The sequence below is a fragment of the Cryptomeria japonica genome, chromosome 7 (genome assembly GCF_030272615.1).
Source record: "Cryptomeria japonica chromosome 7, Sugi_1.0, whole genome shotgun sequence".
Taxonomy (NCBI): Eukaryota; Viridiplantae; Streptophyta; class Pinopsida; order Cupressales; family Cupressaceae; genus Cryptomeria; species Cryptomeria japonica.
The window spans coordinates 318,799,238-318,871,326 of record NC_081411.1 but is presented as its reverse complement, the minus strand read 5'-3'; the positions used below and the strand labels follow the sequence as shown (position 1 = coordinate 318,871,326).

Genomic DNA, 72,089 nt, shown 5'->3' with positions numbered 1-72,089 from the left:
CCATATAAGGTCCATGATATACAAAAAATGATCCAAAGTATCAAATAGGATCCAAATGAATAACAAGACACTCGAATCCAAGTGCAACTGGAACACCTGTGAAGCCAACTCCCATAAGAAGGAATAAACACACCCGATGGAAAGTGGCACTAGCACCCGACCATGTGGCTCAAAAAGAACCACCCCACCATGCTAGGAAATAGAAATAAGACCCACTAGCAACCTACAAGGTACGCACACACAAAGTCGAAACTCAACATCAGAAAGACTCACAAGAGGCATAAACTCGCAGAACATGAATCCACAACAAAACTCATGTGATACCAACAAAGATAGACACTAGGGACCACAAGGGAAGAGTGGCATCACATAGCATGGTATGGTTATCCTGGCAAGCCTCCATAGGTCCCAACCCTCATCCTGGGTTATCTTGGTAAACTCTCCCGAACCCCCGGCCCCATCCAAGTCTGATGTGGACCCAAACAATCTTTTCGTGGGGACAAGGTTGTTGGTTTGCCATTCCAGGCATTCTCACTGCATCCTGAGTCTGTACTAGTACTCAACCATGAGCAACGTATAATTATCTTACTTAATATTTCGTCTACCCAACCCCCTAATGTATTATTAGGTTATCACTTACTTATACAACTTTCAAGGGGCTATCCTGCTAACCTCTTTGGGTGTGGCCCCCACTCAAAAGCCACTCTCCCTTATGACACTAAACAAAAAATGTCCCAACGAACTCCAAAACCAAAGTACTAAAACGAAGTCACACAATGGAATTCAAGACAATAGAAAACACTTGGCCATACAAGCCCTTGCACGTAGGTTAAACCAACTAACAAAACTCAGTCAAAACCCAACAGAGAGTTGATTTAAGACCAAAATTAGAACCCAACCAAAACAAATCAATGCACCAACCTATTAAGCTATCCAGACAGACAAGGTTGAAGGACAGCAAGCCACAAAACATCAGTCAAATTCTTCCACCAACAATCTCCAGCTCAAAACATGCACAAAGGTTTTTTCCCTAAAATATTTTTCTCTAGAATGCATAATGAATGTTTTTGGTAAATATTTCATATATAGAATTTTCTTTTCAAAGTATTTTTAGGTCAATCTTAAAACTTTTTTTTAAATAAAATTAAAAATTTCAATTTCTTTTTCAAGGGAATGCATTTTTATTTAAACTTTCAAATTAAATTCATTTTCCATTTTTTTTTCCTCAAATGTGAAAAACAATTAATGTCAGGTGTTGCAATGAAAATCATAACATGGAATTGCAGGGGTTGCAATGCCCCTGATAAACGTCGATTGATCAAAAGAGGATTGGATCAATTAAGGTCGGATGTAGTTTTTTTGCAAGAAATTAAGCTTAATAAAGAAGATGCAGGTGTGCTCATTGGATCTTGGAAGTAGTGGAAGGGAGTCTTTGTAGATTCAGAGGGTGCGTCGGGAGGTTTGGGTATACTCTAGAACCCATCCAATCATAGGGTGGAGGTAATTGGTGACTCTCGTATGTGGCAGGTGTGTAAGATCCATTCCTTCCCTTTGAATGTTGATTTCGTCTTGGTTAATGTTTATGGGCCGACTAAACCAAACCAACAAGGAAATTTCTGGCAATCCCTCTCCTCTCTCATCCAAAAACTGGAAGAGGAATTATCATTATTGGGGGAGATTTTACTGCCATTCTAGAAACAAGTGATAAAGTGGGGGGCAAGAAAGGTCCTACTTCATCCCAAGCAAATTTTCAAAATTTTGTGATTAGCAATGGTCTCAAAGAAATCAAATCCAAGGAAGGACAATTACATGGTCTAACAGAAGGATTTTGGGGAATCACGTAGCGGAAAAATTGGATCGTTTGTTCTTGGGAGGAGCTTGGGCAGAATCCCCCCTCCTTTTGGTTTCAAATATCCAACCAATGGTTGCTTTTGATCATCTACTGGTAGAACTCATTATTGCATTTGATGGCCCACCCATTAGGTGTCCCTTTAAATTTGAAAAGATGTGGCTGAGGGATGGGAGCCTGCGAGACCTAATTGACGAATGGTGGTCTAGGACTCCTGAGGTGCTAGGTACAATGGCCTTTAGGTTTGTTAAGAAATTACAATTTGTTAAGTCAAAAGTTAAAGAGTGGAACCGGACTAAATTTGGGAATATTTTTGCTAATAAGAAAGACTTGGAGAAGAAGCTCGCCGCATTACAAGAAAGAATAATTCAAAATGGAATGTCCTCAGAGTCTTTTTTGCAGAAACATGATCTTAAAAATCAGTACAATGAGATTCTGGCACGGGAACAAATCTATTGGCGGCAGAAATCGAGGGAGTACAGGCTTAAGGAAGAGGACAGAAATACAAAATTCTTCCATAATTCGGTCAAGGCTAGAAGATCTAGAACAAAATCACTTCCATCCATAACAAGGATAATATCCTACTGGAAAACCCGGAGGATATCAACAGAGAGGCAGTCTAGTTCTTCTTGACTTTATTGGCTAAGGAGGGTAATATAAGTGCAGAGGATCAACAAAATGGTCTCAATGCTATTTCGGAGCTTATCACAGAAGCACAAAATCAGGGGCTCATGAAACCTATCCAATTCGAAGAGGTTCGAAAGGGGTTTTCAGCATGACGGGGGACAAAGCCTCGGGTCTGGATGGCTTCCCGTCCTTCTATCAAACCTTTTGGGATATAGTTGGGAAATATGTTTGGGCTGTGGTGGAGGAATCACAGAGAAAGGCGTATATTACAAAGGAGTTGAATTGTACACTTATAGCCCTTATCCCCAAAGTGGAGCACCCCACTTCTTTTAATGAATTCAGGCCAATCTCTTTATGTAATACCATTTTTAAAATAGTAACGAAAGTTATATCGAATCGATTGAAACCAATTTTAAGTCACATCATTTCAGAAGAGCAGAGCGGATTTGTTCCAGGAAGATCGATTGTTGAAGGAATAATAATTGCACATGAAGCGATTCATACTGTAAGACAAGCAAAGGTGGAACGAATGTTGATTAAATCGGATATCAGGAAAGCATAACATGGTGGACCGATAATTCCTTTTCCAAGTCCTTAACAGGTTTGGGTTCTCAGAAGGATGGATTAATTGGGTTTGTGCATGTTTAGGTGGAGTATGGACCTCAGTGCTGGTAAATGGCAGCCCACAAGGATTTTTTCAGACCTCTCGTGGAATTAGACAAGGGGATCCACTATCGCCCTTCTTATTCATTATCTTGGCTGAAGTATTGGGAAGATTAATTCTCTCTCAGAGGAATCAAGGTAATTGGAAAGGAATTCAAATCGCGGAAGTAATGGATCTTATCACCCATCAGCAATTTGTGGATGATACCTTGTTATGCGGACATTCTTCATTGCAAGAGGCTAGAGTAATTAGAAGGACAATAGATACTTTTTGTAGGGCATCTGGTCAATAGATCAACTGGACAAAATCAAAAGTTCTATTTTTCAACACAGGGGGTGATAACTCAATGATGAACAGTGAGTACCAAACCAGTACTGAGAGGGGGGGGTGAATCAGTACAGGCACAAAAACTTTTCCTGAACCGGTTTGACTGCAAACAGTGAACTTGACTGGCAATCACTAACACCGATCTGTACCAGATTACTATTGGTTAAACACAATGTGACTGTGAAAGACATAAACAGGAAACACTTATCTTTCCACACAACCTATTCCCTCATTTCCACATTATCCTTGTGCATAAACAGGTAATCTATCATCAAAAATATAATAACTTGTTAAATCAACATGATTCACCGCTTAAATAAGAAATAACAAAACATCATAGGAAAGAGGCATCACACATGCCACGCATATTTTTCACGTGGAAACCCAACTGGGAAAAACCATGGTGGAGATGAATACCCACAAGTTGTTTTTGAACTCTTTAGAAGTCCGCTCTGTTAGGAGCCTAGTCCAGTTAAAGACTGTTACAACAGGTTCTGTTAGGAACCGATCCTGTTAGGGATCACCACGTTAAGGGATGGCTAGAATACCCGGTTAAGGGTTAAAGGATTTATAGCAAGCTAGTTAAAGCTACCTTGTTAAGGGATTTTCCAATTGTTGAAGTGGTTAGAGATCAACAGGTATTACAATGATCTGGTAACAGCACACAATGCCAATGCAGATCCACTTTAGTTCCTTCCTTCTGCATACACACTTTGTAGGTATAACTCCTCTTATTTGGTCTGGCAAGAATCACGTATCTTTGCACTTAGATACACACACAACATTTGCCAACAACTTCAACATGAAACACAACATCGACCTTATAGAAAACAGATAGGTCGATAACATAAACCCTAAACCCTAAACCCTAAACATTTGGGTTGAGCAATTCAATCGGTTCAATCCTGACCATTGAACACTTTGCATTTGAATACAATGGTCTTGAACAGATCTCAAGGCATTCTCCATCCTTCATTCTTCACCGCTTCATGGAGGCGATAACCCATCACGCGTTCTCCACCGTTTGCAAAGACTTCACACATTCCCGAGGTAGATAGGATCAATCTCTTTCATGCAAGATCCTTCACGCGCACGAGGCTGACGTGGAAACACGATCTGATCTCCATTAGATTGCTAACTCATCACACAATGCCATTGGTTGAATAACATAGGCTTAAAACACTTCAACTGGAAACCCTGAAGCTGAGACTACCAACTAGTAGTCATACCATATTAAACCTTGATAGAAAACATTCCATATACCGGTTCACCTTTCAATAGACCGGTTCACTTGAACAAATATATCACTTCACTGTTTCACATATACTGGTTCATAACAACATATCGGTTCACTTTGCCAGTTGTTTGGCTTCAATATACCGATTCACTCTTTAGCATATTACCGGTTCACTCTTCAGCATATTGACATCAATGACAACACAATATCATCATGTCAACATACTCTGCACATATGCCAACAATCTCCCCCTTTAGCATTGATGGCAATATACAAAGATATATCTCTTTCTAGATCACATTTTCTCCTTAATACTGCAAATATCTTCTCCGCTTCACATCTTCTCCCCCTTTGACAACAATGCCAAAGTGGAGGCATGAGTTTCCCTGTTCCAGTATGCTGCTCCCCCTGAGGAGTAGCATCCTTCAACGCATCAATCCTGAAAGGATATAGCAAAGTAAGATCTGATTGATGTGGAGCACAAAACTTTAGTTGACCTCTTGAAGGGACAGCACCCCTAATTCACCTCTCAAATAGGTAAATGTAGCCTTCGATAGAGGCTTGGTGAATATGTCTGCTAACTACTCCTTACTATAAACATGTTCCAATACCACCTCTTTGTTCTGAACCTTTTCCCTCAAGAAATGATACTTGAGTTCAAAGTGCTTAGTTCTAGCATGTAAAACCAGATTCTTGGATATGTTAATTGCACTTGTATTGTCACAAAATATGCTTACCGGTTCAGATACAGGAACTTTGAAGCCATTCAACACATGCTTCATCCAAATAGTCTGGGTGCAGTTCATAAAAGCTACAACATACTCTGTTGTTGTTGTAGACTGAGAGATACAACTCTACTTCTTACTCATCCATGAGACCAGTCTACCACCGAGAAAGAATGTACCACCAGTTGTGCTCTTCCGATCATCCACATTACCAGCCCAATCAGCATCTGTGAATAATTTTAGGTTGAAATCATCATTGTATGGATACCATAGTCCATAGTCAATAGTTCCCTTCAAATACCTAAGAATCCGCTTGATTGCTACCAAGTGGGATTCTCTTGGGCTCTTCTAGAACAGAGCGCTAATCCCCACTGCATGTGCAATGTTCGGTCTACTATGCACTACATAATGCAACTTACCAATCATTGGTCAGTAATCTTTCTCATTTACCAATGCTGAGTCATCCTCTATTGATAGTTTACAACCGGTCACCATTGGTGTACCAACCGGTTTGTTGTCTTCCATGCCAAAGGTCTTCAACACCTCTTTGACATACTTGGACTAAGTAATAAAGATTCCATCTTTCATTTGTTGAATCTACAACCCAATGAAGAACTTAATCTCCCCTATGAGTGACATCTCAAACTCCTTTTTCATATCATCTGCAAAGTAATGGCTCATCTTGTCATCACCACCAAAGATTATGTCATCAACAAATACTTCACAAATCAGAATCTGATCTCCTTCTGATTTTAAGTAGATATTGTTATCTTCACTTGTTCTTTCAAATCCAATCTTCACAAGATGGGAGTGCAAGCATTCATACCATACTCTAGGTGTCTACTTCAGTCCATACAAGGATTTATGTGCCTACACACCATGTCATTGTCTTTTGATAGGGCAAACCCATCTGGTTGCTCTATATATACCTCCTCTTCAAGTATTCCATTTAGAAATGCAGATTTTACACCCATTTGGTATACCTTGAAACCTTTAAAAGCTGCATATGCAAGCAGCATACGAACTCCTTCCAATCTTGCTACTGGAGCAAAGGTTTCTCCATAGTCTTGTCCTTCTTCTTGGGCATATCCTTTACACACTAGTTTGGCTTTGTTCCTTACCACTGTGCCATCCTCATCAGCTTATTTCTGAAGACCCATTTGGTTCCATGACATTTTTATGCTCTAGTCTAGGTACCAAAGACCATGTACCATTCTTCTCTATCTGGTCAAGTTCCTCTTACATTGTCTTGTTCCAATCTTCATCTTTATGTGCCTCTTTGAATGATTTAGGCTCAAATTCAGAGATCATACATGAGCTTTCTCTGACCTTTCTTCTTGTAAGAATTCATGCATATTTGTCTCCTATGATCTGCTATGGATCATGATTGAGTTTGACATACCTAGGTATATTCTTAGCAAAATCCTCTTGTTTTTCTTCTTCATCCTCATCTTCATCGGCATCAGCATCTACCGATGTAGGAGCACAGTTACTCGTATTGGGCAAATTTGCAACCGGTTCCCAGAAGGTTACTACCGATTCATCTCCTACATGCTCACTGTCGGTTTCCTCAGTTTTCCCAGAGTTTTCATCAACCCTAACATTGATGCTTTCAATGATTCTTTGAGTCCTATTATTGAAACATTTGGGAGCTTTACTCTTGGTGGAATATCCTAAGAATATTCCTTCATCACATTTTGCATCGAACTTGCTCTGATGTTCACTCCTTTTGATATAACATTTACTACCAAATACTCTGAAGTAGCTTACCACCGGTGTCTTACCGGTCCAGTACTCATAAGGAGTCATATCCTTTCCTTTCTTGATGAGTACCCAGTTCATAGTGTAGACTGTAGTGCTCACCGTTTTTCTCCAAAAGGTGTGAGCAACCTTTCCTTGGATCAACATAGTTCTAGCCGCTTCAACCACTGTCTGGTTGTTTCTTTCTGCTAAGTCATTTTATTGTGGGGTCCGGGGGGCAGACAGTTGCCTCTTGATGCCATTCTCTTCACAATATTTGTTGAATTCACCTGAGGTGAATTCTCTTCCTTGATCAGTTCTAAGGCATTTGATTCTTCTACCGCTTTCCTTTTCTACCAGTGCTCTAAAAGCTTTGAACTTTCCAAAGGCTTCAGACTTGTCTTTCAAGAATGTGACCCACATCATTCTTGAGCAATCATCTATAAGAATCATAAAATACCTATCTCCCTGCACACTCCTAGTTTTCATAGGACCACACAAATCAGTATGCACAAGATCAAGTAAATTGTCTGCAGTGAAAGATTTACCTTTGAAGGTTGAGAAAGACATTTTCCCTAGTTGATACTCTCTACATAGAGGATTTTCCAATTTGCTCAGAATCGGTAGTCTTCTAACTGCCTTAATCTTACTGGCCTTCACAATGTTATCAAAGTTTACATGGCAAAGTCTCCTATGCCATATCCAACTATCATCAAATTTAGCCATAAGACATGTACTTATATTAGCATTCAGCTGAAATAGGTTACCTTTGGTCTGCATACCGGTGGCCATTAGTTCACCATTCTTTCCTTTGATTTTGTATACTCCATTTTTGAATTCCAGAGTGAGTCCACTATCATTCAATTGGGCAACACTCAATAGGTTGTGTCTAAGACCTTCCACCCAATACACATTGTCAGCACTGCTCTTTCCATTCAGAGAAATGGACCCTCTGCCTTTGACCATACATGGTGCATCATTACCAAAAAGAACCACACCACCATCATACTCTTTCAGAGATAGAAGCTTTCTCCGATCACCAGTCATATGGTGAGAACAGCCACTGTCGATAATCCACTCATTGGAATTATCAAAGCAGGAGACAAAAGCCTTCTTGTCTGACACATCTTCCTTGATTGCAACAAACACAATATCTTCATTTTCTTCATCTTCAGATTCCTCATCTGTGACACCTTTATCAACTGCTACAAAACAGTTTCTCCGGTTTCCTCCTTTGAATTTCTTGAACCTTTCCGGTTTGTCCTTGTTATCACCATTAGGACAATTTACAGCAATGTGTCCTATCTGGTTACAAGAAAAGTATTTCAAAGGGAGCTTACCTCTGTATTTATCGGTTCCCTTAGGAAGTCTCTTGGTAAGAAGAGCTTCAAATTCCATCAAGATCTCCTCATCATCCATTTCTCTTCTCTGTCTTGGTTCACCGCTGGTGCTTGCTTCTTTACCTTTTCTGGATGGTGCAGCAGATGCTCTAAAAGCTGATTCAGTCTTCTGAATACTGCCATCAAAACTATTTAGCTCATAGGTTGTCAATTTTGCAATGATGGAGTCTAGGGATACCTTAGTCTTGTCTATTGACCTCAACTCCTAAATAGTAGCAACCCTTATTGCATAGACCACTAATAAGGATCTCAGGACTTTGCTAACAACAATAGAATCATCAATTTTGCCTCTTGCACTCTTGATATCTCCAACAACAGTTTTGATTCTTATTCCATATTGTTGAATGGTCTCTCCTTCAACCATCCGCATGTCTTCAAACTTTCCCCTAAGGCTTTCTTCCTTAGCTTGTTTCACATGCTCATCACCACCATAAATATTCTCAAGAGTATCCCATACTTCTTTGGGATTTTCTTTATCCTGGACATCAATAAACTCAATGTCAGATAAGTTGTTGATAAGGGCTTTCATGACTTGCCCATTCTCCTAGATCTCTCTCTTTTGATCATCAGTGAGAGTACCGATAGGAATAACATAAGCATTCTCAACATAGCTCCAGTGTTGAGCACCCATGCTTCTGATGTATATCTTCATTCTATCCTTCCATATTTTGAAATTATCTCTATTGAACTTTGGACCTTCCCTCTTCATCATTACAATAGGATCTTTCCCTCAAGCGGTTAAGCTTACAACACAGAGGACCTGGAGGACGCTTTGATACCAATTGATAACTCAATGATGAACAGTGAGTACCAAACCGGTACTGAGAGGGGGGGTGAATCAGTACAGGCACAAAAACTTTTCTTGAACCGATTTGACTGCAAACAGTGAACTTGACTGGCAATCACTAACACTAGTCTGTACCAAATTACTACCGGTTAAACACAATGTGACTGTGAAAGACATAAACCAGAAACACTTATCTTTCCACACAACCTATTCCCTCATTTCCACATTATCCTTGTGCATAAATAGGTAATCTATCATCAGAAATATAATAACTTGTTAAATCAACATGATTCACCGCTTAAACAGGAAATAACAAAACATCACAAGAAAGAGGCATCACACATGACACACATATTTTTCACGTGGAAACCCAATTGGGAAAAACCACGGTAGGGATGAATACCCACAAGTTGTTTTTGAACTCTTTAGAAGTTCGCTCTGTTAGGAGCCTAGTCCAGTTAAAGACTATTACAACAGGTTCTGTTATGAACCGATCTTGTTAGGGATCACCCGATTAAGGGATGGCTAGAATACCCGGTTAAGGGTTAAACCCTGTTAGAGGTTACCTTGTTAGAGGATTTTATGAACTCAATGGCTTTGAGTCACCCTATTAACAGCAAGCTGGTTAAAGCTACCCTGTTAAGGGATTTTCCAACTGTTGAAGTGGTTAGAGATCAACATGCATTACAATAATCTGGTAACAGCACACAATGCCAATGTAGATCCACTTTAGTTCCTTCCTTCTACATACACACTCTGCAGGTATCACTCCTCTTATCTGGTCTGGCAAGAATCACATATCTTTGCACTTAGATACACACAACATTTGTCAACAACTTCAACATGAAACACAACATCGACCTTATAGAAAACAGATAGGTCGGCAACATAAACCCTAAACCCTAAACATTTGGGTTGAGCAATTCAGTCGATTCAATCCTAACCATTGAACACATTGCATTTGAATATAACGGTCTTGAATAGATCTCAAGACATTCTCCATCATTCATTCTTCACCGTTTCATGGAGGCGATAACCCATCACGCGTTCTCCACCATTTGCAGAGACTTCGCACATTCTCGAGGTAGATAGGATCAATCTCCTTCATGCAAGATCCTGTTGGTATTTTCGTATGGTTTTGTCATTGATGTCAACACCTGCTAAATACACCTACTTTGGAGATCCAGCAACGTTCACCGGCAATCAATAAACTGTTCAAACAATCACCGGTATATGGTTAACCGGCAGGATATAATGTTAAACCGGCAGGATATAATGTTCACCGGTACCTGCAATGACATGGAAGACACTTGGTAATGTCGAAGGCATCATGTGGACACTTTTCCTTGAAGTAATATCATTGGTATATTGTTATTTGCATATTTGCTTTTACCAACAAATAGGTCCAGGTTATCTAGGGTTACACCGGCAGGTTTATCTTTTCCAGATCAGCATGGCATGCTATGGAGATGATTTATTATTGTTGTAAATGCATTAAGCTGACATGTTCAATCGGTTATTGCATCCGATATTCTATTATTTGTAAAATGTTTTTATTGTAATATCTTGTAGAGCCGACCTACTAAAATTGGTCTTAGGGTATGGTATAAATGTAAGATCTTATTTGTAAGATCATGTGTGGAATGCGAAAAAGGCTTAAGAAAGGGTATATGCGAGATCAAGCAGAGATAAACACGAAGACATCATTTGAAGGTGAAGTTAGGTTTTTGTAGAAGCATATTAGCATTACACCGGTACTGAATCCAGTATATGAAGATGCTATTTTGTGCAGTACATTCTCATTGGATTTAACCATCCAACTGTAGTCAGTGTGACTCCCATTTGTGTTTGAGCAGTGAGCTTTAGGCTGTTGGCCTTTCTGCATGTGCAAACCCCTCTTTTTACACTTACTATCTGCAGTAGTATCATTTGATTGTGGGTAAGGTTTCCCATCGTGGTTTTTCCCCTTACAGGGTTTCCACGTACAAATATTTGTGTCATGTGTTGTGGATGACTTTATGTTTATGTTTCATGCATTAATTCCTACCGGTAAAGCATTTCCTGTTAATACTGTTCACCGGCATAATTAACTGTCTTACCAGTATTAAGCAATAAGTTGGTTACCAAGATTTTGGTTTGAATTTATTAGACAACCGATTCACCCCCCCCCTCTCAGTTGTCCCCGGGACCTACAGATCCTTCATGCAAGATCCTTCATGCACACGAGGCTGACGTAGCAACATGATCTAATCTCCATTAGATTGCTAACTCATCACACAATGTCATCAATTGAATAACACAGGCTTAAAACACTTCAACCGGAAACCCTGAAGCTGAGACTACCAACCGGTAGCCATACCATATTAAACCTTGATAGAAAACATTCCATATATCGGTTCACCTTTCAATATACCGGTTCACTTGAACAAACATATCGCTTCACTGTTTCACATATACCGGTTCATAACAGCATACCGGTTCGCTTTGCCAGTTGCTTAGCTTCAATATACCAATTCACTCTTTAGCATATTACCGGTTCACTCTTCAGCATATTGACATCAATGATAACACAATATCATCATGTCAACATACTCTACACATATGCCAACAGGGGGAGGTAGACAACAAGAAATCATTAATATTCTAGGAGTCGGAATGGGCACCCTACTTGGGAAATTCTTGGGTACCCCTCTATTTGGGGGGGCGAACCGTATGGAACTATTGCATAGCCTTATAGACAGTTGTGTCAATCGGCTTGAAGGATGGAAAAGTAAATGGCTTACCTTGGCTGAAAGAATAATGCTCCTCAAATCAGTCTTGTCTGCCCTTCCTATATATGCCATGACAGCTCTAAAGATCCCAGAGAAAGTGATCAGATGCATTAACAGAGGAATGAGAAAATTCCTTTGGAATGGCAAAGAGGCGAGAGACAAGATTCCTTTGATTGTGTGGGACAAAGTCTGTCAATCAAAGTTGACTGGGGGGGTAGGTTTGCGGAAATGGACTTTGCTTAATGAGGCAATGGGAGCAAAGCTGCTATGGAAAATGTACTCTCACCCAAACCAAAAGTGGGTACAAATTTTAAAACATAAATATATAGATCAAATGAGCAAGGAACGAATTTTCACCATCAGGGTCCTTCCCAAAGGATCGACTATCTGGAACTTCATTTGCTCTTGTAGACATGTGATCACTGAGCACATCACATGGGAATTAGGTAAAGGGACAATGGCCGAATTCTAGACGAACTCATGGGAGGGATGGCCAACACTCAACCAAAGGCAAGGTTGTGAGGAAATTAAATGGGTCACGAAATCACAATGGGTGTGAAGGTAGTAGATTTCATCACTAAGTGCAGGATAAATGGAGTAGACCACTGGGAATGGAAGAAGCCGGACAATCTTCCAATGACTCCAAACCAGAAGGCTTTGTTGAAGTCCATCCTAGAAGAGTATACGCCACCCTTGTCGAATAAGGAAGATACACTTAGATGGTGTGGATCAAAATCTGGGCAGTATTAGGTCAAGATTGGCTATGGTATTTTAGAAAATTTGGAAGCGAGAATGGACTTACCCACTAAACTATTATGGAGCTCTCCTATCCTCCCGAAAGCAGGAGCATTCTCATGGTTGGTTCTAAGAAAGAGAATCCTGACAGGAGAAAAGTTGTGCAAGTTAGGCTTCCTGGGTCCATTTAGGTGCACAATGTGTAATAAAGCAGAAGAAACTTTGGATCACCTGCTACTTCAATGCAAGGAGGCACAGAAGGTATGGAAATTCCTTCTTGGTAAGCTGAATTGGGCCATCCTACTTCCTAATTCGATTTCTGATATTTTTACAAGCTGGAAAATACCTTGTCGAAAATCAATCCTTTCTAGTCTATGGCTAGTGGCCTCATTTCTAGTAGTTTGGGAAATTTGGAAGGAGAGAAACAGGAGAATTTTCCAAGAAAAAGCAGAATCTGAGGAGAGTTTGTGTGCAAGAGTGGAAAGAGCAATAGCTGAAGCGGTTTCTGCAACAGCTAGGAATCATAATTTAGCAAAACATCCTTTCACAAATGAAGATAGAGATATCCAGGCAAAATGGCCTCTGATACACTGTCAGCCTATTAATGGGTCTTTGGGGGTTGATCCTTCTCCTCCTACAGAGAAGGTTAAATGGGAACCACCAAGCAAACAGTGGATAAAGATTAATTTCGATGGTGCATCAAAATGAAATCTGGGAATCTCAAGTGTTGGGGTGGTGGCGAAGGATGATAATGGATTTATCATTTTCGAAGGAGCTCAGCGATTGCCGGATGGCACTAATAATGAAGCAGAGGTCCAAGCGGCCTTTCTAGCAATAGAACTAGCCTTAAATATGAAAGTCCAACGGTTGCACCTAGAAGGGGATTCTCAAATAGTTATTAATGCAATAGCTAAAGGCAACACGCCATGCTGTTAGATAAATCGTTGGGTGGCTATGATCCGAGAGAAGCTCAACACATTTGTGGAGTTTCGTGTCTCGCACATAAGGAGGGGAGCAAATGCAGTGGCAAACTTGTTATCTAACATTGGAAGTGAATTGGATAGTCGTGCGGCCAAATGGTGGAAAGGTGATGGTCGCGTGTGGAAATGGAATTAATTGCAGCTTTTTAGAAATTTGCAGCCTTCAACATGAAAACGAGAGCAAAATATGGCAAGTACATATACCAAGTTGGCACTTGCTCTTTGAAGAAGGGAATTCTTTGTGGCAGGTCGCACGCTTGGAGTGGGTGGAGGATGGCAATAAATCATGCGTATGATCTCATGGCATTAATGTCTTATCTTTGGCACTCATTATCCAGCCTATATGGCGGAAGAGAATTCATTACTCTTCGAGCTGTGTGTCAGGGTTTGTTTGAAGTAGAATCAATTGTATTTTGTAGCATTGTTGACATTGCATTGCAGGAATTGCTGCTTCAAAATTACAGGTGACTATGGAAGCTAATTTCACTCTGCGAACGGACAAGAAGCTGGTGCCTTTTTTGGGCAAGGTATCGAAAAAGCGAATGCAGGGACTCTTCCGGTTTAAAGTAGAGAAGCTATGGGCGGCAGCTCATCTCATGCTGGCTGAGGAGGTAGCTTATGTCCGCCACCAATATCGAACTAACATGGAGGTGTACTCATTGCTTCTAGCATGGGCCTATGAGTTCAAGCCGGAGGTGGAGAAGGTAAAACTAACATTGACCAAATTGATCGATGGGGATTTTTTGATAATCCTCGATTCAATCTTGGGATGGGTGGTACCTCGAGTTGGCATCCGTATTAAGGAAGAGGATGACGAGGAAAAATTGCTTCCTTTTGTTCGTGGACCGGAGGATGAAATCAAAGAGCAATGTCAAGAACGTGCCCGTGTGGGTTGGGAAGCGATGAAGCTCTATGTGAAATTAACCAAAGCGGATGAAGTTTTAAATGCTCTGCATGTGGTGGCAAGGATGGAAGTTGGCAAGGACCTAAGAGACAGGTTCGAAGAAGGACGGGCCAATTAGCTATTGGCAAGTTTGGAGGGCGACCCGGACTTCGGATGCTTGGACTGCATCCCAAGGATGAAAGGTGAAGCGGCAAAGGGGAAAGTGTCGGCCACTTAGGAGGGAAGAGAGAAGGCGGCCCAAGATGATAGTGAGTGATTGGCCTGTTGGCCAATGTTTTACATATGTTCTTACATGCTTTCAACTGTTAGTTTTTGCTCTAAAACTTTAATTATTTTTGGAACATTTGGGTTTGGCGAACTAGCAAAGATCTGGTTTTTTGCTTTTAGATATCATAAGTTGTAGGGTTGGGTAGCTCATAAGATATGACTGTGGGTGATATGGGATTGATGTTTACTGCGTTCATGTATTGTGGAAGACTGCAAATTTTGTATATTTGAATTTCTGCATTAATACAATGAAAAAATATTTACCGATCAAAAAAAAAAAAAAAATCTAAAAACTATCATAGAAATTCAACCTACAAACAGAATACTTCAAAGACTAATTAAAATGAAATTAATAACTTAAATGACTATGATTTCCTCTCAATCCAAATAATTTCATGTTCTCTTGTTGCATCACGCTGAAATCTTCCTTCCATTAAAGCAATAATTTTCGCCATGGGGAGAATTGTACCACATCTACAAAGTTCTCAATACGATACAACCATTCTGGATCATATAATGTGCCACTAGACACATGACCTTCCGAGTTTGAACTGACCCAAAAGAAAGATATTTGTAGTACAAAGGCCGTCAATTTTCTTTAACTTTTTTTGATGAGACAAGGCATCACGTGATTTGCTAGCCCAAACAGAAGATATTTGTGAGTTTTGAATCCTACAATGCAAGGTATCCTCCACCTTAGAATTCTGGTTGTTGCGTCAGCCTGCAGTTCTTCGTCCAATCCATCTCTTCTTTGAAAGCCTTGCCAATTTATATTTGTTGATGTCCTACATCACTCTAATTGTCAATATGGAGACTACTAGTTGAAGTTAAGGTGTATTGCCACCACACAACAATTGCTCCATTTTTAACTCAAGGCGCATCATTCTCAAATTTGTATTTCATGCATAGCATGATTTTTCAAACGCTCATACCACAAATAAGGACCAACCAAAAAGAAGACCAAAAATAATAAGCACCAAATCTGAAACCTTAAGATGCAGCCAATCCAATTAACAACTAAATTTAATGATATGAGAAAAATATAGTGGCAATGCAAAAAAATAGATGCACAGAGTGAAATTTGCATACATCAGTTTTCTATTAGTAAGAAATGCCTAGTAAAGAGGCTATGAGACTAAGAAATTGTCCAGTTCGGATCAAGAAATACGAGTTAAAATTGTCCAATGGTATCTGAGGCAACCTGTGGAAAGCACTTGCGTGGGATCTCAGGAAACAGAGAGAATTATGGAGCAGTGCAGCAACAGCTTACACATTTAATCAAGTAGATCGATTGCCAATTCTTAAGAATGGATCTGCAAGTGAGAACAAAATGCTACAATGGCTTCAACACAATGCGCACCTCCCTCATGCTTCTGTTGTGATGATGTTGTTACTTTTTGTGGACCAAACAAATCTCCATTGATGGTCATAGCATTTGACCTCACTCAAACAAAAAATTCCATGTTGCAGCTAAAATTTCATACTGCTATGGCGTTGCCAATTGAGGTGCAATACCTACATAATCTTGAGTGCTTAAAAAAATATGTTACTGATTAAAATGCCATGAAATATGAATCAAAAAAATCCTATTCTTCAACATTGAGAGCATTAAAAGAGCATCAATCTAGAATTTTATAAGAACCATCTCAACTGTTTAGAAAGAGCTCAATGATTGCAAATCTATAATTCTTTGATATAGGCACGTAAAGCATAGCTATCCCGCACACCAATAATGCAAAGATGAGAACCTTCACAGTTATTTCAGTAATGACCACAATCAAGGAGAAAGACTTGTAAAGACACTCACCAAATAACCATACACATCTCTTAGGTTTTACTACACTACACACTGCAGTAGCTACGTATACAAAGCCCAAGATTTGTTAATTGCTTTGATACCATGAGAGAAATAAGGAGCATATTTTGCACACAATAATGTTATATTTTCTTTTCTTATTCCACTGCATTCATAATATGAATTGCATCTATATTTATAGGATTCTCATATAGATAACTTCATTAGCAACTTTCTTATAAATATTGAGTTGTTTCAATACATACAACTATTCTAATAACCTATTTAACAAACTATAACAAATAATTATTTTATGCATGCTATGATGCAATATTCCTAACAACCTTCACATTTATATCAGCAAACTTTGCAAAAATGTTTTTTGAACTTGTCAGTTTAATTATTCTTGGCCTACGTGTTGGTTTTTAAGAAATGTATCCCTCTATTAATTGGCAGACTCCTCCACACTCTTTCCCATTCTCATAGTGTCTATTGCAAAATGTTATTGGTTAAGTGCAAAGTTTCATGGAGTCTCTGTGGTGGATCTCCCTTTCTAAAACTTTTTGGGAATGTAGTGACCTCGCGGAGTATGACAGACAGAAATTGAGAAGAGTTTTCATACTTATGTGCAAGTTGAGATAGTATAAGAACGATCATTGGACAAGATTGGCTCACAGCTCAACCAACAGCTCTGTTTTCGAAAGTTGCATCTCATTTTTTGCCCAACTGCATGGACCTATTGCTATATGCGGCAATGGTCTATGCCATTGCTAATCTGTATGTTCAACTCTTCTTATTCACTCTTTTTGAATTAGAATTTTGTCTTCATTTCTATTTGGCCACGGGCTCGCCACCAATTAGGGGCTTTATGGAGAAGCACGAGTTGTTTTCCAGTGTGGCTTGTGCTGAGTTGTTTGCTCTTTGGGCCGAGTTGATCTGCTACAATTTCGAAGGCACTATGATCCTTCCTTTTGCTTCAACCAGTCGGCTATCATGGAGAATGTTACAGACAAATTCATGATTTTACATCTTCTCCTCAGCCATTGTGTGCCCATTTCTATCACCCTTGTGTCATCGACTCTACCTTGGATGCTCCATGTTGGAGTGATTGTTCTTAGCCTTTGGTGGAGTTGGGCTCAAATGATTGTGCTTACTTCCGGCCTTCGACGGATCCATCTTCTGGTGATGGTGGAATAATGAATTAACTTCTATGGTGTTCGTGTCCATATTTTGCATTTTTGTTAATACTCTACATCTTGATCATGCCATCTCGTTATAATTGGTAGCTTCTGATGTCAGATGGATTATTTTTTTGATGGGTTTATGTAATGGGGATGAGGTATTTTGGTTCTCATAAACATTTATTTTGACTTTCTAGATGTCAAAAGTCTAATATATTTGGGCTTGACAATCTTGGACAAATTTTTTTGCTATTTAATATATTAGTGACTTGTCACTTTTATTTAAAAAAAATTTGTAAGTGAACATCAAAATTACCAAAGAAACGACAACAAACAATAAAGTTGAAACATACAATCAACTTCAAATTTACAATATTTACAACAAAAGAAAACTAAATTTGATATTGATTTTCAAATCGTACAAAACTAAAACCTTTTTGAAAACGTGGAATATTATAAATTTAGACAACTAAATGAAGAACAACGAATTATAAAATACATTGCAATTAAAAACAATTATACCTCTTCTTAATTGGTGGTGGAAGAACGAAACATTTATACTAAAGCAATTTTTCAAAAGAACTAGTAATGGCTTATACAAGAAAAACAACATTTAATGCAAAGGGAACAACAATACATTATGCATTGCTAATATCTTTTAGCAAATCCACCTTCACCTCACTTAGCAATAAAAAAATAGATTCCTTACAAAAGCATTACAAATGAGAAGTGTTACTAATAGACAAGGCTTCTCTAATAGGTAGTCAATTTCTATATTTAATTGACAAATAAATGAGAGAAATAAAGCATTGCCCAGCAACATATTTTAGAGGTCTTGACATAATCTTTTGTGAAGGCTTTTTTCAAGCACAACCAATACACGATAGCTTTATTTTTTAATATCTTATTATCAACAAGGAAAGAGCACCATACAATTTCTAAATAGATATAATAAAATGTTATGAATTCAAACTAATATGTGACAAAAAAAAAAAATCTATTAATAAAAATAAAAATTGTTTTAAACCACATCTACTTGATCCAACCTTCCCATATCTTTTCCATAGAAATAGGTTAGTATTTTTACACATATAAAATGCTATTTGTTGTTCCTAGCGAACCAATTATCATCAATGTTAATTGATGAGATAAATGACAACTATGGCAATATAAGAACACATCCAACAAAAAGTCTACCCCAACAAATAAGATTCAAACCCAATATATTGGTTGAATTGTACGCAAAAAATTATAACACGAAAGATGGATTAGTAAATGGAAGCATACTCAATCACAACTGAAAAAGATATAACATGGATTCAATTCAATGACTTAAATATTGAACAAAATAAGTCAAAAAAAAAAATGTATATATAGATAATATTTTGAAACAATGAGTACCTACAAATAGCAAAACATGTAGATCACAAAAAAAATTCATCGCATATTTAAAGTTCATACACAATTCCCAATACTTAACTAACATGTGAATGAATAATTCATAGATCACAAGGTATTGCACTAGATGGGTTCACATTAGATCCAAGAATTAATGTCATGAATTAAATATGCAATGCTTTCACATGTTCAAGATTCACTATACTCGTTAAATCCACTTACAAAACAAAATTTCAAAGTCAAGGATAATAATAAATGAGATGCATCGATTAACTACTGATGCAAAATGAAACGACCATATAACAAGCCTGAAATAGATATAAACATTACCATAACAATTATATCACTGAAGTCTTAGATCACATATCAATGATATTATAATGACTATGACTTCTTACAAGCACACAAGATATGTATAAAAGAAACACATACATCTCACATGATAAACTCAAAATATTTGAATCTATTTTTATGTATCATATTCATGAATTTATGACTCCGATTAAAAAACATATACTGATTACAAATTCACACAAATACATCTCGAACAATATCAAAGTTATACAAACAAACTTAGCTCTCTGTAGCTTTCAAATAACAATAATTAACTTGTATTCACCACCAAATACAAAAATCTCTTCAATAATTGAAATTCTTGAAAAAGCGTTACCTAATATTGAATTAATAACAATATACTAATCCTAGGTGATTTCAATATCAATATGGAACATAACAATACAAATGCAAACAAACCACAAACATTTCTTAACAATAAAAACACACTTCTTACTTAGCAAATTAATGTTTCACAAAGATCAATTATTGACCACACTTAGTCAAACATTAACAAAGTAAATTACATAATCTCCATGATATGATAGGCACATATTAGAGTGATCATGATACCATTTCTAATTCTTTCTTTTTAACAAAAACATAATATAATTATAGTAAACACTTAGATTCCCTTTCTACTTAAGTAAAAAATACTTGTTATGTCTCACTTTTGCACTTACATATGTTTGTTCTTCCTTTGTACTAAAAATGAAGAGTAACAAAAAAAAAACTATAAGAAAACAAATAAATCATAGAACATGGATTCTCTTTCTACTCTTTACTTTTTTTAAATTTAATAGTTATACATTAATTTTTGTGTATCACTTTTGCACTTACATATGCTTTTGTTCCTTTGTACTAGAAATGATGAGTGACAAAGAAACAAATAAATCATAGAACAAGAACAAGTGACATGCAAGTATTCTTTGATCTAAGTAGTTTTAAAAAATTGACTACTTTTATTTCATGTCAATAGTTCTTTCACATTTCAATTCAAAACTTCTAAACACAACTTTAAAATTACTTTTTAGGTCATAAAAAAAAATTATAAATAGAATTTCAATTGAGGAACTTAACGCACACAAAATTGGTAACATTTTGGAAGGTGATATCATCGTAACATGCAAAACTAACCTTGATAAAACCAAAAATGCAATTGAAGTGTTTCATGTTGACTTGACCAACAAAAAAGAAGAGATGACAATAACCCTCAACCTCATAGAAATTTTTATTCACATGTTTGAACAAAAAATATTCTCAAACTCAAGCATTTGTATTACAATTTTTCAAATCTTTGTTAAAATGGGTTATGACCATGGCGATCTCAATTACATTTTCTCACTTATTGATGCCAATATTGTAGAAAAACATATCATAAATCTATCATAGGTATTTCTTCATACCAAGCATAACAATTTGGTTTCTACTCCAAAGCATAGAAAAATATACGATTGAAGCAATTGGTGCAATTGTTGTTAGAACAAAAAGAACACATTTTCAATATATGATTTTGATTAGTAAAGCAGCGTTAACCAGGGCGCTAACACTTAACATAGTCAAAAACCATCAACAGAAAACAAGCAACATCAAGAGAGAAGATGTTGGCGAAAGAACAACCGCCCAAACACAGTTAGAAACAAACATAGTCAGACAAGCAAGGAATCCTATCCAACCGGAAAACAAAAATACCCCACTCCAAGCAATGCTATCATTAGGTCCATAAAAAGAGAGATCAACCAAAAGGGACCCCACAAGGTTACAATCAGTGGTGGCAACAGAGTGTTGCAACAGAACAGCAAGAGGTTGTTGTAGAGCAACGGCAGGGTGTGACGAAACAACAGTAGCAGAAGCAGATCCAGCAACAACAGAGGATCATGGTTGTAGAACAAGAGAAGCAGAAGTGGGAACCTTAGGAGATGAGGCCACAAAAGGAGCAACATAAGCATTAGTAGTCATGAGGGGCATGACATCGACATCATCCTCTTGAGAGGAGCCAGCAGACGCAGAGTCAGGACCATTGACTGTTAAGTGATCAGCAGTAGCATTCTTCTACCAGATAGAAATACCTTTGTGGCGTGATATAGAACAATCTGAAGCAAGATGACCCGTAGAGAAGCATCTCCTGCAGTGGAAGGGGAGGCCTTCAAAATCCAACAGTTGTGACCAAGGTGTTGTTTATAATTAGGGATGGCGGATTCCAATTGCCTTGGGCAACATTGGAATCTGCCTAAGGGGGCCAACGTGTAGGGTTGGGCCCTATACCTTTCGGCATCTCCTAAAGTCTCCACGCTACATTCAAGCCTAACATGTCATCATGATAGGGCCAACTCTATTCCAATACATTTCGCATTAAATAAATTAAAAGGTTTTAATTTATAAGGCAAGCCGACATGTTTAGGAGTATTGCTCCACATATAAATAAGTATAAACCTCACATCACAATTCACTCATTCAGTTTTCATTCATGCGAAATATATATGCCTGGCTAATGCAAACTTCATGGAGACATATTACATCTGCACTTATAGCAATTACCTCTGCCACATCGGCAATTTACATCTACCATTTGAGGTGCGAAATTCATCATTAGGAGTCAATGAACTCAGTGAATACACAGTGAATTCCTTGAAGGTTTGCAATCTAGGTTAAAGGAGAAGCAAAATGGCAGCAACCATCACTCATGTGACAGCAAGCTAATCTTGAAGGCAGCTACCTCAATCTACCATACTTCTTGTGACAGCAACATCTGAACCTACAAGTACTTGAGATAAGTGTTGTAATGATTGCATAACTATAATCCATAATCAGATCTGAGGATCTTTTCTAGCTGGGTTTTTCCTCCTAAGAGGTTTTCCCAGGGTAACTGTGTCTTGTTCTCAATTTGTTCATTTCTATGTTGTCACTAATTCCAACTTCTTTCAGTTAATCAAACTAATTAGAACCTAAATATAAATTCTGAGTTTATATCAATCTGAAAGTGTTAAAATTAACATGGTATCAGAGCTATAGGATAGATCAACTTTCAGATTTCAGAATTTAGTACTCATTTATTTCTAAATTGTTGTCTCATTTGCAGGTCAGGTCAATGGGGCTAAAAGTTGGAGATAGGCTTGATGGAAATATCAATTTGTTGCATGGAAAGTTCGAATCATGTTGGCTCTAGAAGAAGAAGATCTTCTCCACTTCATAGAAGCGAAAGAGCTAACTGAACCTACAGATGTTGCTGAGCTAAAACAATTCAAGAAGGATGTTGTCAAGGCCAGAAAGTTCATCATTGATTCAGTTAAAGACCACCTTGTCACCTCCATTGTCTCATTTACTTCTGCAAGGGAAATGTCCAGTCATCTACAAGGTACATATGAAATTAACAATCTCAGTAGGGCAATTACCTTAAGACAACTACTTAATATGAAAATGTCAAAAGAAGATTATGTTGTTTCCTATTTTATGAGAATTTCAAAACTAAAGAATCAGCTAGGTACAATTGGTCATAACATGGAAGATAAGGACCTTGTCATGATTGCCATGAATGGTTTACCACACTCATGGGAGTCATTTATTCAAACCATAAGTGGTAGAACTGAGTTACCTACCCTTGATCGCCTTAGGAATGATTACATCCAAGAAGAGTCTCGCCTCATCACAAGAGGGCAAACCAAAAGTCTTCATGTAGATGATCAACACATGCTTGCAGCCCAATGCAAGAACGGTGGAAATTGGAAGAAGTCTTATCCAAAGAGAAATAGGGAATTCAAACCATCTAGTTCCCAGCACTCTTGGAAGAAACCAAGAGATACCTCGCATGTTCGATGTTTCAGATGTGACAAGTTTGGTCACTATGCTAAAGAATGTCAGAATAACCCTATTCAAATAGAAGCCAACCTAAATGAAGTCTCAAAACAAAACGATGACTTCTTATTCATCTCTGCTTTGTCTAGCAACATTCCTATAGATAGTAATACATGGCTGATTGACAATGGTGCTTCCAAACACATCACAGGCTACCGTGATTATCTTTCAGACTTAGTAGAAAAAGATACCAGCCTTCACGTGGTAATTGGTGATGATGCTCGTTATTCGGTAAAAGGTTCTGGCACTACTTTAAATTTAAACTCTGATATTTCACTGCATCTTAGTGACATCTTGTTTGTTCCTAGAATTAAAAGAAACTTAATTTCCATTTCTGCTCTAGAAGATAAAGGTTATCAAATTGTATTTTCTGAGGGAAAAGTGCTTGTTTGGCCTAAGAAATCTAGTTTTAAATCTGCTCGTGTAATTGGTAATAGATATGATAGTCTTTATAAGCTCTCTACTAACCCTATTCAAGCCCTCATTAATGAGGCTCCTAAATCATGTGAGCTATAGCATAGAAGACTTGGACACTTACACTATCAAGCACTTCCCTCTCTTGAAAAGTTAGTCAAAGGTATGCCTAAACTCAGTCAAATTCATGATAAAACTTGCAAAGGTTGTGCTATAGGCAAAAATGTTAAAAGTCTCTTTCATAAAAGTGAAAATAGAGCTAAAAATAAACTAGAACTTGTTCACTCTGATTTATGTGGTCCTACATCTATAGCATCTCCTAGTGGATTTCTTTATTATGTAATCTTCATAGATGATTTCTCTAGGAAAACTTGGATCTACTTCTTGAAATCTAAAGAATCTGATGAAGTCTTAAGTAAATTTAAAGAGTTTAAAGCATTAACTAAAAACTCTTCTGGTAAAAGAATTAAATGTTTAAGATCTGACAATGGAGGTGAGTACACCTCCGGTAGCTTTTATGATTTAAGAGGGAGTTTTGTGTTCCATACAATCCTCAGCAAAACGGAGTTGTTGAAAGGAAGAATAGAACTATTGTTGAGGCTGCAAAGGCTATGATTCATGATCAAGATTTGCAGACCTTCCTATGGGCTAAGGCTTCTAGAACAGCAATATATATCCAGAATAAATGTCCTCACCGTGTTCTAAAGAACGTGACCCCTGAAGAAGCCTTCACAGGATCCAAACCAGACATCAGTCACCTCAGAATCTTTGGAAGTCTCGTTTATGTTCATGTGCACAAGGAAAAGAAAACCAAGTTGGAACCCTCTGAGAAGAAAGGCATACTGGTCAGATACAGTGAATCCTCCAAGGCATTTAGGATATACATCCCTGGTCAAAGGTATGTTGAGGTAAGTAGGGATGTTACCTTTGAAGAAGATATTGCTTTTAAGAAATCAAAAGGTTCTTCTGTTATTGATAAAGTTAATGACAATCAAGACATGAATGTTGATACTAACCCTGAGATTCAGAGGGAGCCTATTGAACCTCCACCTCAAGAAGAACATGATGATCCACCAGAGCCCATGAATCCCACTGACATTCCTAGTGACATTGTTGTTACCAAAAAGAGGCCACTTTGGGTAAGAAACACCATTCAAAAAGCCGAAAGATTTGGTGCTCCCAGTGGCACCTTTCTTGAAATCAAGAGACCTCAAGTATTCTCCAACTACGTTGCATTGATGAACAATCTCATTGAATTTGAACCTTGCAATATTGAAGAAGCCTTGAACCATCATGCCTGGAAGCTTGCTATGGATGAAGAGTATCAGTCAATCATCAAGAATGATGTTTGGGATATTGTGCCCAGACCCAAAGGTAAATCTGTTGTTTCCTCTAAATAGTTATTTAAAATTAAACATAATATTGATGGTAGTATTGAAAAGTATAAGGCTAGATTTGTAACTCGTGGATTTTCTCAAAAGGAAGGCATAGACTATGAAGAAACATTTGTTTTTGTTGCTAGATATACTTCTATTAGAACTATAATAGCTATTGTTACTTCTAGAGGTTGGAAGCTACATTAGATGGATGTTAAGACTGCCTTCCTTAATGGTGTCATTGAGGAAGACGTTTATATTGAACAACCTGAGGGTTATGAGATTCAGGATAGAATAACTCATGTGTGCAAGTTGAAGAAAGCTCTGTATGGCCTCAAACAGGCTCCTCATGCTTGGTATGAAAGAATTGATAAATACTTGTTAAGTCTAGGTTTTTGTAAAAATGATGTTGACTCTAACATCTACTTTAAGTTATCCAATAATGAAATGTTAATTCTAATTTTGTATGTGGATGATTTATTTCTTACTGGTAAAGATGAACTTATCATTAGATGTAAGAAAGAACTAGCTTCAAAATTTGAAATGAAAGACTTAGGTCTAATGCATTATTTTCTAGGTCTAGAAGTATGGCAAAGATCTAACAAAATTTTTCTAAGTCAAGGAAAGTACACTATTGATATCTTGAAAAAATTTAGAATGATGGATTGTAAACCTATGTCTACTCCTATGGAATCTAACTTAAAGAAGTTAAAGTGTTTTTGCAGCTAACTCTGATTTTGCAGATCCATCAAAGTATAGGTAGTTGATTAGATTACTAATGTATCTAGTTAACACTAGACCAGACATATGTTTTGTAGTGAATGCTCACAGCCAATTTATGAGCATGCCCAAACATGTTTATCTTGTTGCAGCCAAGCACATTCTAAGATACTTGCGAGGCACAGTTGGCTATGGGCTAAAGTATCCACTTAACACTTCAATAACCTTGGAAGGTTATTCAGATGTAGATTGGGCTGGAAGCGTCAAAGACAGGAAAAGCACTTCCAACATTTGCTTCAGCTTAGGATCCGCAATGATCTCTTGGTCTTGCAGAAAACAATCCTCAGTGGCACTAAGTACTGCTGAAGCTGAATATATTGCAGCAAGTGTAGCTTCTAGGGAAGCAGTATGGCTTCGCAAGCTTCTTGTTGGGCTGTTTGGTCAGCCTTGGGATCCTAAAGTTATTCATTGTGATAATCAAAATTGTATCAAAATGTTTATCAATCCAGTGTTTCATGATAGGTCAAAACATGTGGAAACTCATTATCATTTCATTCGGGATATGGTGCAAAGAGGCGTCATTCAGCTGAAGTATGTCAACATTGATGAGCAGGTTGCAAATATTCTTACCAAGCCTTTGTCCAAAGTGAAGTTTGTGTGCTTCAGGGACAGACTCGGTGTTGTGGAAAATGAAACCATGATTGAAAGGGAGTCTCAACATCGGTGATACATTGTGTTGTATCAAACCACCCTCTGCGGGCAATGTAAGGTGGTATTGTAATCTTCTCAGGGAGAAGTGTAATTATTAACCATCCTCTGCAAGCAATGTAAGATGGTATTGTAATATTCTCAGGGAGAAGTGTAATTGTTAACCATCCTCTACGGGCAATGTAAGATGGTAGAAAAGATCCTTTCCTCCCTCTGCGGGCAATGTAAGGTGGATCCAGTCTATGCTTGTGTGCTAGCTGGAAGATTAAAATTATGTAGTCCCATTATATGCTTGTGTGCAAGATGGAAGACTACAATATTCTAATTATGTAATCCATACTTTGCTTGTGTGCAAGATGGAAGATTATGGTTATGTCTCTCTTCCCTAATTAAGAGGGAGTGTTGTTTATAATTAGGGATGGCGGATTCCAATTGCCTTGGGCAACATTGGAATCCACCTAAGGGGGCCCGCCCCTTCTCCAACGTGTAGGGTTGGGCCCTCTACCTCTCGACATCTCCTAAAGTCTCCACGCTACATTCAAGCCTAACACGCCATCATGATAGGGCCAACCCTATTCCAATACATTTCGCATTAAATAAATTAAAAGGTTTTAATCTATAAGGCAAGCCGACATGTTTAGGAGTATTGTTCCACATATAAATAAGTATAAACCTCACATCACAATTCACTCGTTCAGTTTTCATTCATGCGAAATATATATGCCTGGCTAATGCGAACTTCAAGGAGATATATTACATCTGCACTTACAGCAATTACCTCTGCCACATCAGCAATTTACATCTGTCATTTGAGGTGTGAAATTCATCATTAGGAGTCAGTGAACTCAGTGAATACACAGCGAATTCCTTGAAGGTCTGCAATCTAGGTTAAAGGAGTAGCAAAATGGCAGCAACCATCACTCATGTGACAGCAAGCTAATCTTGAAGGCAACTACCTCAATCTGCCATACTTCTTGTGATAGCAACATCTGAACCTACAAGTACTTGAGATAAGTGTTGTAATGATTACATAACTATAATCCATAATCAGATCTGGGGATCTTTTTTGGCTGGGTTTTTCCTCCTAGGAGGTTTTCCCAGGGTAACTGTGTCTTGTTCTCAATTTGTTCATTTCTATGTTGTCACTAATTCCAACTTCCTTCAGTTAATCAAACTAATTAGAACCTAAATATAAATTCTAAGTTTATATCAATCTGAAAGTGTTAAAATTAACACAAGGCCTATCCCCCACCATAAGAACTACATCTCCTGGAAGAGGAGAGGAGATGTCAATGTCCACAAGAATGCGGGCAAAGGTAGTGTGGTCCATTGAAGACGTAGCTTCATTGACCTTCAAGAAACGGCCAATAGAGTTACCGATAGCCTCATAACAAGAGTGCTCCCAAAAATGAAGAGGGAGATTGATTAGTCAGACCCAAACTAGACGCACATTAAGTGGTTCAGTGAGAGGGTTAAAAGAAGTTGTCTAAGGCTTAACAGAGAGGGAGTGCACTCCTTAAGCCCACAACATGCCCAAAACCAAATCCTGATCAGCGGAAGATGTGAAGGAAGCGACAAAAAAAACCTTTAGCACAGGGGAAAAGCTCAATATTGTGGGCAACCAAAGGCCGCCAAGAGTCACTTACCCAGCAATGAAGGCCCAGTAGAGAAGGCTAGAGCCCAGAGAATCTACACACCAGTTGTCCACGACATCCTGTCCACAAACCACCGTCGGGGAGGATTTAGAACAGGGAAGAGGACGGACCTTTAGCAGATTAGCATCCATGGCAAGATTTGATATTACAGTCCCAATAACATATTAAGACGTTTGAAAAACTTGGTACTCTGAATAATGGCTTAACCAATTTTAATATACAACCACTTTTCCTTCTTTTACTCATGGATTTTTTAGCATTCCATGTTGTGATCAAAATGTGATTCTTCTACTATCTTGATTATTGCTGAAACTGAAAGTCTGATCTATGTTTCTTGTAGCTCACTTTACCACAATAATGTTTGTACTTGAAAAAATGTATTGTTATATGTCATTGATGCTGCAAGGTGGCAGAATAAGGCAATAGCATTTGTCAATCCTATCCCATATTCTCTCTGGATGCATTCTCTGGCAAGGACTCTTTATACACTAATTTCAGTTCTTACTGTTCTAATTGGATTTTATGATCCATACAAAAATGTTCAAGTTTTGAAGGCTGGAACAGCACGCATTGATTGGATTGAAGCCTAGGAAATGATCTGTTGCCTGAAATATTTAGTCACAATGTTTTAGTTGATTTTGGTTTTTTATACATGTATAGATATACTTTTAGATTAGGTGTATTTTTTATATAGACGGCAGTAACATCCCTTAGACCAAACGGTTATGACTCATTTCCGAAAATTGAAAGAGTTATAACATTTTAAAATTAGACAAAAAGTAGGCGTGGAAATATAGAAAATCAAAATCTACATGCACAAATGTTTCAAGGGAAACAAAAAGACATTAGACTCAAAAAACACTAGCAAAATACTAATACAGAATTAGTGGGAAATTGAAAGGAAAGAGAGGCTGAGTGCAAAGATGTAGAAATTGAATATATGTGTGGTGCAGGGTATGGAAGAACTAATTGTGGTGGATTGGATGGTATCAATGGATGTTTAGGACGCACTGAATCCAAAATATGACAATCCAGAGTGGATGACATAGATCTTAATGCATTAAATTCAGTTCAACAATTTGAGATTGGTGAGATACCTTGCATATTCAATACAAGTTCAGAGATTCCTGACATCAAAACTCATAAAAAAATGGAATAATCTGAAGAAACTTTTATTGGAGTTCTAAAACCCAAGTATGAAATTAAGGTAAATTGCTAAGAATGAAATATCATTAGTTTGTGAATCCAATTTCGTGTTCATATTAACCACCCACTGTAGCCTTCTAAAAATCATAGTAAGTAAAGCTGGCCAATAATTATTTCTACCCCGGTGAGTCCTCTGTTTTCCATTATGTTAATAGCTTTAATTTTTTTGGTAAGTTGATATTTATCTTGTGTCCTATTCAGCTCTCTTAATTAGCCATTTTCATATACATTTTCTCTTGTCAGAACCCATGGATAGGTATATATGAACAATTTTATTTGTTGCTATATTTGCCATCTTGTAGTGAATTCCCCATTTTTTTGTTATGTTTAAGCCTGACGCACAAAATTATGAATGCCTGCCTTTATGATGTTATTGAGTTTTCATAATATTCTGCATTGTATCTGGCACTTCTGAAGATATGTTCTAAGATGTACCTAAATTAACTGCCAGATGAGGGTTCAAAGAACAAAGATAAGATGATGATAATATTTATTAAATTTGAGCTGGACAGGCTCCTAGTTGAAGCCTTAAACCACACTTAGTGGAAAGCCTTATTTCAAGTCTCCCCTATAAAAGATATAAAGTTGTACACTTAATTTTCCACAGCATGCACAACAAAATTTCTAGCACCAAAATATGGATCAACTTGGTTATAGGGCTTTATGCACTTTTAACTTAAGGATCGTGGTGTAAACATTTCCTCTTCTTTATGAATCCTCACTTCAAATTAAACAAGAAAAGGGTAAGAACAAGGGATGGCAATTTGCTGTAGCAGAAGTTTTAAAGTATGCATGTGTTTAGGGGCTAAAATTTTCTATATCATTATTTCTACTTGACACAATCCATTATGCTATTCTGGTGATTATTTAAATTATATCACTGACCCTAGAGTTTGAATTGTTTAAAGTATCTCTTTCCTTGTGCAAACTTTGGTTGCACTTCTCGCTCAGTTCATCTCACAATTTTTGCATGAACAGCTTATAAATTTCAAGTCAACATATAAGTTCCCCATTACAGTTCCAGATCATTCTCTAATAACATTGTTAGTTTGCAATTGCATCTATGCAAAGCAGAGGAGCATCTTTAGTACTCGTTAAAACTTCAGACCCATACATTCTCAGATGTCTATTTTAAATGGTCAGGCATGTGGCAAAGGTTTGCTTATTGGCATGCTCCGACATTCTTCTCTTTGTGCCAGTACTGCAATCTCATGCCTTACAGTGAATAATCAGCAAGGAATTAACAGATTGTTCGAAAATTCATCAAAAGCCTTGAGCACTGTTGGTGAATCTGGTGGAAATGTATATGCAAACATGAGTGCAAATGAGGATGGAAAAATTCATTCAAGTATAGAAAAGGTGTTAATGCATGGTAGCTTATGCAAGATAAGATCTTCCTAACCTTCCTTGTTCTGTTATTCATCTACATGCTTCGTGTCTGATTTATATTACATATGATTATCGGAGTGTACAAACATTGCTTATCATTAAGTTATCGGGTTAAATTAGCCGATACATACTTGCTATCGGATGCATAAACATTGGTACCGATTCACATTTGTTATCGGGCTTAATTATATCGAGCATATTTGTTATCGGGTTTAATGAATACACCGCTTCATTTGGCATTAAACATTGGTTAACAAATGCACCGGTTGGATTATATTCATCGTGCACTTTGAATCATCGATGTTTATCTAAACCGATTCATTAAATAGATCAGTCATTATATTATGATATTACAATATGCTATTGGGGGTTTTTGAACCGATAATCAGCATTGTGTTAATGGTATAATTGTAAAGGCACCGATCAATGGGTGCATTGATCGGTCATGCCTAAAAGGCATGACCGGTCAATACACCAATTGACCGGTTGCCTAAATAATATATATACCAATTGAATTCATTTGGAGAAGACATAGAAAATATTAAATGATCTCTCTCCTTCAGACCTGCAGATAAAAATCAGATTTATTAGATATTGACCTAATTCTTCATATCCAAATATAGCATTCATAGTTCATAACTTGTTCTTCAATTAAAATTGAGATAACTTTACATGGTATCAGAGCCAAGGTAATCGAACCTTAGGCTATTCAATTTTGATAAAATTCAAGGACTAAGTTACAAACTACATCACATTTACATAATGGCCAACGCTATCAAATTCGAAGATAGACTCGGAGGTAGCGAAGATTTTTCAGCTTGGAAGTTTACAATCAACATGATTTTAAGAGAAAACAAAGTTGATTCATATGTCCAAACTGAAAGTGCACAACCAGAAGATGAAACCGAGAAATCCACATGGATCGAGGGAAATGATAAGGCTATTAAAATAATAGTGGATGGGGTAAGAAATAATATAGTGCCCATCATTAGAAAGCAGGAGACGGCTTATAAAATGTTCAAGGCACTTGAAAGGACATTTGAGCTTTCAAATGCAAGTCATACTCTAGCACTAAAACGAGAAATAAATCATATCACCATGAACAAAGGGGAGACAATCAACGCCTACTTCATGCGGATATCAGTTCTAAAAGATGAACTTGCAACTCTAGACTATGAGATCCGAGGCAAAGAACTAACACTCATTGCTTTAGATGGGTTGCCTAGTGGATGGAGCACATTCGTCCAAGGCATCAGTGCAAGGTCCAAATATCCTAAGTTTGAAAGACTAAAAGATGACTGTCTACAAGAAGAATCCCGATTGAACAAGGTAGAAATAAAACAAAAGAATATAGATGAAGACTTGCAAGTCCTAAATACAAACATCAATAAGAAGTACAAAAAGAAGCAATTCAGGAAAAGAAAAGCTAAACAAGGCAAGAACACTTCTAAGAAAGACCTATCACATGTTCAATGTTATAGGTGTGACAAATTCAGACACTATGTTGCAAACTGTCCAAAGAAAGGGAAGCAAGCCACATTTGCAAAAGTAAGGAAATCTAGAAAAGAAAATGACTCCGAGAACTATGTCCTCTACTCAGCACTTACAAGCCATACTTCAAACAAATCTAACTCATGGGTGATCGACAGTGGTTCATCCAGACACATCACCGGCTTTAAAGAAATACTAGACTCCATGATAGAGAAAAATGATGAGGAAGTAACCATCGGAGATGATTCTTCACATCCAGTCAAAGGAATTGGAACCTGCACCATCAAACTGAAGACAGGCATGTCACTACGACTTGAAAAAGTACTATATGTTCCAGGCATCAAAAGAAATCTAATCTCCATATCAGCACTAGAAGATCAAGGATACAGAGTGACCTTCATGGAAAACAAAGTGTTGGCTTGGCCAAAGAGATCCTCCATCAAAGACGCTAAGGTCATTGGTCGAAGACAAGGCTATTTGTATGAGCTATGTACAGAGCCCAATCTAGCATTGATCCATGAAGCAACTAATGCAAATGAAGTATGGCACAAAAGATTAGGCCATCTGAATTATAGAGCTTTGTCAACCATGGGAAACCTTGTCGCAAGTCTACCTAAGTTGAAGCAATATCATTCAGAGGCATGCAAAGGGTGTGCCTTAGGTAAAAATACCAAAAATGCATTTCAGAATAGTACTAGGAAAACTAGCAAAGTTTTGGAGTTAATTCATTCTGATGTATGTGGACCTATGTCCGTACCCTCGCTAGGGGGATTTTTGTACTATGTAATTTTTTTATGACTACTCTAGGAAGACGTGGATCTACTTTTTGAAATGTAAAGAATCAGAAGAGATCCTAAGTAGGTTCAAAGAGTTTAAAACATTAACAGAAAATCTCTCTGAAAACAAAATTAAAACATTAAGAACTGACAATGGGGGGGAATACACATCAAGACTATTTAAAGACTTTTGTAGGAATTCTGGGATTAAGAGGGAGTTGACAATACCTTATAATCCACAACAAAATGGAGTAGCTGAAAGGAAAAATAGGACCATAGTAGAAGCTGCCAAAGCCATGATACTAGATCAAAATCTAAACTTGAACCTTTGGGCAGAAGCAACTAACACTGTTGTGTACATACAAAATAGATGTCCTCATTCACACCTTGAAGATAAAACTCCTGAGGAAGTCTTTACCAAAACAAAACCAGATATCAGCCATCTTAGGATATTTGGGTGTCCAGTCTATATTCATGTACCTAAAGAGAAAAGACTAAAACTAGAACCCTCTGGAAAAAGGGGAATACTTGTAGGATACAGTGAAACTTCTAAAGCTTACAGAATCTATGTACAAGGGCAGAGAAATATTGAACTCAGTAAGGATGTAATCTTCGAAGAAGATTTAGCCTTCAAAAGGGCCCAAAATACAATAGAACCTGAAATTCATAATCCTACTCCTAACCTAAAAGAAGAACCTACTCCTGAGCTTCAGAGGGAGTATCTTGAGGAAACTATAAGTGAAACACAAGACCCACCTATAGATAATTGCAAGAAAAGACCACTATGGGCCACCAAAACTATAGCAGAAGCTCAAAAGTTCGCTGCTCCTTCAGGAACCTTCAGGGAAAGCAAGAGGCCTAACAAATTCATAAACTATGTTGCACTTATGAATGATCTCTCTAAAGCTGAACCTAACAATGTTTCAGATGCATTCAAACATCAAGTATGGATAGATGCCATGACTGAAGAATATCAGTCCATTATGAAGAATGATGTTTGGGAGATTGTTCCTAGGCCAACCAAGAAGTCTGTCGTGTCTTCTAAATGGTTGTTTAAAATCAAACATGCTGCAGATGGCAGTATTGAAAAACACAAGGCCAGATTTGTAGCTAGAGAGTTCTCACAGAAGGAAGGGATAGATTACGAAGAAACATTTGCACCTATTGCCAGGTACACATCAGTAAGAGCTGTCCTAGCCATTGCAGCAGCAAAAGGGTGGAAGGTACATCAGATGGATGTTAAGACAACATTCCTAAATGGTGAGATCGTGGAAGAAGTCTACTTAGACCAACCTGAAGGGTTTGAAATTCATGATGCAAAGTCTCATGTGTGTAGACTCAAGAAAGCTCTTTATGGGCTCAAACAGGCTCCCAGAGTTTGGTATGAAAGAATTGACACCTATCTCTCAAAGCTGGGTTTCTCTAAGAATGATGCAGATCCTAATCTCTACCTCAAAAGAAATAAAGGTGATATGTTAATATTAATTTTATATGTTGATGACTTATTAATTACAGGAGATGACCACCTAATAGATCAATGCAAGAAAGATCTATCCACGGAATTTGATATGAAAGACTTGGGGCTTCTTCATTACTTCCTAGGATTGAAAGTATGGCAAAATTCTGATAATATTGTACTAAACCAAGGGAAGTACACCTTGGACATATTGACAAGATTTGGAATGCTAAACTGCAGACCCATGACCTCTCCTATGGAAACCAACTTCCATAAACTTAAAGAAGCAGCAGCATTATCAAAACCTACTGACCCCACTCAATACAGGCAGATAATTGGGTCCCTTATGTATCTAGTAAATACAAGGCCAGATATCTGCTATGTTGTTAATGCCTTAAGTCAGTTCATGTGTGAACCTAAGGAGATACACCTGGTTGCAGTAAAGCATATAATGAGATATCTACAAGGTACCCTAAAGCTTGGTCTTAAATATGAAAAGGTTGACATAGATCTACATGGATTTACAGATTTAGATTGGGCTGGCAGTGTGACTGACAGAAAGAGCACTTCAAGGTGCTGCTTCAGTTTAGGGTCAGCCATGATATCCTGGATCAGCAGAAAACAATCTTCAGTAGCTCAGAGTTCCACAGAGGTTGAATATATTGCAGCTTCAATGGCTGCCCGAGAAGCAGTATGGCTAAGGAAATTGCTCGTGGGATTATTTGGAGAACCTATGAAACCTACAGTCATTCAATGTGATAATCAAAGCTGTATAAAACTTTCTGTAAATCCAGTATTTCATGACAGGTCCAAACATATTGAGATTCCATATCATTATGTACGAAATATGGTTGACAGGAATGTGATAAAGTTAGAATATGTGTGTACAGGAGATCAGACTGCAGATATTCTGACCAAACCACTTTCCAGGGTGAAAGTTGATCACTTCAGAAAGGGTTTAGGTATGATAGAAAGGTAATCTGCTTTGTAATCTATACTTACATATATTTAAGATGTTTAAGGTGTAAACTTCTTTGTCATGTTTGGACTATCTCTTGGCTTCTTGCCACCTGTGTTCATATCTAAGAGGTGACGATCTCTCAGATACTGAACACTTGTATATAGACATCATAAGGTGACGATCTTATGATAGTCAAACCAGTAATCATGTTGGATCACTGGTAAGTCATGGATGTGCCATGACTATGTTGTGATACAACATTTGTACAAATGTTATTGCATTATCACAACTTGGATATGATGAGAACTTAGCACTTCTCATATGGTTATCCTTGTGTTGCATGTTAGGCAATACTGATATCACGTGTAGGTGATATCTCAACCATTGATCATGTTGGATCTCTGGTAAGTCATGGATGTGCGATGACTATGTTGTGATAAACATTTATAAATGTTATTGCACTTATCACAACTTGGATATGATGAGAAACTAACCTTTCTCATAGACTTATCCTTAAGTATTGCATGTTAGGCAATACTGATATCATGTGTTAGGTGATATCTTGATGAATCTTACAGATCACATGTTTTGGTGATTTCTCACATGATCAGGTGATGATTCTCTTACTTTTATCACATGTTAAAATAATACTTTATGTCACATGCTCAAGTGATGTTCTTCTATTTTGTATCATATGTCTTGATGGTACTTCTCATGTATAAATGATTTTTTTGCTGACTGACATTATCTTAGTTATGAAAAGGAAATGTGATGCAGGTTGCCTTATCTATCTTCCAAAGCTAAGAGGGAGTGTTAATGCATGGTAGCTTATGCAAGATAAGATCTTCCTAACCTTCCCTGTTCTGTTATTCATCTACATGCTTCGTGTCTGATTTATATTACATATGATTATCGGAGTGTACAAACATTGCTTATCATTAAGTTATCGGGTTAAATTAGCCGATACATACTTGCTATCGGATGCATAAACATTGGTACCGATTCACATTTGTTATCGAGCTTAATTATATCGAGCATATTTGTTATCGGGTTTAATGAATACACCGCTTCATTTGGCATTAAACATTGGTTAACAAATGCACCGGTTGGATTATATTCATCGTGCACTTTGAATCATCGATGTTTATCTAAACCGATTCATTAAATAGATCAGTCATTATATTATGATATTACAATATGCTATCGGGGGTTTTTGAACCGATAATCAGCATTGTGTTAATGGTATAATTGTAAAGGCACCGATCAATGGGTGCATTGATCGGTCATGCCTAAAAGGCATGACCGGTCAATACACCAATTGACCGGTTGCCTAAATAATATATATGCCAATTGAATTCATTTGGAGAAGACATAGAAAATATTAAATGATCTCTCTCCTTCAGACCTGCAGATAAAAATCAGATTTATTAGATATTGACCTAATTCTTCATATCCAAATATAGCATTCATAGTTCATAACTTGTTCTTCAATTAAAATTGAGATAACTTTACAAAAGGATCCATTTAAGTTTAGTTGTGACATGAGCTCAGAGGTTTAACATAGTGATAAATTTGAACAAAAGGATATACTGATTTTGGAGAGCAGGGTGTTTGTGTCTCAGGTTGCTGAAGAAGTTTCAGCCTTGCAGGAGCGATTTTTTCTGCAGGAAAGAATTAGAGGACTGAGGCATACAAGAAGACTTTCAAAGTTTCAGCTGTAAGTATTTTCTTATTTACATGCACATCCACAATGCACCTCTACAGACTTTCAAATAGAGATAGGTATATTTACATTTTGTCTGGTCCAGTGGCTTGTGAAATCAAAACATAATCTTTTCTCGTGAACGTGCAACTTGCATCTTAATATCATAGAACAGTTGTGAATATTGCAAGTTTCTATGGGTATTAAAGCCCTATGCAGACTGAGAACTCAGATGTCCTCTACTTTAATGACGGGGTTCTTAGGTTGGGCAGTTGCATTTTTTGAAGTGCATCTGCTGATGTGCAGAATGGCTTTGAAAGATACCCTCTCAATATCTTCCTCAAATTTGATAACCTTTTAATGCATGTATTAGATTAAAGAATCTTGGCATTCAAACAAGAACACGGGGATAGCATATAAAAGAGAATAAATATTATGTATTGCCTCCTTATTTCTCATACGCCAGTAATTAAAAATTAATAACAACAATACCCTGCAATGTAAACTATTGAAGAAAACAATATCATCGATGATCCCATAAGAGAAACAGATTGCATTTGTTCACCTCACTGCGGTACAGCTCAGAATCATATCAATAAATACCTGAATGGGATGTCACAGCTGCTATGGTTCAGAAAGGGAGCCAATAGAATGATATAGTGCTTGCGTTGGAAGTTGCAGGGCACAACTCATTCACAGGGACTAAGACTGCAAATAATATCCCCAGGAATGCCATTCAATACAATCTGCAATTGCCAGAGCTATGAGGCTAGCACTGTTCAAACAGTATTTAGCCGTTAATGAAAACTATGACTCATACTCACTCCAAAAGGCATTTATTCACCAGTTAATCTCCTGACATATGTACAGCCACCTCTAGAATTGAAATAAAATCAGAAGCGTTGAGGATTGAGGCTGTTCCAGATAGAAATCGCGGTATTACAATGAGCTTAAGAACAGATGTTTCCGTTTTCTTCTTATGGCAATAGCAACAATTAAAGATTCAAATGCAAACTTTACAGTAGTCGGCCAAATTAGAGAACGGGCCTCAATAATTATATTCTTTGAAACCTTAGTATTGCTCCCTCATTTGTATTGGCCTTCTTACTAATACTTGCTATAATAATGAAACCATAAGTTTACCATAATCGCCGAACATTAGAGATATTTGGAAAATGCCATCGATTGATCAAAACCACAATTTATAAAATAATTGCCACAGATTAAACAAACCGAGCCTTTACTAAATTGATTTGCCAATCCTTAATACAGTTCCACCCCAAATAATCAAACCCGTGACTTAATCAAACTTCTTATTTATTCACAGATAATATTAAAACCAAAAAGCCCACAGAAAGTATTAACCAGTCCCAATTCCACGATAGGCATCAATATGGCAAAGTAAAATATTCTTATTTTTTCCAAACTCAGAAAATAAACTTTCCAAAGTAGATACAATATTAATATTACATCTAACCATAAAACTTATCTGCAAATTTGTCTCTAACAAAGACTTCACAAATTTGGCTTAGCTGTGAATTCCATCATGAATCCACCTATTTGGAAGAGCTAGGTTTTCATCCAACCCTTCTTTCAAATTCCTGAAGATTTTTGTCTCCAAAAAGCATAAATCATGATATCAAATTCACAAGCATGCCTTTCTACAACCCCAGGAACCTCCTTACAAAGACCTCTAGGAAACATCTAGAAGATTAGGCCGACCTTAATAGCTAAAGAAATATATTTAATCAAGTGATTTATTATTATTTGATTCTTTTCACTTTATTTTATAATTAAGTTAATCAATTAAGGTCATCCCTTTCTGGAAAAATATATATTTTTGGACAACTTAATTAAATAATTTAATTAAGTCACTTTATAAAGATTTGGGAACATTCCCAGCCCAAACATTGCTTGCCCTCAAGCAATTCTCTGCTACCACCAGGATCCCAAACCGACCTTATGAAAAATACTATATCACTCTGCTGCTCCACACTAATGCAATCAACATTGCTGAAACCTACAACTCTGTCATTCTGAAGTATTTCCACTATTATGCTAATCAGTCGATCCAAAATTTTGAAACTTTCATAACTCCTTATGAGAGAATGATGAGTGTTTACTTATCCTTTCTTCAACCAATAATGCCTCGTCACAATCCCACAATTCCATACTCATGATGTAAACTACAATTTGATCAATAACATTCTGCATACTCATGCATCCAACATGCTCCAAACTGCCCACCATAGATGCATAAGAGATAGGAAACACAGCATGAAATGACATACTGAAAAATCTCTTACATCAATATCATATTCACACCTTGGCAAATCAACTGGTAAGGCTGCCCACTCATTCACATCATGATTGTTCATTGTTGTTATCATACTTGCTGCTCTTACTTGTGGTGCTTCATCCACCAAGGCCTTAAGTATTATCTTCTTTCCATCCACCATGAATTCCAACTCCTTCTATTGGAAATCCTGAATGTATTGTCCAAAGAATTCAACCATTGAACTCCTAATATGATATCAGAATCAACAATCCCAATCATACAAAAATCATTGGTGATGTAGTCTTCAAACTCAACGCTCATTCATGGTATGCTCTTGTTGCATCTCATCTTATAACCATCAGCCATCATGACACAGAATCTTGAAAAATCCTCTAATGGCAATCCTCCTCTTGATACCAAGCTATTACTCACAAAATTGTGAGTTGCACCAGTATCCACCAAACATGCTACTTGTTGTCCATAACAAATCCTCTTACTCTAAATGGCTGATACTTGGGAATACCTAAAAGTAAAGTTGCGGCAGCTTGTAATAAAGATATAGTATCTTGCTCCTCATTGTCACTTTCTAAAATATCATAAATTGTGTCATCAACATCAAATGTAACTTCAATATAATGCAATTGACCTTTCCCACGACATCTATGACTGGGCACGCATGGCTCCTTACAAGTGAAGCACAACTTTTTCCTACGCAGATCATTCTTGCTCTCAAAATTCAGCTTCTTATCATCTTCCTTACTTGGCTTGGATGGGACTTTAGACTTCACTTGAGATACCTTCTTGTGCTTAGTACTAATGTCCTCATGATTGTGTTTTCCAATAGAGGTAAATTTGTTCCTAGTCGCCGAATCCTTCAAATTAAGGGCTCTTGTTATGTCATCTTGCAGGGCATTTGGGTTGAATGACCTTACTAATTCCTTGAGAGGTTCAGCTAAGCCTTCAACAAATAGGACAATGAAACATCTTTCTATTACATCCGGAACCATGACTGCAAGCTTTTGAAATCCTGCTACATAATCCTCCACTTACCCTTCTTGCTTCAGTTGTGCTAGATCCCTAAGGTGAATTCCGGGATCCTTCCTATCAAATCTTTTAGTTAACCTTTTGCTAAAGTCCTCCATAGTGATTATAGAATCATGCCCTTGAGTTATCATGCCATGTAACACTATTCATGGGCTATCCCTCCAAGATGTAAAGTAGCAAACATGATGGCCTCTTCTTCAAACAGAGGATTCAATGAAAGGTAGGTGTCTAATTTCTGTAGCCACAACCTTGTTGATGTACTACATGTCCCATCAAATTTGGGGATTGTAATCTTCCCCAAATGGTGTTGGATATCCTTTCTTTCATCATGCCTCCTCTTCCTATTCCCAGCTTTTGTTTTCAGCTCATAAAACTCTGTAAAAGTCATATCATTGTGAACTGCAGCACTCAAAGCATTAATCATTATGAAATTTGTCCATCTCACTAACCTAATCATATTGCTCTTCATCTATGTATTTTTGTAAAAACTTGGCACTAAAGGATCTGGTGTTTACTACCTTCTGTCCTTCAGTCCTATTATGTGCAGGCTTGTCAACTTAGTTGCTAATTTAAGTCTCTCAGTAACTGAACCATACCCCTCAATGTCTCTGACATATTATTGCTAATTTAAGCCTCTCAATAACTGAACCATTTCCCTCAATGTCTCTGACATATTATTGTGAAATTCCTCAGTCCCTTTGAAGAATGCATTAACAAGGTCAACTTCTTTATCTCCCATGGCGGTTCCCTTCTTTCTTTTCATGCAGCTGGTATCGTTGCTCTCTGTCACTCATTAATTTCTCCCCTCAAGCTGGCAGATTCACTGCTTTGATGCCACTGAAAAATACCCTCTCAATATCTTACCCAAATTTGATAACCTTTTAGTTCTATTCCAAACTTGGTCTGATGTTGTGCATATATTAGATTGCAGATCTTGGCACTCAAACAAGAACACAAGGATAGCATATACAAGAAATTAAATATTTCGAGTACAATATGTATTGCCTCCTTATTTCTCCTACGACAATAATTTGAAATGAATAACAACAATATCCTAGTAGGAGTTATTAGTTATTTTATCCTGTAATGTAAACTATTGAAGAAAACAATATTATCAATGATTCCATAAGAAATTGAAACAAATTGCACCTTGTTCACCTCTCTTCAGTATAGCTCATAATCATATCAATAAACACCTGAATGGGATGTCATAGTCGCTATGGTTAAAATAGGGAACCGATATAATGATATAGTGCTTGTGTTGGAAGTCGCAGGGCACAAACTCTTCACAAGGACTAAGACTACAAATAATATCCCCAAGAATGTTGTTCAATACACTTTGCAATTGCTAGAGCTATGAGCCTAACACCGTTCAAAACAATATTTAGCCATGAATGAAGACTATGACTCATTCACTCCAAAAGGTATTGATTCACCAACCACAGTTTCCAGGCAATCTGCTGACATCGGTACCACCGCCTCTAGAATCGAAATAAAATCAAGAGCTTTGAGGATTGACATCGTTCTAGATAGAAATCATCGTATTACAATGAACTTAAGAATAAATGTCATTTGCTTCTTATAGCAATAGCAACAATTAAAGATTCAAGTGAAAACTTTACAATAGTTGGCCAAATTAGAGAACAGGCCTCAATAATTATATTCTTCGAACCTTAGTATTGCTCCCTCATTTGTATCGGCCTTCTTACTAATACTTGCAAAAATAATAAAATTATAAGTTTACCATAATCACCAAACATTAGAGATATTTGGAAAATGTCGCCGATTGATCAAAACTGTGATTTAAATAATAATTGCCACAAATTAATCAAACCAAGCCTTTATTAAATCGATTTGCCAGTCCTTAATACAGCTCCACTCCAAATAATCAAACCCATGACGTATAAAGTTCTTATTTATTCCACAAATAATATTAAAACCAAATGGCCCAAATTGCAAGTGGTATAGGGCAGTAGTGACCTAGTAAAAAAGTGGATTAGTATATGGAACAAAAAATTCCAACTCTGGACTTAAAAGTGTAGGTTGCAATAGAGAGAATCCTATGGTAGAGGCTGGTATAATGTGGTGGTGACCTTTGAGCACAAGAACTTTAAATTTGCACAGTTTGGTTGTCTTGGTTTGCTAATCTTTGTTATGCTTGCAAACTTCTAATACATTGCACTTGTAGAAAGCTATGGGATCTAAAAGTATTAGGAAGGGCAAGAAAAAATGGTGTGATTGCTTGGGAATTTGCACCAATCTGCATGCAGCAATACAAATATGTTGGGATGTGTTTTGGCAAGATAAAATTAGAAAAACAAATTGTATATAGAGCAAGAGGCGGCCTAAGGCAGAAATAGAATAAGTTTTGTGTTTTCCTCAATCTTCATTATTTATCATCAAACTTCATTGCAGCAATCATATCTGGAAATGCAACAGCGGGACTTTATTGAAAATTAGCAGAGCATAGTTTTGGCGACCTCCAGCAGGGTTTCATTAACTTACAGCAGATGTGATCTTTGTAGCAGCAGCAATCAGATTTTGGCAACTAGAAGGGATTTAATGGGTAATCAGCCTACACAGAAGTCTTTGCTATTTTCAGCAATTGTCATTTATAGCACCTGATTAGCTGCAACCTTTGGTTTTACTCCAGTAGAGTTTTCAGCAATCTCTGTCTTTGCCATAGCGTTCATCTTTTCAAACAGTAGCATATTAGACTGAAGAAAGTCTACAATATTTCAGATCAAACTCTACCTTTGAAAAAGTGGTCTGCAGTGATATTCATTATCAAAATGCCTGATTTCAATAAGTTTTCACTATTCGCCATTATTTCAGCATACTTACAGCAGAATCTTAAGAATATGTGATGTTAGTAATGGTTGTCTTTCCACTGTCATAATTTCAAATAAAAATCAGAAAAGTCAGGAAATTCCCTGTAATCAGGCATACAAGAGCAGTTTTTCAGTCTATAACTGGCAGAATTTTAGCTGCAACCTTTGGTTTTACTCCAGTAGAGTTTTCAGCAATCTCTGTCTTTACCATAGCGTTCAGCTTTTCAAACAGCAGCATATTAGACTGAAGAAAGTCTACAATATTTCAGATCAAACTCTACCTTTGAAAAAGTGGTCTGTAGTGATATTCATTATCAAAATGCCTGATTTCAATAAGTTTTCACTATTCACCATTATTTCAGCATACTTACAGCAGAAACTTAAGAATATGTGATGTCAGTAATGGTTGTCTTTCCACTGTCATAATTTCAAATAAAAATCAGAAAAGTCAGGACATTCCCTGTAATCAGGCATACAAGAGCAGTTTTTCAGTCTATAACTGGCAGAATTTCAGTATAAAGTTTCAACTATCATTCCACTTAGGCTTTATATTGCCAAAATTTCAATTTTCACATGTTGATGGGTGCTAAGGATTTGTCAAGTAGTTTTCAGTCCTTATCTTTGTCCAAATATTCAATTGTTCCATCCATCCAAAGCTGTATATGGTTTTAGGAAACTAGTTTCAATCATCATTTGACTTACTGTTGTCGACATTCTTCCAAGCTATATATAACATCATCATGCTGGCATGTTTGAGGGGCCGTATTGTCATGCTCACCATGGTTTCAGAGCATTCAGAATTGCAGACTTCAGTTAAGGGTTTTGTAAAGAAAAAAATTCAGATCCAGGCATCAAAGTGATCAATAATACTTGATCATATTTCATGACGTCGTATGAAATGATTTACATCCTTGTCTTTATGAAAATGAGGTCATTTTCATGATGTAAACCTGCTATAATATGTTTGACAGCAGTTGCCAGTTTTAATTTTCCTATTGGAGATTATTACCATACTTTTCTTTCAGCTGTTGATCTGATCTGGGTTTCTGTACAGCCTGATGTTCTATATCATGCATATATCCACATCTACCATGGAATCTTATAAACAAGAGTTGTAAGGATTCCTTGCCTTTACAACTTTAATAGACCTTTACAACAAAGTTGCAGATATTTTATTTAATGTAGCTTTAGACCTGGACCAACATGTTTGCTTTAAGTCCTTCGTTGCATTGATACCACCAACTTTGTGGCTCTCATCAAAGTTCTACGCCAATCAAGTTTGGATAAAATTGAGATGCCAATAAGCCCAATTTTATTTTATTTTTTATGTAATATTACATAACATTAACTTATTGAAATATTGTGGAGTAGGTTTATGTTGTTAATCTGAGAGGATCCGGTTAATACTGAGGGGGGGCGAGGGGGGTGAATCAGTATTAACAACAAATTCAAACTTAAAACCTGAACTTATAAAACTTCACCAAATCAATCATAAACCAGTAATAAACCCTTTACCATTACCGGTAATCACTGATAACCAACTGTTAAACTGATTTAACAAAACTGCTCATTAAGTGTTCATCAACATGCATAAATTGAAAATAAAACATAACAGCACATAAAAACATTCACCATATGTACACCATGTTTTTCACGTGGAAACCCAAATAGTGGGAATTGGTACCCACAAAAATTGTGCACTCTTTTGGAATGCGCCCTGTTAGGAGCCTAGCCCGGTTAGGAGCATACAAAGATGCCCTGTTAGGAGCAGACCCTATAAGGAGTCACCCGGTTAAGGGATTTAGATGATGAGCCCTGTTAGGAGCTTTGACCTATTAGGATCAACCTCGCAAGAGGCTCACAAGAGGATTTAACACTCAGATGTTGAGCTACCCGATTAAGAGATTTACAATGTAAGGCCTGTTAGAATCTAACCGGTTAAGGGATTTTGACTGCTGCAACTATTGGGGAACAACAATGAATGATCTAGGTATAGCACTTAACTGCTTGCTTGATCAGATCCAATTCTGCTCCAAATCTGCTACACTCTGGCAGATCTCTCACACTTTGGTTCAGCTTCACACTCTTCTCAAAACCATCAACACAACAAACATCAACTGTACCGACCTAAATAACCTTTACAACTTAGTCGATTACAAAACCTTAAGACTTACAACATAGATCATCACTGATCTTTACAACTCATTATAAATCATCATATGGATCATTCCAATCAATTACAACCGTTGAATGATCACTGCACCTCGATCTGATACTCTTTCAAACCCTTAGCTCATTTCGCTAAGCACTTTGCACATTCCCAAGAAATTCGCTCTTGATCGCACCAAAACATCATTCAAACACTTCACGCGGTTCCAGCCACGTCATCACCAATATTTGAATTTGATGTAGATCACCACCAAACCAAAAATCATTACCGGTTAAGAGAATTTTTTACCGGTCCTTAAACCCTAGCAAAAATACAACAAAAATCATAAACATGACTTCCGATAACCAAAACATGATGCGGTTTCGGTCAGATACATATTACAATGATACAAACTCACATTCCAAACCGCAACACTTCAATCATCACCAATCGTCAAATCTAATCAAAACGTTTCCTCGTTTACCGATTAAGGTCCTAATTCCCAGTTTCCCGTTGCTTTATCGGTAAGCTCTTTCCGATAGACCAAAAAGACTAAGATGACAAAATACAACATAGTAAACATCAGTTGCCATCAATGACAACACAAATAACTGATCAAAGTCATCCAATCATGCAATCTCAATCTCTTCATCACAATGTCATCACAAACAGTCCTTTACCGATTCAGTCATCATTCTTCTTCTGTATCAGTTATGTCAATCATGCCAACATTCTCCCCCTTTGGCATTGGTGGCAACACCAACATATTCAACTAAAATCATGTTGCTTAGTTCTAAAACTTCTCTGCTACACTTCACTCTTCTGTCGGTTCTTCTCTTCTCCACCTAGAACTAAATCTTCATTTAATCTCCCCAAACACATTTCTTATTCTCCCCCTTTGATAGCAATGCCAAAGGTGCATATGCATCACCGATCATCAAATCTACTGATGTTGTCTTCAACATCTTTGCAAATCTCATCTAAGTTGCTCCCCCTGCGGAGTAGCCAACATTTCATCAATCCATGGTGAAAACTGAAAAATATTCATGAAGCCCACTAGATTGATGCATCTCCTGCATCCTAGTTTTTCTTGTGTAGGGGTTTGATCCCTAATTTACTCAAAGGTAGTCTACGACAATGGTTTTGTGAAAATGTCTGCTAGCTGCTCTTTGCTTGAATTCTGACTTGTTTTTCCTGTACTCTCTCCCTCAAAAAGTGATATTTCAATTCTATGTGCTTTGTCCTTGATATAACACGGGATTTTTCGAAATATCAATAGCAATAGTATTGTCACAATAAATAATCACCGGTTCAGACACATCTTGCTTAAAACCTTCCAACACATGTCTCATCCAGATTGCCTGTGTGCAAATCATAGATGCTGCAACATATTTTGCCTATGTTGTTGACTGTGAAACACAAGTTTGCTTCTTACTTGTCCAAGCAACCAATCTACCTCTAAGAAGAAAAGCTCCACCGGTAGTGCTTTTCCAGTCATCGGATCCGGTTAATACTAAGAGGGGGGGTGAATCAGTAAACACATTCAAAGAAAAATCACCTTTATAAGGATACCATAAACCATAATCTATTGCGTCTTTCAAGTACCGGAATATCCTTTTCACCGCTACCAAATGAGTCTCCTTGGGATCCTTCTAAAATTTAGTAACCAAACCAACAGAATGTGCAATATCAGGCCTACTATGAACAACATAATGCAACTTACCAATCATGGACCTATATACTTTTTCATCAACAGAGAGTGAATCATCATGTTTAGACAATTTACAACCTGTCACCATCGAAGTACCAAACAGTTTACAGTCCTTATGCCAAATGTGTTCAACACTTCCTTTACATAGTTACTCTGACAGATAAATATTCCACCATCCAATTGCTGGACCTGCAACCCAATGAAAAACTTAATCTCACCAATAAGAGACATCTCAAATTCTTTCATCTCCCCAGCAAAAGCCATACATAAATCATCATCACCTCCAAAAATTATATCATCTACAAATACTTCAGCTATCAACACTCTGTCTCCATCAGTCTTCAGATATATGTTACTGTCCTCGCTAGTATGCTGGAATCCTATCTTGATCAGGTGTGCGTGCAATCTTTCATACCATGCTCTCGGTGCCTGTTTCAATCCATACAGTGCCTTATGTAACTTGTAAACCATATCTTTATCCTCAGACAAAGCAAATCCATCTGGTTGTTCTATGTACACTTCTTCCTCAAGGATGTTATTAAAAAAAGCAGATTTAATATCCATCTGGTAGATCTTAAAGCTTTTAAATGTAGAATAAGCAAGTAACATTCTTACTCCTTCCAATCTTGTCATTGGTGCAAAGGTTTCTCCATAATCTTCTCCTTCTTGTGCATAGCCTTTGCATACCAACCTTGCTTTATTCCTCACAACCTTGCCTTCTTCATTCAACTTGTTTCTAAAGACCCATTTAGTGTCAATCACAATCTTGTCTTCCGGTCTGGGAACAAGTGTCCATGTCTTGTTCTTCTCTATTTGATCCAATTCCTCATTCACAGCATTAATCCAATCATCATCCTTCAACGCCTCTCTTACTGTTTTTATTAGAATATTTAATTATATTTTAGTCACCTATATTTAGTTCCTTGTTTAATGGTCATTTAGCTTTTTAGTTAATTAGCTTTTAAGCTTTATTTAGCATTTAGCTTTTTCTTTTTAGTTAATTAGTTTTTAAGCTTTATTTAGCGTTTAGCTTTTTAGTAGTTCACTTTAAATGACTTGTTCTTAAGTTAGAACGTCGTCTTGTATATTGTTGAATATATTATCCGATTATTGAATCATTCATTCAATTTATTTTTCATGGTACCAGAGCATGGAAATTAAAAATTTCAAAAAATTTTGTTATTAAAATTTTTCGAAGTTTTTATTGAAGAGATTTTTTTTTAAACTGTTTTGTTTTTTAAAAAGCAGATTTTTTCTCTTCCTGGGCAGTTTTTTTTTGCAGGTTGAAAATTTTCCTAGGGTTTTGCAATTTTCGACTAGGGTTTTACAATTTTCGACTAGGGTTTTGACCCTTCAATTCAAGTTGAAATTTTATTCTGGTTGCCGATTCTTGGTGGGTTTTTTGCGACCTCAACTGGGTCATCGTTAGATTTTTCTGGGTGCATTGTTTTCCGTGCCTCAATTTTTGAGCCGTCAGATCTGCATTCTATTTTCAGATTCTTGGTGGGTTTTTCGAGAGATTTTTGGGGTTGGTCTCAGATTTTTCTGGGTGCCTCGTTTTCTACACCTCAAATTTTGTGCCAACAAATTTACCTTGGAATTTAAAAACAACAATTCACAATTTCTGTTGTTTCTGTGGACATTGGGATTTTTGTTGTTTTAAGTGCATAAAATTCTAATTTTTGGGTTTCTTCCAAACCTCGAAATTTGTGCCTTGGAATTCGTGCCAGAATTCTCTTGTAGGGTTTTAGTTTTTTCAGCAGCTGCTTCTATTCTGATTTTTGAATCAGATTCTTCTGTCTCATGCTTTCACTAGGTTGACCTCGTTCAACCTCCATTTTCGTGATGGCATCGTTGACCGACATCATGTTGGAACACAATCAGAAGTTCAGTGGCCTCAACCACAACACCTGGAAACAATGCATGTTCACGATATCTAAATATCGTTGCCTTGATCAAATTGATTTAGGCCACACCTCGTCTTACAAGTCCCAGGGTTTTCACGATTTTTTCCTGAAAAAATTGTCTGTCGGTTTTTTTATTTTTTCCACAAAAAATCATGGGAGGGTTTTCACGATTTTTTCCTCAAAAATTGTTTGCGGGGTTTATAATTTTCCCTTAAAAATTTTCTCATCTGTAATACACTATATTCGCGTAAGATTTTAGTTATCTGGGTTTTACCATTTTTTTCCACAAAAACGATGATTTGTAACCTCAGATTTCTTGGTTTTTCGATTTTCTCCTCAAAATCGTAAATTCTCTTTTCGAGGGTTCCTATTTCAGGGTTTGACAGTTTTTTCCTCAAAAATCGTGTTTTGTTGCAGTCAATTTGGGTCGCACCTGCCAGAGCGAACATCTGCAACCATGGTATCTTGCAGTCAATTTTGGAGTTGATACTCTTCTGCAAAAGGGTTTGGCGATTTTCCTCAAAATCATGGTTTCAGGTTTCAATTTGGTTACCCAACGTCAAGTTGGATGGATTTTGGTATTCTTGGTCATTAACACTTTTCAGATCCAGGGAGGGTCTCCACCACAGCAAAGTGTTCTTTTCATTTGTGATCAAAAGGCTTGCAGTGTCTTCTGTAGGGTAGTTAGTAGATAGAATGACCATTAAGGGAGGGTATTAGAATATTTAATTATATTTTTGTCACCTATATTTAGTTCCTTGTTTAATGGTCATTTAGCTTTTTAGTTAATTAGCTTTTAAGCTTTATTTAGCATTTAGCTTTTTCTTTTTAGTTAATTAGTTTTAAGCTTTATTTAGCGATTAGCTTTTTAGTAGTTCTCTTTAAACGACTTGTTCTTAATTTAGAACGTCGTCTTGTAATCCCTATATATACGCTTGTATATTATTGAATACATTATCCAATTATTGAATCATTCATTCAATTTATTTTTCAGTTTTAGGCTCAATAGTTGAAATCAGACAGGAGTTTTCTCTGATTTTCCTTCTAGTTTGTACACCAGCATTCTTATCTCCTATAATTTGTTCTTCTGAATGATTCAGTCTGACATATCTTGGTATTACCAATTCCGGTGTTGTGCCTTCTGCTTCATGTTCTTCATCTTCTTCATTGCTTTCTTCATTTACCCGTTGAGCACCTATTTCTGCATCTTCTTGCTCATCACTCTTGTACTTCTGGTTCAATAAACACAAGTTTTTCTTCATCTCTCTCAGGTTCTGATCTGCTGGTCTCATCAGATTTCTCAGTGAGTTCATCTACCTTCACATTTGCACTCTCAATGATCATTTTTCTTCTCTTGTTATAACATTTGAAAGCCTTACTCTTTGTAAAGTAACAAAGAAAAATACCTTCATCACACTTTGCATCAAACTTTCCAATGAAATCATCACGTTTAATGAAACATTTACTCCCAAAAATTTTAAAGTAACTTACATTAGGAGTCTTGCCATGCCATAATTCATAAGGTGTTTTGTTGTTACCTCTTAACAAGTACCCGATTCAAAGTGTAAACAGTAGTGCTAACTGCTTCTCTCCAAAACATTTTCAATACTTCACCTTGAATCAACATGGTTCTAGCAGTTTCAACAATTGTTATATTCATTCTCTCTGCTATCCCATTATGTTGTGGAGTTCTAGGAGCTAACATCTGCCTCTTGATTCACTGTTCATCACAGAACTTCACAAACTCATCAAAAGTATATTCTCCTCCCCGGTTAGATCTCAAACATTTCAAATTCTTCCCAGTTTCTTTCTCAACTAAAGCTTTGAATGCTTTGAATTTACTGAATGCCTCAAACTTTTCTCTTAGAAAAGTTACCCACATCATCTTGGAAAAATCATCAATGAAAATCATGAAATATCTATCACCATAATAGCTCTTAGTCCTCATAGGACCACAAAGATCAGTATGAACCAAATCTAGAATATTTACTGAAGAGAGACTTACTCTTAAAAGATACAGAAGTCATCTTACCCATCTGACAGTCCTTACATAACACATTATCCGATTTAACAAGTTGGGGCAAACCTCACAATACTTGATTTACTAACCTTTATCAAATTGTCAAAGTTCACATGACAAAACCTCTTGTGCCATAACCAGTTGTCTTCAATCTTAGCCACCAAACAATTATTCACATTAGTATTCAGATGAAAAAGATTACCTCTTGTCTGCTTTCCAGTAGCAATCAATCCTCCATTACTTCCAAGAATCCTTCACACTCCACTTTTAAATTCTAGAAGATATCCTTTATCATTTAATTGACCAACACTCAAAAAGTTATGTTTTAATCCATCAACCCAAAAGACATCACCTGCATTGCTTTTTCCATTTAGTGAAATAGATCCTTTACCTTTAACCATGCAGGGTGAGTTGTTACCAAACCTTACTACATCTCCATCAAATTCTTCAAGGGATAAGAACTTGTTTCTATCACCAGTCATGTGGTGTGAGCAACCATTATCTAATATACATTCATCACTGCTATCCATGTGAGACACCAAAGCCTTTTCATCAGTTAGATCTTCCTTCACAGCAACAAACACTATCTCATTGTCATCTTCTTTTGATTCTTCATCAATCACACCTTCATCCACTGCAACATGGCAATGTTTCTGTCATTTTCTTTTAAATTTCCTGAACTGTTCCTTTTTATCACCATTAGGACAATTAGCAGCTATGTGTCCAGTTTTATTGCAAGAGAAACACTTCAAGGGTAATTCACCTTTGTACTTACTAATGCCTCTAGGAAATCTTTTAGCCAATAGTGCCTCAAGTTCCATTAGATGATCTTCATTATCATCCTCAGCTCTGCTACCACCATGACTAGACCAGCAGTCATTATTATGACAAATATCCTTTCCTTTCCTCACAAATGTAACGGTTACAGAAGCTTTAAAAGCAGATTCAGACGATTTTGAAACACTATTATCAAAGTTGTTTAACTCAAATGCAGTCAACTTTCCAATAAGAAAATCAACGGTGACTTTATCTTTAGAAATAGATCTCAGTTCTTGAATTGCAGAAACTCTAATAGCATATTGTGGTAGGAGAGCTCTACGCATTTTACTAACAACAACATCATCATCAATCTTACGTCCAACACTCTTAATACCACCTACAACTTCTTTAATCCTTTGACCATATTGTGCAATGTTCTCACCATCAACCATTTTCATGTCATCAAATTTGCCTCTTAAACTTTCTTCTTTTGCTCTCTATACATGTTCATCTCCTCCATAAATCAAGTCTAATTTCTCCCATACCTCAAATGCAGTTTCTAATCCATGAACATCTATATACTCAGAATCAGATAAAGTACTTACAATTGCTTCCAAGGCTTGAATGTTTCTTGTTGTTCTTTAAGCTCATCTGGTGTCAGGGGGCTGGTAGTAGGAGCAACATACTTGTTTACCACATGATTCCAATATCGAGCACCCAATCCTTTAATGTATATCTTCATCCGGTCTTTCCATATCCGGTAGTTGTCCTTGGTAAGCTCGGGAGCCTCTTTCTTCATCATCTTTCTTCAAGATCTTTCCCTCAAGCTATTAAGCTTTCTACACACAGAGGACCAATGCTCTAATAACAATTGTTAATCTGAGAGGGGGGGTGAATCAGTATTAACAACAAATTCAAACTTAAAACCTAAACTTATAAAACTTCGCCAAATCAATCATAAACCAGTAATAAACCCTTTACCATTACTGGTAATCACTGATAACCAACTATTAAACTGATTCAACAAAACTGCTCATTAAGTGTTCATCAACATGCATAAATTGAAAATAAAACATAACAGCACATAAAAACATTCACCATATGAACATAATGTTTTTCATGTGGAAACCCAAATATGGAAAAACCACGGTGGGAATTGGTACCCACAAAAATTGTGCACTCTTTCGGAATGTGCCCTATTAGGAGCCTAGCCCGGTTAGGACCTTACAAAGATGCGTTGTTAGGAGTAGACCCTGTTAGGAGTCACCCGGTTAAGGGATTTAGATGATGAGCCCTATTAGGATCAACCTTGCAAGAGCTACCCGGTTAAGAGATTTACAATGTAAGGCTTGTTAAAACCTACCCGATTAAGGGATTTTGACTGTTGCAACTGTTAGGGAACAATTGGTGCTCCAAATCTGCTACACTCTGGCAAATCTCTCACACTCTGGTTCGGCTTCACACTCTTCTCAAAACCACCGACACAACAGACATCAACTCTACCGACCTAAATAACCTTTACAACTTAGTCGGTTACAAAACCCTAAGACTTACAACATAGATCATCACAGATCTTTACAGCTCATTACAGATCGTCATATGGATCATTACAATCAATTACAAATCAATTACAACCATTGAATGATCACCACACCTCGATCTGATACTCTTTCAAACCCTTAGCGCATTCCGCTAAGCACTTTGCACATTCCCAAGAAATTCACTCTTGATCGCACCAAAACATCATTCAAACACTTCACGCGGTTCCAGCCACATCATCACCAATATTTGAACTTGATGTAGATCACCGCCAAACCAAAAATCATTACCGGTTAAGAGAATTCTTTACCGGTCCTTAAACCCTTATTGAACCCTAGCAAAAATACAACAGAAATCATAAACATGACTTCTGATAACCAAAACATGATGCGGTTTCGATCAGATACATATTACAATGATACAAATTCACATTCCAAACCGCAACACTTCAATCATCACCAATCGCCAGATCTAATCAAAACATTTCCTCGTTTACCGGTTAAGGTCCTAATTCTCAGTTTCCTGTTGCTTTCCCAGTAAGCTCTTTCCGGTAGACCAAAAAGACTAAGATGACAAAATACAACATAGTAAACATCAGTTGCCATCAATGACAACACAAATAACTGATCAAAGTCATCCAATCATGCAATCTCAATCTCTTCATCACAATGTCATCACAAACAGTCATTTACCGATTCAGTCATCATTCTTCATCTGCATCAGTTATGCCAATCATGCCAACATATGTCTCAAAAAAATTCTGGTAAAGTAAGTTTTAAATAGAAATAAAAAGATATGGATGTTGTTGAATCCATAAATTATAGGAGTTATAAAATCGGTAAGAGGCAGTAAATTATAATTACAAGGGTTTCCTCTGTCATTCAAAAGGTTCTGATTGTAGGAATTAGTTCACGTTTAATAAGAGCATTTTCCATATTTTCTTTTTCAAAATGAACAATTCTCACAGCAATAATGGTCAAACACGAGAAAGAGCCTTGTCACTATCAGACGAACATGAAACATCTTTGTCACATAACTAAATAGTAACAACAAGAATGTGAGGTGAAAGCATACACATTTTTGATGCCGAAGAAAACCATACAAATTGTGTCCAATACAATCACTAAGACTGCAATCAAAGTTATAATTTCAGAATAAAGAGACCCCTACTTTTATCATTGAAAAACACTCAAAGCAAACCATAAATTCAAGCTGATTAAATTTGAATACGTGAATTTTTTTCATGCCTTCTAGATTCCACAAGTTTGCATGATAATCCCTGAAGGGTCATAGACCATCAAGGGTAGTCATGTTAAACAAAGGATAGTTATGCAAAGACATGATAAAAGACAAGAGCTTCATCAAAGTTTGATAAATATGAGCAAAAAGTGATAACAGAGCAGGGTATATGAGGTTTCCTAAAAATGATGGCAGAGTTTTGGAGGTATTACATTCATACAAAAAGCTATGATGAAACCCCTAAAAACCGACGCTAAAGAAAACTGCAAGATAATGGAATATGGATGACAAGAACAAAGGAAGTGGATGAGGTTTTTAATATTATCAAAGCAAAGAAAATAGAAGCATGGTTTTACCAAGTATGAGGAGGCTATTGAGAAATCAAAAGTAGATACTTAATGTATTCTCAACAAGATTTGCATTTGAGCTGTTTAAACCCTAGTTTAGGTGCTAAAAACTGTGTCTAAATAAGAACCTTTAAGTTAGTTACAACAAGTCTCCCAAAAGTTGATGTCAAGATCATCAACGTGACAAAGGATAGAGGTAAAAATTTGTGTGACGTGTTGAAAGTTGAACTTGAAACAATTATTGAGCAATAAAGAATAGGTCACTATAGGTAATGATTCCCAGAATAAGAGGGTAGTTCACCATGCAAGATACAGTCATCACAATGGTAAGGTGTTAAACAGGGCAGAGTTGTCAGAAATTTCAGATATTACTAAAATTTCTTTACTTAATACTTAAATGTCAAATTATCCCAGCGTATTTACTTTTCTTAATCATAATAATTACAAAGCCAGTAACAGCATTCCTTCGTTACGTTAAAATAAATTTCGCCAAGGCAAAGAAGAACATAATTAACTAATGAAAAAGGTATTCCATAGAAAAACAAAAAACACGAAGACATCAGACAGACAACATAAAAAAGCAAATGATAAAATAACCCTGCACCAAAGACTTACCAGATTTTTGGTCGACAGGCCAATCAAACAAGAAAATCTGCAAAACAAAAAATTAAATCCTTAAACTCACAAATACTCAGCAAAAACCCTTCGCCGTTCACAGAAACATCAAAAATCCGTTATTGCGTAAACCGTAAGACAGGTCTTCGCTATCACTATACCAAAACAAAAAAAAATTACAGAAATATGAAAACACAAAACCCCTTACGATTAAAAAACCAAAAAAACCTAACCAAATAATGTGTCGCTGGGTCAAACCAGAGGAGAGCTCCGAAAGTGTTTTGTCCATGCTAGTGGAATTTTAACAGAGCAGATAAAACATTGCGTGGACTGGATGATACTTAAAAAAAAATAGTGTGTAGTGGATTAGAAAAAAAAACTGAAAATAAAATGAACAAAGAAATTTTCTAGGGAAAAAAAAAACCTGGCATCAACGAGAAATTGTCATTTTCATCATGAAAACTCGCAAAACAGCGAAAAAACAGGTAAAAAAACAGAACAAATAAACTTTAAAATACAATAATAATTATTGCATTCGTGAAAAAAACCCCTCTAAATAGCAAAACTGAAAATCGCTCATATAACACAAAATTTATCATTGTAGATAAATAATTTTTCCAAATTATTAAGTTATAAATATTTAATTTTATAAAAAAAAGTTTATTTAAAAAAAAAATCAGATTTGTTTGGTGTGATATAATGCACGTCCCTATCACGAAAACAGTTCTCCGGGTTATGATGGTGACTTTTTACCAATATAAAAACTATTTTTGCCAACATAAAATAAAGCTACGTATATAAATAGAATGAGAGTTAAGGAGTTTGTTGTCAAACATTTGTAAATAGGGAAGACAATATTCACTAATAATATTGTGTTGGGTGCAAATGTGGGAAAACAGTACATTCATAATAATACTGTGTTAAGCACTCAATTTGCACCACTCATCAAACCTCGTAAATAATTGAAAATTTCAGTCATGCAAATCAGATATTTGTGATCAAACCCTCTAATCTATTTCAAACTATCTCAAGTTGGCATTTCATGTTTCCTAATGCAATCTCCATTTTATCCTCATCAAATTTGTTTTCATTTAGTTCCTTGCACAATTTTAGCATACCCATCTAACAATATGGGAGAAAGTAGATAGGGGAATGGACCTTATAGTGAGGCAACCTATCTTGCAAGGTTCACGTGGAGCATCATGTGAGATAACGATCTTCTTTTTTGCACCAAAGATGGCAAAACTAAAAATATTATTTTCAAGGGTGTATGAACCAACTGCCACATGGAGGACAATGAAAAAGGAGACTCCATATTTTCTTACCATTTTTAAATTTGATCAAAGGTGGATCACGAGAATCCTTGCTGGCAATTTTCAATCACCTTAGTACATGTACACCATGTCATGGGATCAATAAAATAGATGGACACATTTCATTCAAACATGGTAACATTTATCTTGCATCACCTCACACTCTACTGCCAAATCATCATATTAACTTTGCACCCTTCCACATTTTAGTCTTTGGGATGGCATAAGTTATTGAAGCAATGGGATCTTCAATATTGTGTACTATTGCAATAATCTTCTGCCACCACTTCACTACCAACCCTTTTCTTCAAAAGTTGGTCACTTCTACTCTCCTTTGGCCATGGCTTCCACAGGATTTCTCAACACTAATGTGAAGGGAATGGATCCTACAAGTGATGTTCCATGCATCGCTCGTGTCTGAGGTTAGTGTCTACATTTTAGTTACTTTGGTGTGAGGTTATTAAACCTCACTAAGGCAATGAACCAACATGTTGTTTTAGTTCTATATTTTTTTTTATTATTTTTTGAAAAGGCATTTCTTCACTTCACTCATATGTATGCTTGTAAATGCAAGGTAAGGTTAATATAAATTACTTCATCTTTTTTGGGCTTGTAATGTGAAGTCTTAATGAGATATTTTAAGAATATGTGAATAGCAATGGTATTGGTTTAGGTCTATTATTTTTACTACATTCTATTGTGTTGAAGTGTCTAAGAAGTCTCTCTTAAAGTATGAACTCACAAATCTCAAATTACATCTATTATATTTACTGCATGCTATTTTATTGCTTTAAAATTTAGTTGGGTGCATCTATAAACACAAATGGGCTTTTGTACTACACATCACAATCATTCTTTTGCTTTAATGAAAGGTTTGAGAAATATTTATTATTATATGAAAATCAAATTTTGCTTCTTGGGAGAAACATTTAGAATCTCCAAAGACACAATGATGGTTGGTAGAATGTCGAGTTCAATGTTTAAGATTCTTTTTTCCTCATACTTTAAAGTCTAAAAAGATTCAAAAGTTTAAAATTTTCAAAATTGATGTTGAAGGGTGTTTGTTTAAACAATTTGTGCTTATAGCTTCAAGTTTGGTTGCTTCAATTTTCTTGTGTTTATGAACATATTTATTATTTTAGAGACCTCTCCAATTTATGTTATAAATTTAAACTTTAAATTGTTTAATGTGGTTATTTATATTAACATATTTCGTGGAAATGGGTGATCAAATGTTTTATTGATTGTAAAAAAAATTGTAAAATAGGTTTCAATTATTTTAATTGATAATTTACATTTACATATTTTGTGGAAATTATTATCTTTTGTGTTTTACAACACATTTATTAATTTTTTATATCTATTAATAAAATTCTAATTAGGTTTTCTTACAAATATATTTGTTTTTTTATTTTATATTGTTTTCATTTGACCCAAGGTGTATAATTTTACCATTTCAATCTTATATCTAAGATCGATATAAAATTTCATATCCCTCATGACCATACCATTGTAAACTTTGGAATTGGTATCTCTCATGGTCATCTACCCTTGATTTTACCTTAATGTTTATAGTTTTACCATTCGGGGTTTAGAAATTATGTCAATTTAAGCTTGGGATTTTAACATTTCAGATTTCATACATTTAACCTCTAGATGTTAGGTTTGATTCTAATCGACATGGACATATGTAAGTTTACTATCTAAAATATGTAGCTAACTTAAAATCGCCTACTCTTGTGCACCTAGACATGATAACAATCTTAGCTATATAATAATATATGTTATTCAAACCAAAAAATGCAATTTTAAACTTGTGGGTGAAATGAGATTGTAGTTACAATCAATTGCTCATCAGCTTTACAACTATAAGGGCACGAGAGACATCAAACTCCAAGCTTAAATTGACATAAATTATTAACATTACTTATTGCTATGTTGTGCATTTTTAGGAAGTATGGGTTTATATCTAATGCATAGATCTAGGATTTGAGATTAATTTCTAGGACATGAAATTAACATCTATTGATTAGTTTTCTAATTTTATGGTTTTAAGGATATTAGGAGAAATAGGGTTTGCACAGATCATATTTTATGATGTAAATGTATATGTTGAATTTTGAATTTATTTGTAAACCTTAATCAACCCAACCACAAACCTAGAATATGCATAACCATTCAACAACACCAATGGAGCTCTAAATCAAGTATGCAAATGAAATGAAATATAACCAAATATACCTTCACATAGATGACAAGCTTCACTCCATTATCATCCTATCCTTTGTTATCTTGTGAAAATAATGTGTTGCTCTCAGCATTAAGCACTAGCACAAGATGACGTAAAGAAATGAAGACCAGTTGATTGATGACGCAAGAAAGATGATGATATAATGATGAAAGCTTTGGAGAGATTTTGGCATAATAGATGTAGAATCTAGTTGTGGATCCATGCAAAAATGAGAAGAATAGGCTTCTTTTATAAAAATATCCCAGAGAATCAAGGGCTTAAATTAAGAGGAACTACAAGATGAATGATCATGATTAAGAGGTTTAGAGAGAATCAATAGGATTAAAAGGTGTAAATGATATGGAGGGATAAGATTATTAGGTGGAAAAGAGTGAATGTGATAAAGAGGTTAATTTGAATGAAGGGCTAAGATTAAGAAGCGGTTTGACTTTTTGGGTTCAATGAATTTGGACATTTTGAGAAAGGACGAAGTGAATGAAGATGAAAATTACACTTGTCACATGACTACGATTTTAGATTATGATCCATGTAAACAAGTTGGAGGGATAGGATTAAAGAGAAGAGGATTAATGAATGAATTAATTAAATAAAAAGTATTAATTAAATTAATAGAGGAAAAAGGTGCACTCTCAACCCTTGCCTAAAGGGTGAACAAATTTTCAAGAAAAAAATAGCGCTCGCAGGGGTTGAGGGTAGGAACAAGGTGCAGGATGGAGGGAGCGATCAGTAGTAGGCGTGCAATTAGTATGGTGATCACCAATCTGGACCAAGTGGGTGAGGAGGAAGGTAGCAAGCATCGAGGTGGTTTGAAGTAATAGATTAGGAAATCCTGATGGAGACCTTCAGAGAGAACATCAATAATGGTCGGTGGGTGTATGGAAAACCTAGGGCAAGAGTTGAGCAAGGCCAGAGGGATCTTCGCATTCCTCCCTCACTACAATATGATCCAAATATACCACAATGGGTGTTTAAGAATGGTCAATGGGTTGATAAACTTTATAATCCTCAATTGGTGAAGAGAAATCCTAATCAGCCCTACTGCAGACAAGGTCAGGCCCCTCGATGGAATAAGGGCATGAGGTTTATCAGAAGTAGTTGGAGTAGAAAATCGCCTTGGATTAAGCCAAGAGATAATAGACTAAACCAAGATCTGTAATTCTCCAATAATGATTGGCCAACTTATTTGCAAGAATGGAGGGAGAAGGGCTTCCAAAGAGGGAAGAATGGATAATATAGGCAAAGGAATTTTAGATAATGGTGAGGGTCCCTCACAAGGATTTGAACAAATTTCTGGTAAGTTTCCACAAGACCCCTTGTTTACAGTTCATATTGAAGAGGATTTAGCTAGGTAGAACAAGGAATTTTGGAGAAAGTAGGGCTTTTCATTAAATGGGGGAGGATAGTTGCAAAAGCTGGGAAGAAATTAGGTCTTGGTGTTATAGGCATTAGGGGAAAGAACATGGTGACTAAGCCAATGGTGAACAATTTTTATTTGGTGTCCTTTGCATCCCATGAAGAAAAAATAAAGGCTCAAGAGTCAACGTCTTTGTTCCTGGATGGAGCATAAATGCATAAGATTGGATACCAAATTTTAATCCATGGGCTTATTCAATAGTAGAAACCTCCTTCTAGTTTTGTCTTTACAATTTACCTAAGAGATATTGGGAGGAAACTGGGTAAGTACCAATTATGGATAGGCCATTGGAAGATCACAAATTGGGCACATATTTTTGAATATGCGTAAATGTACTAAGTAAAGTAGTGATCCCAACTGAAATTGAATTGGTATCTAACTCAGACAGCTAGAAACAAGAAATTGTTAGGGAAGATATGTTGGATCTATGCCCTAGATGTAAGTCAATGTCCCATGGCTTGGATAAGTGTTTCACTCCAGTCTCAGTAATCACTCTCAACAAGTTTCATCAGACTATGTTAGGAAAGATGGAGATGAGCACTCCTTTGGGAGGTCCATTAACAAACATGGAAAAAGAACTAATAGACTCAATATGGCTGATAGGAAAGGGGATTGATTTAGAAGGGAACTCATCAAGCAGAGATTAGGATTTTGGGGCAGGAGGGAATATGCAGATAGGCAATGAGGAAGGGGCAGATCCTCTAGGAGAGGATATTGCAAGCAAAAAGGATCTTATCATCCCCTCGAGCACTAGCACAAAAGACATAATCAACCAGGAATTAGAAATTGATGGGTTTCTATGTTTATTGGATGTATGTAAACTAGTTCAAAGAAATCAAGTGGAGGAGTTGGCCATTAATTTCAATGGAGAAAGAAAAGCCACCAATAGTATTGAAGGGAGTGAGAAGGATATATTGGACAATGTAGAGTGTAGTGAGAAGGTTGATGAAGAGGAGAGTGTCAACTCGGATTTTGATCTAGATGATAGCTTTGAGGAGTACCAAGATGGAATAATGGAGGAAAGAGGACTCGAGCAAATTCAAACAGTTCTCGAGACTCCCAAAATCAATTCAGCTAAATGAAAAGGTTGCAATTCCAACAATGCTAAAGTGGCAATTGCTAGGTGTGCAAAAGGTCAAATAAAGTTATTTCAAATAATTCTTAGAAACAGGAAGGAGCCACCCCTTCCTGAGGAGTCATGAGGATCATAAGCTGGAATGTTAGGGGCTTAAATGCCCCTAGCAAATGACACCTCTTCGGGTGTCAAATTGTAGCATTGATCTTGGTTTAATTCAGTAAACTAATTGGAGTGAGGAGGAGCAGGAAAAGAGGATGAGGTATTGGAGACAGTGGGAAGGTTTGTTTGTGGAATCAAATGGGGCTTCAGGAGGTATTGGGGTGCTTTGGAATCCAGCAAAGGTGTTATGATCTTTAAACTCAGTGGACGCAAATTGGATGATGATAACTTATAAAAATTACTAGGGTAATAAATCTTGGAAAGTGATAAATGTTTACGAACCCATTTCCACAATTGTCAATAGGGAGGTTTGGAGAGAAATTGCATAGGAGCTCAATCTAAATAGGGAAGAAAATTATTATAGGTGGAGACTTTTATGCTACACTTAATAACACGGAGAAACAGGGCGGCTCCAATACCTTGACAAGAATACAGTCAGATTTTCAGGACTATGTGGATGACAATAAATTGAGAGAAGTCATCTCAAAAAATGGGAAGTTCACTTGGACTAATATAAGGCAAGGTTTTACATGTATAGCAAAAAAATTGGACAAATTTTTCCTTTTTGGAAATTCGGTTGAGGAATTAGCAATGGTAGAGGCCTCAATTTTTCCATACAGTGGGTGGGATTATTTTCTAATATAATTATTACTTGTCTTGGATAACTATAATGATGGATCCCCCTTCAGATTTGAGAAAATATGGACTAGAGATCCATTGTTGTATGATTTGTTGGCTCAATGGTGGAACGAAGTTTGGGTAGGAAATCAGTCCAAAATGTTTCCTTTCCATAAGAAACTATCACACATCAAATCCAAATTGAAGGAATGGAACAAAGTTCACTTCAAAAACATATTTGTTGAAAGTGCTTGGATTGAGGGTGAGTTGAGGGAGTCGAATGAAATTATAGTGGAGAAAGGAATGAGAGAAAAGGAGTTCATGAAAGAGGAAGCTCTTAAGGATGAACAAGCATAACTTCTTGCCAAGGAAGAGCTTTATTGGAGACAGAAATCTAGGAAGGTGTGGCTCAAGGAAGGGGATAGAAATATCAAATTCTTTCACAATTCAGCTATTGTCAACAGAAACAAAAGCAATTTATCATTGAACTAGTTAGAGAAGATGGGTCTATGGCACAGTCCAAACAGGAGATCAATAAAGAAGTTGTTAGGTACTTCTTGACACTATTGAACCAAGATAATCCAATTCAGGTAGCAGAAAGGAATGTTCTCCTAGATCAAATTCCTATCCTAATCTCAAATGTGGAAAATAGGGAGCTTTATAAACCAATTGATATGGAAGAACTCAAAAAGGCCACTTTTTAGTTGGGACTAGACAAAGAGCCTGGGTCAAATGGTTTCCCTACATGTTTCTACCACCTATATTAGGAAATTCTTAAATATGACTTACTAAGAGCAGTGGAGGAATCAAGGAGGAAATATATTATTTTAGGAGAGGTCAATCATACCTTCATTGCTCTCGTTCCAAAGAAAAAAGATGCTACTTGTATGAGCGACTTTCAACCAATTGCTTTATCCAACACATTCTACAAGATTATCACTAAGATTATTGTAAACAGGTTAAAGGAGATCATTGGTAAGATCATATCAGAAGAATAGAGTGGGTTTGCTCCAGGGAGATCTATAGCAGAAGGAAGCATTATTGTACATGAAGCAGTTCATACTACTACTAAACTAAGGAAATCCAACATGATAATCAAGTTAGACATACTAAAAGCCTATGATCTAGTCGATAGGAGATTTTTGGTGGGTGTTCTTAGTAGGTTTAGATTTTATAGTTCATGGGTGGATTGGATCGGAGGATTCATTGAGACTCCAATATTCTCAATACTAGTCAATGGAGTGGCTTAAAGCTTCTTCAGTACAATAAGAGGAATTAGGCAAGGGGATCCTCTATCTCCAATTTCGTTCATCATCATGGCAGAGGCTCTAGGTAGAAGCATTTCACAAGCTAGGATGGATGGCAAATGGACCCTGGGAGTCGAATCAATCACCCAACAATAATTTGTTGATGATACAATTTCATTTGGAATTTCCACGCAAAGAGAAGCTAGAGGTATAAAATCTATGTTGGATGCTTATAGTAAGGCTTTGGGCCAATCTATAAATTAGAGTAAATCAAGATTCTTCTTCCTCAATGTGCAATTGGGACTCCAGAGGGACATAGCACAGATATTAGGCCTAAGAGTAGTAAATTTCCCATGGAGATTCCTAGGTATACCTTTATTTGGGGGAATCAATAAAAGGTGTTATTGGGACAAGCTAATAGAAAGTTGTAAGCAAAAAATGGAGCTCTAGAAAGGCAAATGGCTCACCTCAGTAAGAAGGCTTTCGATGGTTAAAGTTGTCCTTTCTATGATCCCTATCTACTCGATGTCTTGCTTGAAATTTCCTGCTTCGGTTGAAGATGGCCTAATTCAAATCATGTGTAAATTCTTTTGGAACGAGCCACATGATTCCCAGAAGAAGTCTCTACTTGCATGGGATAAGGTGTGTAGACCACAAAATGCAGGTGGTGCTGGGATCAGGCAAGTAAATATTATGAATTCTACCATGGGTGCAAAACTCGCTTGGATGATGATCACAAGTAGATTAAAATGGGTTAGGATTTTGAGAAAGAAATACTTAGATTTAGAGGACCCTATTAGCATAATCAAGATAAGCAACCCTGAGAGATTATCAACAATTTGGAACTTAATATGTGATAGCAAAGAGATCACAACAAAACATGCAACTTGGGAAGTTCACATATGCCATATCATATCCTTCTGGGAAGACTCCTAGGATGGACATCCAAAATTGTGCAATAATCCTAATCTGCAGGAGATAAGGAGAGAAACAACTAGGGTTTAGGGAAAAGAAGTCCGCAATTATGGCGGTGTGGTTAGGATTTATGGTATTGATAGATAGCATTGGAAATCATTGGATGGGATTAATGCCCCACAAGGGCAAATAGATATGCTCTCTAATATCCCAAGGGAAAAAATTATTCCAGTATCACACTTGAGAGATAGAATTAGATGGTGTACCTGAGCGGATGGGAAATATAAAGTGAAGATTGGATATTAAATTAAGGAAGTTGTGGATAGAAATAATCAATGGCCCACTGAGCTTCTCTAGAGGAAAGATGTCCTACCCAAAGCTCATGTTTTTTCTTGGTTAGCCATTCAAAACAAAATCCTAACTTAGGACAGATTAGCTAAAGTTGGTTTTAAAGCGCCTAATAGATGCATCCTTTGCAAGAGCAATTCTTGTTGATCATTTGCTATGGTCATGCCCATATGTTGAGTTTTGTTGGAAAGCCTTCATGAAAAAATTGGACTTTCATTTTGTCGAACCTCTGAGGCTGCAAGAGTGGTTCACCTCGTGGCCAAGTCATGTGTACAAAGGAATGTTTAACAACATTTGGCAGGTGCTTCCCTCAACCATCATTCAGGAGCTCTGGAAGGAGAGAAATAGAAGAATTTAAGGATCAATCAATGGCAAGGGAAATATTAGTTTCTAAAATGGAGGCTTCAATTGTATAACTTGTAAATGAGGCAACCAAAAGGAAATCTAAAAATAACAACATTTTCACAAGTAGGGATAATGAGTTGATGAAAACAATGCGTGGTCTAGTTGTTCCTAAAGGTTATGACCAGTCATCTAAGGATTATACAATGGATTTACAAAACAATATTATTTGGCAATCTCTTGAATGTGGTTGGATCATGATCAATTTTGATGGAGTGTCAATGGGGAATCTGGGGCCTGCGGGGATAGCCTGTGTGGCCCGAGATGAGTTTGGAGTCATTATAGGTAAAGCAATAGAGTATATTGGGGAAACAACAAACAATGTGTAGGAAATTAGGGCAGCCCTGAGAGGACTTGAATTGGGTAAGCAGTTGAGTTTTGATCGAATTCATCTGGAGAGAGATTCACTCTTAGTAATCAATGTTATCGGGAACAATTGGACTCGAAGTTGGCAGCTCTAGAGGTGGCTTGACCCTATTTCAAGTATGCTAAATGTACTATCAGAATTTAAAAGAAATCATATTTATAGTGAAGGAAAGAATGTTGCAGATGATTTAGCAAAGATGGCAGTAGAAAGGGTTGAATGCTTTGAGATAAACCAGAATTCTGGAATTCAAATTCAACAAGAACAAAATGATGAATTAGTTGGTTGAGAGTGATGATTTTGGGGAGCTTGCTGATGAGGATGGTAGACTGGATGGCATATGCATGCCCCTTTAGCGACTAGATTGATCTTGATGTGATGTGAGGGAAAGAATAGTAAGAAAATACTAGACTCACATTGGGTAGAATGGCAAGGGGTATGAGCCTATAATCATGATAAGGGGAGACTTATGACATGAGTAGATATGGATACAAGGTGGCATTGTCATAGGCTCCCAAGTCACGAGTTAGTGATTTTGATATTATATGGTAACTCCAAGGCATATTTTGAGTACGATTTGGGGTTTTTTGTCATAATGCCATGTATTCATGACAACCCACAACCTTTTTTACTTTGTGGCTATTTATTTGCGGACAGATTGGTAGTGGGATATCATTGTCTCAAGGTCATTTTTTTCTGAGTAGGTGTTGGTCTAAGATGGATACCCCAATTCTCCTGGAAGCCACCAAGCAACAAATGGCCTTCTTGGGTGAAATTTTGGATAGAAGAATGCTCATGGTGTTGGAATCTGGGCACCCTTTAGTCTTCCATGCAGTGAATAAGATTTTGGGGAAGGAATAAATACAGAGTGAATGTGGACATTTCAACTATGTTCTTGGCTCTCTAAATTCAATTGGGAGTGTGCAAGTTGAGGGCGAAGAAAGTTTTCCAAAATATCTTCTGCCATTCATTCTTGGGAGAGATTGATGCAGTCTTAGATAATATTGATGGACAAAAACGTTTTCCCATGGTGCACAATTATTACTTGACACTGAGAGGAGGCAGCGAAGTTAGAAAACTTCTCGTGGTGCTGACTTTGGATTTGGAGAATTTCAGTCATTGTCGCCCTGAGAAAAATTGCAATTTGATTTTTATTCTTTATGTGAATGGTAGCTTAGCGAGACTTGAAAATTTTGAGCTACTTAATTATGTGAGGGATGAGGGGCTATATGGTCAAATGGATATCAATATGGATGAAAATGGGATGGAGGTAGAGGGGAATGATTAGGGGATTGGATTTGGGGAATTGTGGATTCCGGACGATGGGTGACACATAGAGGAGGTTGCTACAGGGGAGGCTCATGTGAGGTGTGGACCAGACTGCTCAGTGATTGTGAAGGCCATTGCAACATAGAAAATGCATGCAAATGATGGAAGCTCATCAGAGGAGGCTTGATAGAGGTTTCCTAGTTTCTTCACCTTTGTGGATAGTTTTCTGGTTTACTATTTTATGAGGTATATAGTAGGGTCATGCTAGAATATTTCTTTTAGTTGTTTGCTTTCGGTCTAGTGGTATAGATAGTCAGTCTTTATGTATAGATGGATAGGGTGCCTCTAATCCAATTTTGGAAGTTCATGGGTTTGAGGACTAAATGTAGTTTGTGCACCTTTTTGGATTGGAAGTATTTTGATTTTTTGAAGTTACCATTTTTTTCTCAACTGTTGTGGAGGACAACCAATGTCTAGACACCTCCTTGATTTGTAATCTTTTTATACATAATATATAGGTGTTGGCCTTTCCAGCTATTTACTGGTGAAAAAAATTAGAGGAAAAAGGTGACGTTAAAATAATTAAATAAATAATAAATATTTATTTAATTTTATAAGAAAGAAAAAGGCTACGAATTAATTAAATAAATAAAATATTTATTTAATTAATAGAAGAAATAAAGATAAAATAATTAAATAATAATATTTTTTATTTAATTAGGTAAGGACAATTTAGGTGTCTATATTTTGCCCCTCTTTGAGACAATGCAATTTTTCACATTGTTTTAAAGAAGATTAAAACATAGTGGGTAGGAATGGGATAAGGACTATAAGCATGATGCCCCAGTCATGGGAAAGATGAGGAAGGATGATGAGTTATTAGGATGATGCCCCCTTAAGAGGACATGTGGGTTAGGAGAACACACATGTTCTCTTGAAAAGATATATAGGGGATAAGGCTAGAAGAAGATGAAATAGATGATGATGAATTAAAGAGGGGTATGGCTAAGGAGACAGTAAATCGATGGTCATAGAAGTAGTTATGAATGAGCATGGATATGGGTAGATAGATAAGATGGTGGTGATAGAATCTCGTGCTTAACATATTGTTATATCATCATGGATCTTATTTATGACAAGTGGGTGGAAGCATCTAGATATTACAAAACCTAGATGAATCACATACCATTTGCAAGGATATAAGACACTTTAAAACAAGAAGGATTGCTCTCATTCATGCTAGACTCATAGGTCATCCATGGTCATAGACAATCACATATTTTGACAAGTCATCGCATTACTAAAGGAACGATCCACAAACATAGTAAACAAATGATCATACCCCACCATAGCTCCTTTAGTCTAGGACATCCTTGAGTAGCATAGGAAACATGTCTTTAAGATCAAATCAAGTAAAAAATAAGACTCATTGCACCAAATGAGTAAACAACAATTTAGATATTTTTGCCAAAGTTAAGTGTTTTTTCTAGTATGATAATGAAGGTGTCTAATTTCAGGAATGAAGCATTTGGTATAAGACAATTGTCTTGTTTCGAGAATGAAACAATTTAAATAAGACAAATGATAGATCAAAAGGATAATGTCTAGCTTTGGGAATGAACTGTCTCGTATAAGACAACAAGTTTGGTTTCAAGGATGTAACAAGTCTTATAAGGCAAGTGATAGTTGATAAAGATCAAGCTAATGTTGATTAGAGAATTGATCAGTTAGGTTGTAGGCTAGCTTGGTAGTTTTTCTGTTAATTCATGATTTGTTAAGCTTAGTGTTTTGTGTAATCTTTTTATTGTGTCTATCCAATGTGTTGGTGTCTTAAAAAGTGATAGTTTCTTATGTATTTTGGATTTTGAAATGTTTTGATTTTATTTTTAAAGTTTTATTTTATTTTATTTTAAAAGTTTTTTTTTGTTTTTTTTCTTGGATTTTAAAAGTTTTTTTTTTGGATTTTACAATTTTTTTATTTTTTTGGATTTTGAAAGTTTTTTTTTACTTTTTTTGGATTTTGAAAGTTTGTTTTTTTCTTTGAATTTATTTTTTGGATTTTAATTTTTTTGACGTTTTTGGATTTTTGTTTTCATGAAAGTTTTCCAAATCATTGATTGTGGTATAAGACATATATCGGGGTTTATTCTCAAGTAGAATGCATTTATTTTCCCTCAGTATTTCACAAGGCACAAAGCATTATAAGCAAATGAATGAACTAATGGGATGAAAATGTATAAGTGAAGGATGGAAACAATTTATTTGATTTCAAGGACTATCTCGTGATGGGATGATATGTTTATCCAAGCTAAGGGATTAGATATGAAAAAATAAGGTGATGGCATGGTGCATTGAATGGCCTGTGGTATGTAGGAATGGTCATGTCAAGAGGCTTATAAAAACATGTTTTGAATTTTTTGTCTTTACTTTTGATCAATATTAAAGGAATGGATAGGATGAAGATAGGATACAAATAGGATAAGCAAGATTAAAGGTGATAATGGATTATAGAAGTAACAAATGGATAAGATAATGGACATAGACTAAAGGACATGGATAAGGTGAAGTAGATAGGATACATGATGCCTATGGAGATCCCTAACCTTTTCAATATCAAAGGTGGAAAAGGGAATATGGATGTAGATTAGGTGGATGAGGGATAATCGAGGATGAGGGATAATGGAGGATGTAATGGATAGGATAACATGGATGAAAATAGCCCCCAAGTGTCTAATGCAAGATGGTAATAAATCACACACGACACTTGTTTTCTAGGTTTTCATCATGGTATTTGCCCAAGGTGCCACAAGAGGTAATTTTAACCATTAGAAAGATTATCTCTCTTTACTTTTTTTTCTTTTTCTCTTTTTAAATTCTTATGTTTTTGACATTTTTAGAAGATAATGGATGCATAATAGAAGATGGAGGAAGGACTCAAGCACCTATTTCTTTGGATAGTACCATTGAAAAGATGTGTTGCAATGGACCATGGTTATTAAAGGAACATTCTCAAAGATGTTGATAGGGTGATGGTAAAGGGAGATGAAATGGATGATAAGATGTAGTGGGATAAGGATTTATGCAAAGGATTGGATGGGAGGGATGGAAGGATAGAAAATAAGTGTTGAATAATGGATGGGGTGTTTGAAGATTTGTGTAGGAGTGCATAGTTTTTTTGGAATGATCTACATTGGCACACACCTTGAGGGGTGGTGGAGTGATGGAGGAAAAATGTGTTTTGGAGTTTGATATTTTTAAAGAGAAGTGGATGGGGATTTTGGGACATAAAAACCCAAAATAGATCTGAAAGGTGGGAGATGTTTAGATGGAGAAGTGAATGAGGCCTTTGGAATAGTAGAATTGGATGTCGATTTTAATTTTCCTTTAGGACACAATCCACCCTTCATCAGGCCTTTTCCATTCAACCTCCCTTGCCCTCTTCACAACTAGATTAACCCATATAGGCCCATTAACAAGATGAAACCTAATTTAGAGCCTTTTGGATTGAATAAAACTATCCTCCTTACTAAAAGGAGTGTTGTAAGGATTAATCTTGGATTTTGTTGCACTCACTAACTCTGAAATTGTTGGCTCAATTCTATTGCACACCCTAGAGACTGATTCAACCTTCTCCTAGAATATTCTCTTGTTTTGTTCCTTCCAAAGTTCTCATATCATAGTAGAGGGTACAATTTGCCAAATGCTGGAGAAGGTTGATTTCCTATGTTCCTTAAACCAATTCTGAAACAATTCCTTCAAGGGTGATGGAAAGGGAAGCTTCCACCCAAACAAATTGTTACAAAATGCTAACATTCATTTGCCACCTCACAATGTAAAAATAAGTGATCAAGGGTTTCCTCATGCCTATTGCATATCACACATTTAAAAGGACCCAAGAAGCCTATCTTTTGGAGTTTCTCCCCAATAAGAATTCTACCTTTCAAAGCCAACCATGAAAGGAGTCTGCTTTTGGCAAGAATTATTTGTTCCAACATAAATTAAACAATCAATCTTCCTTACCCATTACATATTCTAAAATTTGATACCCAACCTTTAATCAATAGGTTCCTTGTTGAGATCCACATCAAATAATCTCATCTTTACCACACAACAGTAAAAAAATTCTTTTTCATAAGATATCTTGAAGTAATAATGAATTCTCTCTATCTAGGTTTAACTCCTCCACTTCTCTACATCTCCACTCTTTCTTGCCATCCACCCAAGTACTTTCAAAGAAGTCTAACACCTTAAAGCCCCAAAGGTCTTTTGTGATTTGTTTAAGAGCATCATATCTAGCCTCCACTCCCAACCCCTTAAACCCCTCCCATGATTCCTCTTATAATTTTACAAAATTTTCATCCCCCAATGACTAAGTAATATGATCTATGATAATCCCGAATGACAAGAAATCATAAAGTTTCAAATCACAAACCCCCAAGGAGGATCTGTGATAGTGAAAATTATTTCACTAGATTGGTTGTCAAGATATTTGACCTTAAGAATTTTTATGCACATCTGATCTGTGTTATTATACATGCTCCAAATAATATTTGCACCCATGGATTCATTCATAATTTTTTAGCCTCTCAACCCAGCCCACAAACCTTTTTTTGGCTTGCAAATGCTTTCCAAAGCTAACAACAAAATTTTGTCCTAATCACGATTACTGTTCTAGAAAAATTTCAACATTTTCCAGCTAAATCATCTTAATGATTTTTTATAGGATCCTAAGACATATCATAGAAAAATAGGAACGACAAAGATCACCGATTTTAGCATCAGGATGCACCCAACCAAAGTCAACCTTTTACTCTTCCAACCATCCATTTTGCTCAAGTAATTGACC

General features: G+C 36.6%; 1 protein-coding gene and 1 long non-coding RNA gene across 4 annotated transcripts; one reads left to right on the top strand and one right to left on the bottom strand.

Moving 5' to 3' along the window:
- Positions 1 to 13,060: 13,060 nt before the first annotated feature.
- On the top strand, positions 13,061 to 13,570 carry LOC131051567 (uncharacterized). Its single transcript, XM_057986137.2, has one exon. It carries the CDS (start codon positions 13,061 to 13,063, stop codon positions 13,568 to 13,570), a length of 510 nt encoding a protein of 169 aa, XP_057842120.2.
- A 23,191-nt stretch (positions 13,571 to 36,761) lies between these two features.
- On the bottom strand, positions 36,762 to 56,274 carry LOC131857196 (uncharacterized). Of its 3 annotated transcripts, XR_009358596.1 has the most exons (4): positions 56,099 to 56,274; positions 55,866 to 55,902; positions 38,030 to 38,201; positions 36,762 to 37,129 (listed from the first exon to the last, which is right to left on the bottom strand). It is a non-coding gene; the product is annotated as an uncharacterized LOC131857196 (long non-coding RNA). The 3 variants fall into 3 exon arrangements; XR_009358594.1 differs by lacking the exon at positions 38,030 to 38,201; XR_009358595.1 differs by lacking the exon at positions 36,762 to 37,129 and having other exon boundaries at positions 37,880 to 38,201.
- Between the last annotated feature and the right edge of the window lie 15,815 nt (positions 56,275 to 72,089).

What these genes read in the sequence shown, in the direction of transcription:
- LOC131051567 (XM_057986137.2), top strand. Translation starts at nt 13,061, where the DNA reads ATGTGTAATAAAGCAGAAGAAACTTTGGATCACCTGCTACTTCAATGC.